General features: G+C 42.1%; 4 protein-coding genes across 5 annotated transcripts; 3 read left to right on the forward strand and 1 right to left on the reverse strand.

Moving 5' to 3' along the window:
- Nucleotides 1–441: 441 nt before the first annotated feature.
- On the forward strand, nt 442–9420 carry rhbdl2 (rhomboid, veinlet-like 2 (Drosophila)). Its single transcript, XM_085802376.1, has 8 exons — nt 442–650; nt 1838–2081; nt 5346–5494; nt 6559–6671; nt 6883–6983; nt 7623–7683; nt 7793–7854; nt 8415–9420. The coding sequence occupies exons 2-8, from the start codon at nt 1851–1853 to the stop codon at nt 8592–8594; spliced, it is 897 nt and encodes a 298-aa protein (XP_085658502.1). The 5' UTR covers nt 442–650; nt 1838–1850; the 3' UTR covers nt 8595–9420.
- A 2600-nt stretch (nt 9421–12020) lies between these two features.
- On the forward strand, nt 12021–14320 carry gja9a (gap junction protein alpha 9a). 2 transcript variants are annotated; one of them, XM_085802378.1, is made up of 2 exons: nt 12021–12219; nt 12736–14320. In XM_085802378.1, the coding sequence occupies exons 1-2, from the start codon at nt 12167–12169 to the stop codon at nt 14246–14248; spliced, it is 1566 nt and encodes a 521-aa protein (XP_085658504.1). In that variant the 5' UTR covers nt 12021–12166; the 3' UTR covers nt 14249–14320. The 2 variants fall into 2 exon arrangements, with proteins under 2 accessions (XP_085658504.1, XP_085658503.1); XM_085802377.1 differs by having other exon boundaries at nt 12219–12456.
- A 1077-nt stretch (nt 14321–15397) lies between these two features.
- On the reverse strand, nt 15398–17670 carry LOC146972323 (c-Myc-binding protein-like). The gene is made up of 5 exons (XM_085802380.1): nt 17507–17670; nt 16712–16784; nt 16329–16377; nt 16039–16168; nt 15398–15951 (listed from the first exon to the last, which is right to left on the reverse strand). The coding sequence occupies exons 1-5, from the start codon at nt 17519–17521 to the stop codon at nt 15904–15906; spliced, it is 315 nt and encodes a 104-aa protein (XP_085658506.1). The 5' UTR covers nt 17522–17670; the 3' UTR covers nt 15398–15903.
- A 589-nt stretch (nt 17671–18259) lies between these two features.
- rragca (Ras-related GTP binding Ca) lies at nt 18260–31765 on the forward strand. Its single transcript, XM_085802379.1, has 7 exons — nt 18260–18644; nt 21070–21273; nt 22432–22631; nt 26153–26267; nt 28567–28709; nt 29122–29270; nt 29743–31765. The coding sequence occupies exons 1-7, from the start codon at nt 18462–18464 to the stop codon at nt 29895–29897; spliced, it is 1149 nt and encodes a 382-aa protein (XP_085658505.1). The 5' UTR covers nt 18260–18461; the 3' UTR covers nt 29898–31765.
- The last annotated feature ends 40161 nt before the right edge of the window (nt 31766–71926 follow it).

Consider the following 71926-nt stretch of genomic DNA (forward strand, 5'->3'; position numbering starts at 1 on the left):
CACACCTTGCTGCACTACTGATTTTCAGTGTTTAGTCTGTTTGAATATACTGTGTGACTCTTAAGATCAGAGATGATTGCTTACATTGATTCAGCCCCCGGGCTGAGTGGGTGGGTGGGGGAGGGGTGGATGGCCCACAGTGAAGCTGCTCCTCAGGATAATGAGGACCTATAGTGTCCGTGACGTCAGCCACCCCCAGGTGTGCTGCTGGGAAGGGAGGGGACAGGTAGCTGCTCTGTTGTCGCGGTGACTTGCCACACAGCAGCAGACAGCTTCTGAGAGCAGTGGACAGTGTGTGGGCTGGAGTGGGAGGCTTCAGAGGTTTGTTTGGACCGGGGAAGGAAGTTTCTCGCAGGAAAAAGCAATGAAAGGACTATAATTATCTCTGAGTGAGGTTTTTTTTCTTTCATTTATTTATATCGCGGACAGTCTCGCGGGGACAGTCGAGTCTGGGGAGGACGACGGCGGTCTTTTTGTGACTTCATGAAGGAATGGTGTGGAAGAAATCTCGGCTCAATATTTTGAAGTTGGATATAATCTTTGAATTCATGTACATTGAGTTGTGTGAGTTTTTTTAGTCGAGTCAGTTGTCTTACATATGCGTGGGACCGCCTGCAGCCATCTTCACTCTCCCTCTTGACGGTTTTTAGGTGAGTCTGCCAAATTAAACGTTCGCTTCATTGAAAACTAATAGTCTACAGGTGTTGGTCAGTGTGAGTCTCACTTAGACTTTACTCTGGCTTTTCAATACATGGCTGAAACCAGAAGAAAATATCAACGCCCAGTAAACAGGAAACGCTGCCGTCTGTTGTAGCGCACATCACTACTGTACAGTACTGTAGCATACACACAAAGATAGGTAACGCTGCTTGTAGGCGACTTTGTTTGAGTTATTCCAATTAACGAGTCTTATGCTACGTTTGGTGGCGCATTTTGAGTTACTTTACAAATTCCGACAGTCGACAGATAATAATACAGAGCTACAATACATTATGACTAATTAAATTACTATCCATTAAATTAGCCCCACCATTGCCAGACGCAACATTGTTGATGTTTACATATTTACCCGGTATGATCCATACTCCCAAAAGAGCCACTCTGCATTATTAGTTTGTTATATTAGAATAAAATATTTGAATTTATCAATGCATCTCTTTCACTTCTTAAAAAATACTGCTGTACATTTTTGTAATCGCTCTCTTCTTTTTTTAGTTTTAGGCTACTTGACCAAGGTTTTGCTGAAATAGTGTATTTGATAACTGAAATGATTTAGAATAGGATGGGTTCAATATTTTTGAAGATTTCTGAATAAAACTCTGCAATATTCAAATTTCTTAGATGCACATGTAACAAATTTTATATTACAATGCTGACATACAGTATATCATGATGTCAAAACGTTTCAGTTAAAACAATAAACAGATAGAGATCTCTAGTTTTTGACTTGCCAGCATAAATACCAATTAAATCAGAATGACCTATCACAGTAATTGAAAAGTAGATAAAATCCAATGTTCTAAATAAGCACCACTAACAGTCAGAGAGTGAAAGGTAGGCTAGTTGGCTTATTAGTATTGCGGATTTGTTACTGAACAGTCCCAGTGGCACAGTGTGACTAAACCTTGGTGTGAAGATCTCGAAGAGACGCAAAGTGAGTAAAATGTGGACAACAAAGTCTAAATGTCCTGGTATCAATTTGGCCCCTGCACTCAAACAGGTTTATAAACCTGCCCCTGTTGATGCTCTGCAAATGTGCATCATCTCAAGGTATATATCATCACTTGGCTCTACAGCTTTACCAGAAATGCAACAAAATCCAATCTGTTGTGTGTAGACCAGTAGCAGTGATGGCCGACTATGACATTGAGCAGCAGGAGCCGTTTGCCGTGGACCGCGATGGGAGGAAGATCAGGAACAACGAGGACCAGCCTGATGGTAACAGGGAGCTGGGATGTTGTGGGAAGTTCCAGCAGACTGTCTCCAAGTGGATGCTCCCAGAGGATGCGCGCAGCAAGTACCTGGAACGTGCCAATTGCTGTCCACCCCCAATCTTCATCATCCTCATCAGTATTGGAGAGGTAGCTCCGCCCTGAATGTACATGACGACACACATAGCATGAGTACTGGGACAGCCGCTATAGATTTTGTGTTCTCATTATCCAACATGCAGCCTACATAGGGCGTAAATGCTGCTACAGTGTTAATGACTGTATAGATTTGCTTTCCTTGTATTTAGAAAGCTGACATCGAGGTGACGTTTTGGAGGGATAGGTCAAATATCTTTGAATCTAAATGATTCAGGAAACCATTAGTCTTGTTTGTTATAGCTACAGCTTTTGATTAAGAGTTGTGGTTTTCAGTTTTCAGTTCTAAACTGAGAAGCTCTTGCACAGACATGAGTGTTCATATCTTTCTTTCCGTGTCTTCTGGCATCTGCACCCGCCCGCCTCCTTTGAATGTCCTGATTTATCAAAACCCATCAACCTCAGTCGGCATGGTGTCAATGAAAACAGTAGTTTTCATGAGTAGTCGATTTAGATGTGGGCACAGCTGATCTTTACTGGTGTGATTCAGAGGCACTTTTCCTGCACAGAAAGACACGGTGTCTTTTTGGTAAATAAACACACCTGGTGGAATGTGAGAATCAGTACGTGGGTTTTTGAAATAGCCAAGCAGATGCTGTGACCTCAGTTTCCCCATAACTATGGCTCATAAGAGAGCTATACTGTGAGATTTATATAGCTTGGATGACCCTGCATGCATAACTTATTAAGACTTTAAGCTAACCCCACCAGGAATGCACTGTATGTGATTTTAAATCCAGAAGCCACAAAAACGTTTTAAAAACCCTGATACTGTGTCTTGTTGACTACTGCTATAAATCCATTTGTATTTCTTCAGATTTTGTAAACCAGGGTTTCCCGCAGCGCTTTCCTGTTAAGGCGGCCGCCTTAACAACAAAGAGCTGCCGCCTAAACTAACGTCTTAAAAAAAAAAAAATGTAGCGATATTCGCCGCCACCGCCCCCCCCCCCCCCCCCCCCCCCCCCGTCGGACGATGATGGCCGCATCCTCTCACACACACACACCACAGAGAAGCACGCATGCATTACAGCAGCGCGTGTTGAAAGCGAAAGTTAATACGGCGCGGCAGAGATGGGGACTCGAGTTTGCGACTCGAACTCAAGTCGCACTTAAGTCGCACCCACAGAGACTTCAGACTTGACTTGGACTCGTGCCCAAAAGACTTCAGACTCGACTCGGACTCGTGTTTTGAGACTCGTGAACAATCATTATTTTTTTGGCTCGTGCCTCCCTCCTGACAGGACGACCGACGATCTTCTTTTTTTTATTTTTTATTTTTTTGCCGTTAACACCACTAGCGGAGCAGCGCCACATGGCCGGTAACGTTATTCAGATGGAGGTTAGATCTTCATATTGAACTCCTACAGAGTGCAGCCAAACACCAGTGTCTAAAGAGAGAGGAGCAGCAGAGCTCCTCTGACAGCGCAGTCAGCTGCAGAGGTGAGTGACAGGTGACTGTGAACTGGCTTTTTTTTTTTTTTTTTTTTAATAGCGGCACCGTCCGTAGCCTACTACATGTGAGGCACAACGTCCGTTTGTTGTCAGACCTTCCTTCACGGGGACTAGCTGCTGCATAACTGGCACATATCAGGCTACTGTAGGATAAATCCTCCTGTTTATTTATGTTTTTGCTGCGAAATATGACTGAAGGCCTGTAGGCTATGTATGGAAGTCTGGACGTGTCGACACGCCCCCATGAGTTGACGGAGCTAATTAAAAATAATAACAACCAGTTCTTCTCTCAGAAACATGCGGTTCCAGAAAGGTTTTGCTGCACATAAAGATGTGAGCTATACCTAATGACCTATAATTAACAGCCTAAATCATTTTCCATGTTGTTCATCTGGGTTTTCTGAATTCAACAAAGCAAAAAAAGAGAGAAAAGGCCAGTGCAGAGGGGCAGAGCAGCCTTGATTCTTTCTTGACTCAGAATACAGTTTCCTTTAAAGGAAAGCTTTCATTGTGTGTTTTCTTCATATTGCATTGCAATATCCTGTTTAAAGTGATCATATAATAAACAACTAATCAATAGGCTACTGTATAGATTAAGGAGTGATAATAACCTACAGTAAATGCTTTGAATCTCTTAGATTTAGCTGTGCAGTACTCTTAGTAGACCGGATAGCAGCAGATGATAGAAGGGTCATTACAACCAGAAGAGACAGGAGACTTTGATTTTTTAGAGACTTGAGACTTGACTTGGACTCGTGACCAAAGACTTGAGACTTGATGAAGTCTCACCCCTCAAAGACTTGAGACTTGACTCGGACTTGTGACCAAAGACTTGAGACTTGACTTGGACTTGCAAAAAAAGACTTGTGAACATCACTGCGGCGCGGTGCGCCCCCCCCCCCCCCCCCCCCCCCCCGTCAACAGATCCACAACGCCCCCCCCTCGACAGGTCAGACACCACCTTAACTAACAAATTTTCTGGGGGAAACACTGTAAACACTTATCAATCAATCAACAGCAGATCTATCAATGAATACATCTGTTCCACCTCTTCCTGAGACCTGGTGTGTAAACAGACAAGCATTTGTTGAAATAATACAAGTTGTTTTATGACAACAATTATGCTACTGTACATTAGTAAGCACTTATAAATATCCTTATAACTCCTTGTTATATAGCTGCATTATAGTATGCTTTTATATTCATGCTGTTTTTTCTTCAAAGTATTGTTGTCAAAAAGAGGGAGCAGACTGATGTGCTTTACATATTTAGAATTTAAAAAACAGTTTTATACGATATGTTGATGTAAGATTCAGTTGAAGGCTGTTACTACTATCACTTCATACTGATAGTCTCTTTCTTATCTCCAAATGCTTTGCACACTAACTATTCAAACATGGGAATGAACAGCTCACTCACTGTAGCTCACAGATGTCCAGTGTCAGTGCATGTGAATGGCTGTGAATTAGGCTTTTAATTTACACAGAGAGGATCGACTGAGCCTCTGTGCTCTTTGTCGGTGTTCCCACAACTTATATTTATACAAACACAAGCATTCAGACATCTGAGCTGCTCTATACAACACCACTGGGGGCTGAACTCAGTGGGATGCATGTCTTGCTAAAGCATACCTCAACTTCAGTACGTATAATTCAGCCCTCTCATTATTTTCTCAGCTGTTTGGGATTTAGCCTTCCCAACCCCCTATGCCTTTCCGCGTAGTTAGAAAACACAAGGGTTTTAGGGACTTCTTGGTTCCAAATTTTTCAAACCTGATTTCTCTGTCCACTCTCTGCTCTTTAATAGTTGGCAGTGTTTATCTACTATGCTGTGTGGAAGCCTCAGAAACAGTGGGTGACTTTGGATGAAGGCATCTGGAACAGCCCCCTGACCTACAAGCCGGAGCAAAGAGAGGAAGCATGGCGTTTCTTCTCCTACATGTTTGTCCACGCTGGGTAAGCCAGGGCAGAGCGTTTACATACTGTCATACGGCTTAAGTCAGTGCAAAATGTTGTCACAATCCCATGGGAACCCCATAGTACAGTGTCTTGTCCCTGCAGTAAACACCAGTCTGATGAAGCTCATAATCCCTGTGGGTTTTTATTTTCGATGCTGTCACAGGTGTTGATTCATATCTGTGGCTTCAGGTCGAAGCGCCCTATTTCTTTGCTTATCCTCCTCAGTGTGGTAAATGGCATCACTGTTTTGATACTCGCTGCATTGTTTCATTCAGGGATTTTTAACTGATGCACCAGTAGTTATTGAGTGTGATGCTGATTGCTTTTAAATTAAAAGCAACAAACATTAAAAGTTTTAATGTTAAATCAGTTTTTAAAGAACATTTTCAAGGCAATTAATAAGACTAGACTGGAGACAATTTCTTGCAACGTTGTTGTCTCAAAGATCATGAGTACACAAACCGCAGAGACAGAGGAAAACCAAAAATCATGACTACACAGAGGCACACAGGAAAACAAGCTTAGTAAGGGGGAAGAGTGGTCACAGTCGTGTGCCAACACTAACGGAAACACACCAAACAGGATATTTGTTTAAAAGATAAGTCTGATGAACTATGTTTTTCTTACCGTTGACAGGTTCCGTGAATAAAAGTCTCATTGTTTTTCAGTGAAATTACTTTGTGTGCGTCAAATCAGTAAAACTGGAGCTTTAAAAGATGCATCATTGAGTCTGGTATAGACCAAAACACACCTAAACAAGCACTAGCAAGGTTAAAGCATCCACTGGGTGTGTGTGTTGTTTTAAAAGGTTAAAGAAGTTGACATCATCAGCTGGACAAATGGTCCTGTGACTAATTTTCACAGAAAGGAAAGGGAAGTGGTAATACATTACTGGCCGTGGTCTTATCATGGAATTTGTTTACAGCGACATCAGAAATACTAAAACTTTCCCATCACATTAAACAAACAGCTGGTGTTCACTGCAGGTCTCTCTTTTATCCACCGTCTTGTACATCTGCCCAACTGACATTTATCGTTGTTGCTCTGGTCTCTGTGTCCAGTGTGGAGCACATTCTGGGCAACCTGGTGATGCAGCTGCTGGTGGGGATCCCGCTGGAACTGGTCCACAAGGGGTTTGAAGTGGGAATGGTCTACCTTGCCGGCGTCCTGGCCGGTAAGAAACACTCGGCTCTGTCTGTGTCTCAGCTTCTTTTCCTCATGTACAACAAATAAAGCTTTCAGAGTCCTAAGCTGCTTGTGAATGCCGCGCACACCGACATCTGACATTAACTCGTCTTGACGTCGGTTTTTCCTGTTTGTATTAGAGCGAGTCAGAAATGCCACTGATGGTAAAACTGATGATTTCTGTGTGTGTTTCCCCTCAGGCTCTTTGTGCAGCTCCATCTTTGATCCTCTCAGTGCACTGGTGGGGGCCTCTGGGGGTGTTTACGCCCTGATGGGAGGCTATTTCATGAATGCAGTGGTGGTAAGTTTACAGACACTGGGACAGGAAGAGTTGGTATAAACATCTTCATGAGCTGCATGACAGTCTCAAGGTGACTGTGGTGTTTACGTATGAGAATTATTTCCGATCCCGACTGTGGAAACATCACGTGTAACAGAACACAACAGTGACTGTTTGACAAATTGATGAATGAATGAATATTAGTGATTATTACATGCAGAATAAATATTTTAAAAACTACATTTCTACAGCTGGTTCAGAATTAACATTGGAGATGAAATGATAAGTTGATTAACACAACAATGTAGTTAACAAAATAGCTGCAAATTGTTATTTGTGCAAAAGTAAATTGTAACAGAAATGTAACTTTATTTATTTTTTTACTTCTATGGACAAAAGAACCTTATTATTATTGGTATGATCTACAATAATGAGAATAATTAGCAACAGTTGAGAGATGGCATGTTGTCGTGTGTATAACACATACTGAGCACATTGTCAGTTTATTCATATTTCTGTTTTCATGTCTATTGTCTTAAGGTTGTGTCATTTCTTTGTAATGAAGCAGGTTTTGCAGGTGTTTTGAGGCCCTTTTTGTGCATTTTGAAAGCTGAGATATTAGATGTGTTCATCATCACACGCAACTTTTCCAATTCACAGAATTTCCGAGAGATGATTCCTGTCCTTGGCATATTCCGCATCGGAGCCATAGTGATATTTGGTAGGTTCCCCTTTGTGATTTCCCTGTATTGTGTTATTTGTCCAGCTGCTCTGATTGTACCTTAAAGCAAATGACATTTCATTTGTCATTTCACACTTTCTTTTTTCAGTTCTGACAGATTTTGGATTTGCCTTCTACAGAAGATTTATCCAAGATGACGCTGGTATGAGGGTAAGTTTTTCTCTCTGCTGTAGAACAATACTTAACCTTTTCAACACGGTGAGAGCCTTGAGCAACCCGATCTAGCTGATCCAGCTAACCTCCCCCGAACTGACAGTTTTTAGTAATGTCTTTGTTTGCTCGTGGCTACAGACAGGATCAGCAGTTCTTGCTGGGACTTGATATATCTTGTAGATACATACCTGCCTATGTTGCCCTGACATTTAGACATGCACCGCTTTTTCAATAAGTTATCCACCACTGTAAATGTCGACCTTTGTCTCTAGTTCCAGTTATGAAGAATAAAACAACGACAGTGTACACTATCATCTTTCACTTTGAAGGAAATTGTTTATCTGTCAACTGATAGCCTGATTACAGACTCCAAAAGTGTGATGCTTCATTCCCTCTTGGCTTTATCATCTCCTCCTCTTCCCCCCACCACTCATTTGTTTTTGCCGGTTAAACTGGTCCTACCACATTTTGGAAAGGTCAAATGACTGCAACGGGTCTCAATTTAACTTTGTCTGCAGGCCAAATGTGAGACCTGACCTCATCCTCTCTCGTCACAGGTATCATTTGTGGCTCATTTTGGAGGGGTCCTGGCAGGGATGACCATCGGCTATGTCTTCTTCAGTGCTTACAACAAGAAGCTTCTCAAGGACCCACGTTTCTGGATTTGTATAGTGGGATACGTAGTCTTTGTGGTCTTTGCTGTGCTCTACAATGTCTTTCTCTCACCAGCACCATAGGGAATTTGTAACCACCAAAAGCCTTAATGTCACACTCAGGAAACTACTATATTTTACTGATGTACTTTTGTGTAGTTTTTTTTCCTATTATGTTTTCGTTCTTTTTACTGTATAATTTGAGGGCTCAAGTGTGCCCCCTGCTGTTTAACAGTAATATTGCAGATTTTAGGCGTGGGATTATGAAATGTGCCTTTTATGTTTTATCTTTGCAGTTGTTTTGTTTAGTTTGTTTGAAAAGTTTTCGATTTTTTAAAATACTTTTATTGATAAAAAAAAAAAAAATTATTACTTAATGAAATAACTAGTTTATGTCATTTTTCTTTATGAGAAAACAATTACCTCTCCTTACTTTTCCCAGTTTTCTGTTGAATCATCAGGTCATGTCTCCTTTGGAATTTCAGTATTCCTGAACGCGTGCCTTAAACACAATGAAATCCCTCACATTACATTTGTCAAAGGTATCACATTTGTTCAGTCATGTTGGTTGGTTGGTTCTTGGTTGACATCACTGGCATGAAATGGAACAAGAAAGTCTCAGGGGAAAAGGGTTAAGTGTCCAAAATGTTGGCATTACAGTTTCCATTTCTAAGCACATGAGCTGGGTCACCATCAGGCCTGGGCTTAATGCCATGTTATTGTTTCAGTCACATCCTGTTGACAGAACAAAGCTAATTACATGCTGAGCTGTAAAATAGTTGATTATTTTTTCTTTCATACTTGTTATTCAGCCACGGAAACATAAAAACAGCTTGAAGCGTAAACACCCAGCTCATGGAATTACCACCTGTAACTTTAAGTACAATGCAACTGGTTAAAGCAGAAGTAAGTGGTCCGGTCGTTTTCGCTAATGCTGCGTTCCAGGCAGGCTTTTGAAATCGTAAATTACAGCTTCAAGTCACAACTTATGACTTTGTAGCGTTCCAGGCAACCCACTCGTGTTTTTCCGACCTGTTTTACCGGTGAAAGTCACTATAACGGCCACTCGTAACTTCCGACCGGTGAACTCGTACCAGATCGAACTGGTACCACTTCACGGTCGGAAAAATACGAGTTTCCTTGAACGCACCATAACAGTCCTCGTCCCTACGTCGTCACATTCACGGCATTCCTTGGCTGCACACACAGCCCTGCATGCCGTTCTCTCTCCTCATTGGATAAAAACTGTAGGATACGATAAATGTTTTCTCCTCGGCTCAGAGCAGAGCAGAGTGACTGACAGACCCGTGTTTCAGTCCAAACACTCTATGTAAGTGATTGCTGTCGGAAGATATAACTATTTAAGACTTATATTAACACAAATATATCACTTACTTCTGCTTTAATATTCAAAAGTCTGACTTAACAACCTTTAACTCTGAGTCTAAGTGTGTTCCAGTTTAATGTCAGTATATTTCTGTTCCATAAGTTTATAAATTATAGCTCTTTAATATTACTGTGAGAAGGAGCATCAGTTGGGAATCAGTAGATTGCATTTTTTTTAACTAAGTATCAGGGAACCTATAACCAAAGACCAAACTGAGTCCTACTTGTGGTGTAACATTTCCACTGCTCATTGTTCAACATTTTTCATTGATATAGTTTGATGTTTTTATATGTATTTATTTGTGAAATTTGAATCTGACCTGCTGATACAGGACAAGTCTATTGATCATATCTACAGAATTAACTGTGAAAATGCTGCAGTGACATGTATTTGATACTGCATGGAAGTGACTGCTTTGGTTCTACAGTATGTGGAATATTCTACTGTTCTTTTACTCCACCCACCAGTGTAATTTTATCCATGCAAAGTTAGTCATTACAAACCTGTTTGTCTTGACCCTGAACCAGTGGGTAATTATAGGATTCCTTTTGTAGATTTGTATAAGAAAAATGTAATGTTATTTGGCAAGATGGCAGCCTGGTCTACAAGTTTTTTTTTTGCAATCACATTAAATGTTTGCCTCGAAGTCGTCATTCAGTTTGATCAGTCATGGAGATTTCATAGACAACACACCACAATCCACCCACCAGTTGTTAACAGCGTGCCTAAAGTTAATTAAACCTGGCATCAAAGTGAAAATCAGATTGTTGTTTGTCAGTTGTTTGAAATTACAGATACTGGATTTAAGTGTTTTATTCTCCTTGAAAAACTAGACTCTTCATTCAGAGTCCCTTTTGACAGTCTATAAAAGTGGGGAAAACTACACAAAAGAAGGCCTACAGCATACAAAACGAAACCCTGATCGCAAACAGTACAGTGTACGTTGAATAATCATATCAGACAGTGTCCTCCTGATGCCAACCAGTTTTGATATGTTGGGGCTGAAGTGCAAGTGAACATTGATTGTTTTTATCGGAAGTAAAAACATGGAAATAGCACTGGGATTTTACGGATATGTTACCCCAGTGTGACCCTCTGTACCCCTAATGTGTTTGTACCAGACTGGTTTGAATCAATCCTGCTCCGCTGGGCAGAATGAGAGGTTTCAGATCGGTGGGGGAAAAGTTCAGTTTAGGATAGTTTCAAATTAACAGATGGGCGGAGATTGTCTTGCACTGAACCACTGAACTGGTGGCTTCAATCTAAACCCTAACCCCTAACCCTAAACTTGTCAACAGCAAACTAGGCCAGTCCTGGGGCTAGGTTCGGTTTTCATAGGGTTAACAAATATCCCCACCCTTGTAGATGGTTTGTTACGCTCTGAAAAGCTAGAGAACAATACCACATTTAATAAGCATTTCATATCATGGGCATGAAGCTGTAATATCTTGACTGACTCAAGATAAGGATATCTATCACATGGAGGCAGTAATGGTATTTATAATTGGACTGTGTGAAGTTGGCAAACAGCATTTAGCTAAAATGCTAATCCAGTGTGATTAATATCTTGTAAATGGGATAAAATAATGTGACAAGTGCACAAGAACTTAATTACATCCACAGAGGAGCAGCAGAGTATGAAATTGGACGTGACGACTCATCGATTACTTCACTACAGTAGAAAACTATTGATCGCACAAGGCCTGTGTAGTTAACTGACTGGTATCGATAATGTGGGGATTCCAACCACAGTATCTGTGTTTCCTCCTCTCTGTTTGAACATATGAAGCAAACAGACTCAAATAATTCAGTGCTAACAAATCCAGAGTGTGTTTTCTGGAAACAGCTTGGTTATTAGAATTCATACCTAAATTAATCATCAAAGTGTACGCTCAGCTTCCACCCTCTGTGCTGTTGAATACATGAAGACTTTGATATGTAGGAGGGTCAGTCTGAAATTAACCAGTTATATTAGGAAAAACAAAAAAAGTCCTGACCTGCTAAGATTGAGGTCAGTATTGGTGTTACAACTGTTTACAACCCCATTGCTGTGGGGCCATGATCTAAATGCATTAGTGAAGCTGCTGGGTATTGACTTTCTCTGATCAGAGTAGTGTTGGCACTCTTCCCTCCACCATTCAGTTGTTCCCACTTTGTTTCTGGCAACAGTGAAGCAGAGGCGGGTCACTGTGGTTTAGGTGATGTGCAGAGACTCATGCGGAGGGTGCTAACGATTTTTAAAACTTTTTGGTGACCGCGTTAGGGCTGTATGACCCGAGGAGATTTAAGTCACCACCGGCAGTCTGTCCATGCTGCTGCAAGGTAAATGGAAGCTACGCAGATGTCCGCGATGCTGCCCCGCTTTATATAATGACTGTGCTGAGGGGAACGCTTTTATTATGACAGAGCTGGACGACTGGCAAGACTAGGAAGCATGTCTGTGGATGCACAAGTCCTCTCTGTCTACTTTTTATTTAACTTTTACGCAATCATGTGACAGGCTGCATTTTTACTTCACACATTTTCTACTTGTTGTTGTTTCATTTTTCCTATAGAGAGGTACTGTCCATTTTTGATACTTATGGTTTTACTGGTTAATGTTTTCACAAGTTTGGAGTTTTTGGAGCCTTTTTTTCCTTTGCAAATGTGCCTCTTGTACTGAACTTGTGTAATTCATTTAATGTCTTTGCTATCTATATAAAATTAAGATTGCTTTGTTTCTTCTGCTAACAGATATCTCCTGTACTATTAACTTTACAAAGAAATCCATTTTGAAACTGTTTGAGCAAGTTTTCTTAACCTAATTATCTAATCTCTCTTGCAATGACTTTCTACCAGTCACAATGGCAGAGTGAAGATGGGGGACTGGAACTTCCTTGGGGGGATTTTGGAGGAGGTGCATATCCACTCCACCATGGTCGGCAAGATCTGGCTCACCATCCTGTTCATCTTTCGTATGCTGGTCCTCGGGGTGGCGGCGGAGGATGTGTGGAACGACGAACAGGTCGACTTCATATGCAACACCGAGCAGCCTGGATGCAGAAACGTCTGCTATGATCTGGCTTTCCCAATCTCCCTCATCCGCTTCTGGGTGCTGCAGGTCATATTTGTATCTTCTCCCTCGCTGGTTTACATGGGTCACGCTCTCTACAGGCTCCGGGCGCTGGAGAAGGTGCGGCAGAAGAAGAAGGCTCTGCTGCGGAAGGAGCTGGAGTTGGTCGACGTGGAGTTTGCAGAAGAAAGGAAGAGGATTGAGCGGGAGATGAAGCAGCTCGATCAGGGGAAGCTCAACAAACCTCCTCTGAGGGGATCTCTGCTCCGCACGTACGTGGCTCATATTGTAACCCGCTCTGTTGTTGAAGTGGCATTCATGACAGGCCAGTACGTCCTTTATGGCTTTCACCTCTACCCGCTGTTCAAGTGTGAGCGGGATCCGTGTCCGAATGCTGTGGACTGTTATATTTCCAGACCGACAGAGAAAAGTGTCTTCATGGTGTTCATGCAGTGCATTGCTGCAATCTCCCTCTTCCTAAACATCTTGGAGATCATCCATCTGGGCTACAAGAAGATTAAAAAGACCATCCTTGACTTCTACCCTCACCTGAGAGATGAGAGAGATGACCCTGACGACTACTATGTCAACAAGTACAAAAAGGAGTCAGTTGTCCAAATATGCACCAGTGCAAGTCGAAAGGCAACAATCGCCTCTGCACCCAGTGACTACAACCTCTTGCTGGAGAGGGCGCAGGGGACAATTATGTACCCAAACCTTATCAAACCTTCAACTTTTCTACCTCCCCAGGGCGAGCAGAATGCTCAGCAGGATTTGGACGATTGCAGACGTTCAGCTCAAAGCCCCCCCGGATGTAACAGCACCTCGACTACCAATGAGCCCTGCTCACCGTGCTGCGACTCCCTGATTAATCCAAAGCAGGAGGCCGAGGACTTTTTGCATCATCCCTCACACGCTGAAGGAGACCGCAGTGAAAGAGGGAGCCCGGACTCTCCGAAACGGCCACAGAAGGCAGCTCACCCTTCCTCCTTCCCCACGCTGCCAGTGAGCGCATCAAGGAAGCCGTGGATGGCTCAAGGCTCTGTCAAATGCGCCACAGTGCTGGAGGGTAAAAGCTCCGATACTGATTCATATGGGGGCGCAAAGGCCAGTGGTGGACCTCCCTCCACTCGAACTCAGTCAAAACCAGACGACAAACATCAAAGCCGGCCCTCCACCCCAGAGTCAGTGGACGACTCCAGCTCAGGGTCCGGGCACCACCCGAGATCACCCTCTTCCAACTGCAAATCACTGGCCAGTAACGCAAGCAGCAGACGAGCTCCTGACCTGAAGATCTAAACCTTGAATATTATCTACACACAGACACCTTTCTATTTTGAACGTGTGGATTTAACACAATTGTATGCAGCTTTCTAAATAGTGACAGATATATCTGTTTTGCTTTTGTCCTAAATTTTAATATATTATTTAATATTATTAAAGTGGCATGTTTTAAAATGCTGCTCTGCAAATAACAGAGGAATTAATTCTATATGCTCTGTATATTTTTTTTGGACTTCATTTGTTTTATATTTTGACATGTACATGTATTACTACAAAATAAATCTAAAAAAAATTATACAAATCTAAAATAAATACAAACATTGTGTAATTTATTTTAAATCTTTGATGTATAGACAGCTGAGTGTATATTTTCTTCTAAAAAACACAGTGGATAGTCATGTAATTGGTGGAGTTGCAGTATTGAACCTGTCCAATAGCAGCATGTACATTTGTACCATAAAATGATGCTAAATGAAAGAATGTCAAGATATATTTACAGTAAATGATTTTGTAAGTTTTCAGTGTCTTTTGATCTGTTTTATGAATTTGGTTGTGAGCAAGGGATGTTAGAGTTGTCTCAAATAGTTCAGGGATCATCAGTTGATCTGTACAGAGAGAAAAGTGGAAATATTTCCTGCTTTAAAATCCACAATGGTAAAATTGTGTTTTTGTCTCAGCAGTATTGTTATGTCATAGGTGTCAAACGCTGTCACCAGACTCTGGAGCATATCACTAAGCAGCTTACACTGCTCTCACTGCCATTTTCTGTCCTGCATGATAGTTTTGATTGTCCCTGATGAAAGAACTGACAATTATTAAATATTACTGAACCTGGTAAAAAAAAAACCTTCATGCTTTGGGTCCTGATGCATTCATGTGTTGTATCTGTGTTATACTTGTTTTCTGAGGAAGTTTTTGTTAACTTGTAGTTAATCAAGTTTGATTTGAGAGTATACAGTGCACAGTGAAATACTACTACTGGATATTTCTTTTTTCACTGTTAATGTTAAATAGATGAAACAAATAAATAAATCTAATTATTAGGAATGATTGTTATTAGGTCTGCAACTAATGGCTATATTGAAGATTTACTACCATCCAGAGTTGCATCATAATTATGATACATCAGTAAAAGGGTTCTGTTCTGAATTAGCCATATGCCACTACATTACAATAACGTGCTTTATTTTACAAGTGGCTTAGATTTTTGAGATTTTTTACATTTTCTTACTTAGACCCGACCTTTCAAAATAAAGTGTAAATGTGTCTGTATCACATTCCGTCACGTTGAGCTGGCCAACACATGTATGTTAATCACAATGCCAGAAAAAAATATCAGCAGCATTATCAAACACTGGCTACTGGAAATCTCCCATAAGCCACTCAAAAAATGACATGTCTCATATCTAAAGCAGTAACTTATCAAGTCATACAAAAGGCACCTTTTCAGTAAAGCTATTGTAAAGACTGAGTGAGGAAGACCAAAACTCATATATACACATATACAGAATAAGTTAGATTCTAAGAAACAAAGTAGAAACTAAGCTTTACAAACACAAAACAGCACAGTTATATAAAAATTCTTGGCATTTGCGGCGTCATCTTCTCTTGAAAGTGCCATTGATATCAACAAAAAATATATATCTATCAAACCAAAGCTCGTCTGTCATCTACTCAGCTGTGGCTCCATCTTCTGGCGCAGGTTCGTGAAGCTGCAGCTGGTGAGATTGAGAAAAAAGAGTTTATCTGTGTTAGATAACTTAAACTGGACGATTATTCTTTTTTTTTTAAAGCATTAAGTTTACCCTTGTTTTGAGGTCTTTGTTTTCTTCTGCCAAGCGTTCACATCTCTGCCTCAGGTCGATCACCTCCTGCTGCAGAGCCTCTGTGTCTGCTGAAATCTGGCCGGCAGAACCGAAATGCTGCTTCACAAATCTGAAGGGAGAGAGTTAAGGAATCTACAGAGAAAGTGTTTGATTTATCCATTGAATTCTGCACACCTTTCTTTTATGGGTGGGGTCACAAACAGGACTCACATGGTCTATTCACTAACCACTCATGCGATATGAAGAGTTAAATGTGTATGAAAGGATACTCCAGAGCATTGTTGGGTCTTTCAGGATGTTCATACAAAGCCACCAGTACTGAAACCACATGAAAAATATGGAGTTAAACATAATTACAGAAGCACTGACACCGACTCTAATGTCATAGCAAAAGTTTAAGTCAGGACAGAAGTATCACAGTGGTGTTGCAGTTTTTCTTAAGTGTCCTAATTATTGAGAAGATTAATTTGGTTCCAAAATCTCATATTATATGTTAATTTAGTGTTGTTTACTAATGAGTGATTCAGAATATTGATATCTAATTATTGGTATTTTCAGTTTTCTTTTCCGTATTTGTTTGTGTTGGGAATTTCAGGAATAATGTTGAAGTGCAGAGTGAGAGTGATTGTAGCTACAAAAAAAAGTACCATACCACTGGTAAGACTGTCAACAATGCCATTTTTCTCCAAGTATCTCCGAAACTGCTCCCTTTTGGTGTCTGGGGCCTGTGGGGCAAACACCATGATAAAAAAAAGTTCTTTACACACGATTTATATTCTTTTTTAATTTGCTTAAAAGCATGGACAAATTGTGCAAAAATTCCCTTGAAGCACAAACGTACAAAAAAAGTCACATACACTAAATTACATACTCTTTTGTGGTTACTTTGCATCTTTCTGTACCTGAATCTCGCATAACATCCCTTCCTTGTTGTTTTACATATACATTTATGGTTGTTCTGTATCTGTATTTGCTCATTTTATGTCACTGTAACTTAGACTCTCTGCTATTGTCTGGTTACTTTCCAGCAAGACATGTTAGCACCACATACAACGGATGTGGTCGAGAGCTAACCCCAGTAAGTAACCAACACATGTCTGTCCTGCTTGTTTGTTGTTTCGAGATTCTATGGTCAAACCTGCGGCAGAAAATGTTGTCAAAACCGTTGATGGTTATTTGTCAACCATTATGTTAGGGATTCGTAACCTATGTTTACAAGCTAATACACACACCCCTAATCAGTGTAAAAATCTATATATTGGTCCATTACAGGTCCACTGGCTAATCACTAATTAACTCCTTCTCCTCCCAGCTTGAGAGGTTGCCCAGCTTGCTAACGTTAGCCTAAGTTAGCTAACGTACAGTAGCTGCAGGTAACTTACGAGACAAGTGACATATTCTCAAAAACACTTGTGAAAGAAGATACACCGATAGTAAACACACTTACTCTGTAATGTGCCATGATAATGTAGGTTATACTCTCCACTTGTAGACACTATGTTTTCTTTCCAACCTGTTATCGCGGAGGTTAATTGTGAAAACCGGGTAAGGTGCCGTCCCGTAACGTTACAAAGTTAAGTTTCGTTTATCACTTTACTTCGAGCAGCCGGTGATGCCTTCCAGTGTTCCTCGTAAATATTGTGTATGGGTGTCAAATAAATCCGTGCACCGTCCAGAGCTCATTGACTTTATGTTATAGTTTATGTTATCTATTCTTTTTTTTTTAAATAAGTAATAATAACCCAATGATACTAAGTCCTTGTCAAAAAAATCAGTCATATTTACACTTTAGTATCTTATTGGCCAGGTTTTATATAAATTCTGATACTCTGGAAAGACATTGAAAGTCTCAGTCTAACTGTAATGGATCTCTGCCACCATCTGCTGGTGACATCGCGTATCGCCGCAACTGTTCGCTTTCTATTTGGTTCGTTTTCAATACAACCTTTAAAAATTGTTCAGTTTTCAAAACAAATATATAACAACTACATATTACCGCTACAAACTGCAATGGGTTTTTATAAAGCAGCGACGGGAGTCAGTATCTGCTTCTTATTCGGGTGATAGGTCACAAAACAAGTCTGAGTACTAGTCAGGTGACAGCGACCAACCTCAGTAGAGTGACAGGTGGCTGGGCCAATCAGGTGTCGAGCTGTAACACAGCCAGCGAATAAGAATAAAGGGGCGGGACCAAGGGGGCGAGTTTTTTTCAGGGTAGAGGAAATCCTAAGGAAATGTGTGGGATCACGCTCTGTGTTTCCGAGTAGCCAGGGCATTATTGACAAACTATTTTAATTGTCTGGCGTGAGTTAGCGGTGCATACCGATCGTCTGATACAAACACGGCCGTGGTGACCGACTAGCAAGGGGGGGAATAGGGGAAGCGACCGTCGTAGGGTCAAAATGTCGATTCAGTACGATGTGGAACAGCTGGCTGACAGCTACGGGGTTGCGGACTCGTTCCCCAAAGATTTCGGTTACGGTGAGGAGGAGGCCGACATCGAGGACAGCCCGGCGCCGTCCGACAGCAAACCCAGGATCCTGCTCATGGGTCTGAGGAGAAGTGGCAAATCGTCGATACAGAAGGTGAGGAGAGGGAGGCGTTCAAGGGTTAGCCTGCCGAGGCGAGCGGCGCCTTCCTCTGCTGCACGCAAGGCAATGGGAGGTTAGCCGGAGGAGCTAGCGAGCTGGTTTAGCATGTCGCAAGTCACGATAGCTGTCCACCAGCGGATAACACGTCTAGCTAGGCGACAAGGGGACAAGTCCATAACAGCTATCTCACTAGCTAATGAGCATGTTAGCCCTCAAGTAGCTAGGTGTAGCTGTAGCTGTAGATTATTAACCAGGTGGACAGGGTGGACGCTCGCTGTATGCTGATATGTGGATATACACCACGTGACTGTTCAGTTAACAACTTGTCCAATATGCCAAATATATCTTAGACCCACCCAGCTGTGAGTTATAGGACTGGACTGATGTGTGGCTCTCACATGACAGTATGACACGACCACACCTTCCATACCGCAAAACCTCACACTTTGTTTTAAATCAGTTCAGGGTCCACAGTTTGGACTACATCCTCTGAATCATGGCCGGATTAACCAGCTGGGGGGAGGAAGGGGGGCTTGAAATATGTTGGGCCACCACAGCCCACCCCCCACCAACATAAACAACATATTACATGTCCCAGGTTCCCAAGTCCAGAGTAGGACTGCAATGATTTTTTGATAGGTTGATGTTTTGGTCTGGTCTCTGCAAGCGTTTCCTATTGTTCTGTTCCCATAGTCCATGGTAGTGTTTTCAATCCAATCAATAGTTCAGTTCCCAAAGATGTTTACTTAACTGCAAGAGGAAAAGATGGCAAATCATCACTCTGGAGCAGCTGGAATTATCAGATGTTTAACATCTGCACCTATTAAAAGGATGTAAATAATTAATTGGATGTCATAATAGTTGTACATTAGTTTTCCATAAATCAGTTGATTCAGATTTAGTCCAGAGCAGACAGCGCTCACAGGGTGTCCCCTCAGAAAAGTGTTTACCTGAGGTAAATCATCCAGTTTTTCTACTGATACATTTTTATTAAGAGAATATACATCATGTGCAGAGAATAAAAACAAAAATAACGCTCTTAAAACAAGATGTCAAAACAGAGTGTTCCTACAAGACACGACCATAACATCAGTTGTTGTTGATGTCACACTTTAGTTGTGGAGGTTGTTGCCTACTTTACCTTGATTTTTAACACCAACTTGTACAGCAGTTAGCTGTCTCCATCCTGTTCAAGTCTGCCACTCTCAGACAGGCACTGTGGTTGAATAATAGATGAGATGCAGTTGTTCCTTCTATGATATTTTATTATTCATGTTAAAATTCAAGGGGGAAGTAGAATCAGGCTCAATATAGCGTGACACTCCAGGAGCCTATCCTAAAGACAATGCCTGGAGGAAATAAAAAGTAAAGAACGTAACTTCTCTGTACTGATGTGTACATGAACACATGCTCAGTTTTTCAGTAATCCACACACACACTCAAGTCCCTGATTAATGTTGCCCTGTAAGCCTCCAGTATGGGCAGAAAAACATGTGATTTGGCTTTTTGCTGGTTCATTGGCCTGTGACCTCAGTGGCCTGCACAATGATTCAACATGGCAGCAGTGGAGCGAACGCTCCCAGGTCCTCCACTGTTATCCGTTCCAGTGCAATTTATTTTCTAACCTGTAACTGTATTCACTAGGCCTGGGCCAATACTCTGATCAAGCCTAAACTACTCTTCTCTTTCCAGCTGTGGTCTTAATGTCTGCTGTTTGAACGCATACACGCTGCTGAAAAATGCTGAATAGAGACTTGTTGCATCAGACCAATGAGTCTGCAAAGTTTTGCCCTTTTCCCGCTTGATTTGCATGTGACAGGTCACAGCCAGATCTTTGCACTGGGATCATCAGTCAGATTATAGTGCTGTCGTTGCTGTCTCTCTCATGAAAGTAATAAAAGACAAACTGTAAGACAATCCTTTACAATACAATTTGAACTGTTCAGCTAATAAAGAAATCCTCCCAACCACTTCTCCAAAAAGTAGCATTTTATTATAACCCTTACTTCCACGGTAGTAACATCAAGAGAAACTTATATTTATTATTTCTGTCATCAATGTACTATATTCACAATTGTGTTGTTTTCCCATCGTCACCTCAGCCCAGTATGATTGCACAGACAGTGGTAGAGAGCTGTATTTTCATTAGATCCGGTAGGAAAAGTCACTCAGCTGTTTAGTCATAACCTGCCTGTCCAGTGTTCACATGTAAACGTACTGAGGGTTTTGTCTGAGGATTAGATAAAACATTATAAAACTGTAGGATGAGTGTGACGCTGTATAATAAGAACAGATTGTATTCATGTATATGCAGCTTTACTTGTGTCTCTCGACTCGCACTAAATCCCAGAAACAAGTCATCTTCATTTGTTCTATTTTAAAGATGAATCAATCTCTCTCTCTTTTTTTTCTTTTTCAGGTGGTTTTCCACAAAATGTCTCCCAATGAGACCTTGTTCCTGGAGAGCACCAATAAGATCTACAAGGACGACATCTCCAGCAGCTCATTCGTCAACTTCCAGATCTGGGATTTCCCGGGTCAGGTGGATTTCTTCGACCCCACCTTCGACTACGAGATGATCTTCAGAGGAACCGGGGCGTTGATATTTGTCATCGATGCTCAGGTGAAGAACAGGGAGAACCAGTGGCTCATGTGATGTGGCCATAAACACAGGAAGTGGCTCTGTCGTTTCACAGCAACACGCTGAGTTGTTTGCTTGGCTCTGAACGTAGGAAGTAAACAGAGTCGTGTTTCAAATATGCTGACTAAAAGCATCGATCTGCACTTTTCCTCTCGTCTCTTGGGCAATGACTAGACATTTTATTTCACAAATATGACATTTGACACCATTCATGCTTACACTCGTATATATTTTCCATTTCATAAGCACGTGTGTGAAGAAAAGCAGATATTAGTGGACTCTGAGTGTTACTGTGGGGCAAAGTACTGTAGAAGACCCCGTCAATCCTGGGGAGTGAACTCAGTGATGAGCAGCTGGAGTAGCCAGAATAAAAGACAATTACACGCCTCAGCTTTTATGCCAGTGTTCTCCACATGACCATAAGTGATTTCAAGAAGTAATCTCAGCTGCAGTGAGAGCCACAGACGATCTGATCGCAGGGTTTATTTCTCCTCAAGGAGGTGCATCAGATTCAATTTGTTTCAGCAGTTGGTCACACAGTGATTTCTGTGGAGAGCTGTTTTGGTCTTGCTGTTTTGGCAGACAATGCAGCGGCACATTTCCTCATACCTGGTGTAGGATGCGTGCACCTCGCTCTGTCCTGGAGCAGCAGGTCTAATCGTCGCCCTGGGCTCAGCTGACGAGAGAGCAAGCTGTCACTGTAGCACCTTTCAACAAGCAGCACGTCTTGATTTTCTTGTTCTTTTGATTGATGGGAATCTGGAGCAGCACAGTTGATGCAATTTGATTTTTTTAACCTTCAAATATAAGCTGTTCACTTCACTGCAATAATGACTTTAAATAGCCATAATGAAGGTTCATCCAAGCAGAGGATCATTGCCGTTTTGAGAGATGTGAAGTGTCTAAATGTTTAACAAGGCTCGATTGTTCTGGTCTCCATTGTTTTAACTATGTAGAAACAAAGGCAATTAATTAGTAATGTGATGATTATATGCACAAATGCTGCTACAGAGGATAGTTGTCGTGTTAAATAAGGACTGTAGGGGTGTGATGGATTTGTGGGAAGATTTATGACTTGAATTTCTGCAAAGATGTACATAATGCATGTGATGTAATAGTATACTACTTCCTTCCTTTCAGGACGACTATGTGGAGGCTCTGGGGAGGCTTCATCTCACCGTGTCTCGGGCCTACAGGGTAAATCCAGAGATAAACTTTGAGGTTTTTATCCACAAAGTGGACGGCCTGTCGGACGATCACAAGATCGAGACCCAGAGAGACATCCACCAGAGAGCCAACGACGACCTGGCTGACGCTAGCTTAGAGAAGCTGCACCTCAGGTACGTTTTCATTAACTTTTAATCATTTCACTCCATCTGTACAAGGCTAAAGGTGGAATCATTTCTTCCCGCTACCTGTGCAATCAGCAAGGATATTGGCATCGACATTTTCTGTGACACAAGTGCGTGCAAATGTGCTGAGTGCATTGCAAAAAAGTCATATGATGCAACTCCCTTTTGTAAACTTCATATAAAAGTTAGTTACGTAACATGAGGGAACATTTTTCTACAATCTTGGGTATGATCTAGTATAGTGTATTGGTTAATAATAATAAAAAAAAGATAAGATTAGATAATAATAATAAATAATAGTAGTAGTTGTCATAGTATTAAGAAACTAATAACATCAACAGCAGTATTATAATATTATATTTTTGCAAATTTCCTGCATCACATTTTTTATTTCAAATAGTTATTTTTAAAAAAAACTCAAAGTAACACTGCAAGAAGGAGGTAGGTCAGTTAGGTTAAAATGAACTTTCAAACATTGCACCACCATAAAAAAGTTGGTCCAAATCCAGTTATCTAACTGCTGTTGAGAGGTTTACATAAATTGAGGCAGCACTTACATGAGTTACATGACAACAAGAACAGCTGAACAATGCGCCAGACACAGAGCTGCACAGCAGGACTCCTTACAGTAGAGCTGCTGTTGTGTTGAGCAGATTTCCCCAAATCTTATCAAAAACACAGTCACAGCTTAGAAATGAGCTCTAACAGGTTGGTACAGCAGCTGAACAGAAACATGAAATCCCCTCTAAAGAAGGATTTCCACATTCAGTTTATGAAGCTCAGTTGACTAAACCCCAGAGTAACCTGCTCGACTTTAATGACATTTCTTTGACTTGATGGAGCGGGTGAAGAGGATCAAACATCCTGGCATCATGGCAGAGTGCATTTATTTTTAGAGCCTGTTTGATTTCCTTTTAACATGTGAACACAGTGGCAGAGAGCGATCAATCAGATCAAACTTGCTCTTTGTCAGTGTAAATAACGGGGCCCTGAACTCAGCACAGGTAATGTCGCAACAGTTTAACACAGAGCTGACAAGTCACCAAATGATGCTCCTGTCTGAGACTGTGAGCTGGTCAGCAGTTTCAGCTCTGAAACATCTTCTGAATGTGATGGTGCCCAGTGCTGTATGATGGAAACCTGATGCCAACCTATTGTGAGCACATCTGTGACAACCCAGGCAGTAAATGTAAAAGGGCATTGCACACTGGCTTTTAAAAAAAACACAGATGAAATATGACATGCTGAATCTACCTGGGTTGTTGTTGTTTTTGTAGTCGGTTTATTTCGGTCCTTATTGACAGAACCTGAATAAACACACACTTGAGGCATCAAATGGAAAACAGCACCGAAAAGGTGTAGGCTGAAGCCGCAGCTTATTTTACCTACTCTATTTTAGAGATGTTATTAATTGTCTGAACCAAAATAGATAAACTGAAAACTATGTATGAATGAACAAATGTATGTCTTAGACAAAAAGGGAATAAAAAATCAATCAAGTGTATGTGTCAGTGACCATACATACATAGTTAAACACATTTTGCGCATACACACATTCACCTATAAATGTCCCCATACATGAATTAGTTTGTCTTAATTAGCTTCCCTGAACTTCCTTAAAGCAGAAGTAAGTGGTCCGGTCGTTTTCGCTAATGCTGCGTTCCAGGCAGGCTTTTGAAATCGTAAATTACAGCTTCAAGTCACAACTTACGACTTTGTAGCGTTCCAGGAAACCCACTCGTGTTTTTCCGACCTGTTTTACCGGTGAAAGTCACTATAACGGCCACTCGTAACTTCCGACCGGTGAACTCGTACCAGATCGAACTGGTACGACTTCACGGTCGGAAAAATACGAGTTTCCTTGAACGCACCATAACAGTCCTCGTCCCTACGTCGCCACATTCACGGCGTCCCTTGGCTGCACACACAGCCCTGCATGCCGTTCTCTCTCCTCATTGGATAAAAACTGTAGGATACGATAAATGTTTTCTCCTCGGCTCAGATATAACAAATATATCACTTACTTCTGCTTTAATGTAGATGGGGGAAAAAAGTAGTTTGATGTGCGTTGGAACAGATCAGTGTATTATGTAGTGTTGTTAAATTAAACACATTTATTCAATTTTTTTTTTTTTCTCAGCAGTTCTTTGGGTAGCAACAACTTTGTGCTGCTACAACACATGTAGGTGTTAACATGTTTATATTGGTAGCAAATACTAAAACTTGAATAAGGATAATTTCATTCTAGATTTGTGTCTCAGCTGCAGCCTGCGCATGCACATGGTCGGCATACTCTTGAGTGTTACTGTGAGATTCCTCTCTGACCTCCTAATGAAGAATCAATGACCCGTGCTTGAGATACCGGAGCTGTTATGATTGGGGCTGCAAAGGGCGGACGTATGTAAGATGTAGAGATCAGGCTGAAGTTCACCAACACTGATTCACACCATTAACCGCTGCAGGAGATTTAGTGACTTGGTTTGTTGTTTTGTGAGGGAAATATTGGCACTTTTACTGCGTCATATAACCTGAGGAAACGGTCCATCAAAAGCCATGATTACTTGGTTAATGACTTGATCAATAGACAGAAAGCTAATTGATGACTGATGTATTGATAGTTGGTTAAAAATATGTTTTTCAAGTAAATAACAAGTTAATCGCCAAGTGAAGTGAAAACAAAGCTAGAAGAATAATCCATCAGTGATGGAAATAAAACTGGTTAAGTAACAATTTTGTTCAGTTTAATTATGTAAGTTTTTAAATTAAATATCTTGTTGTTTTTCACTGTGTTTAAGACTTTTTAAATGAACCCACAAATCAGCTGATTTAAAAAATAATCAGTAGTTTATTTGATAATGAAAATAATTGATAGTTGGGCCTGTATCAGAAAGTAAAAATGTGATCATTAATTACAGCCTTTGCCCTGACGCCCAGTGTGTAGACAGTCTAAATGTGTTGTGTAGCACATAAACCAGGCTGTCCTGCCCAGCTCGGCCAGCTCTGCAGCAGCTTTACTGTTGATGTTAGGGCTCTGTTGGCACACGCTGCACTGTGTTTTATGTGGGGTGAGATTGTTGTTTATTCCGTTGAGACAGCCATGGCGGTCCTGGATATATAGCGGAGCTGAGGGGGGGCTACCCCCCCCCCACCCCACTGCTCTGCCTTGTGGCTCTCTGGTGCTTTGTAAAGTTGAGCTTCAGCCAAGTGAATGCAGACAGTTCATTTGACTCAAGCCACTGGTTTCCTCAGACACTGGCCTTTCATTTATATCTCAGTAACTAATGTCCATTAATCACGTGTGTCCGCAGTCATATGAGAATAGTTTTGTTAATTGTGTTTGTATGTTTGAATTGGGTTTAAATCTCAAATCTTTTTTCTACCCTCCAGCATCTGTTTGTCATGTAATCTCGTGACTGTGTATGATTTTACCTGCTTATGGTTTTTGAGGAAGTGAGAAGTGACGGCTCAGTAACTGCTTATTCACTTCTTCTTATCTTTATCTCATTCAGCTTTTATTTGACGAGTATTTACGACCACTCCATCTTTGAGGCCTTCAGCAAAGTGGTGCAGAAGCTCATCCCTCAACTCCCCACTCTGGAGAACCTCCTCAACATCTTCATTTCTGTAAGTACATGACTGCCAGTTCTTGTTCAACCAACCTTTTTTTGTAGCATTGTCACTGAAACTGTGTTTAATGTGTGACTGACTGAACGTGAGTCACCATAAGCATTGATGCCACATGATGGTCAACAGTTCCTCCAGCGCCCTGTGTGTGACCTACCCCTGTGTTGCCCCCATCATTTCATAATGCATTTCATAAACACACCTTGCTGGCAACATGTTATGAATTGTGTCTCTGACGCACAAAAGGCCACTGGCAGAGATTTATCTCTGAAGAAAGAACTAACTGTCCTTCCTCATGTACAGTATTTGCAATAATTGTATTTGTGTATCCATTATTTTGTCCTCCCCATTTTTACCCATGAGGGTCTGGTAAATAGAAACAACTCTCTGTAAAATGTCAATCATCCAACAGCACCACAAACTATCCTTTATTGCATTATGTATATTTTCATAGACTAAATGAAACACATTAAGGTAGGGCTGCAACTAATGATTATTTTCATTACCAATTAATCTGTCGATTAGTTAAATGATTAATCGATTAGTTGTTTGGTCAATAAAATGTTTAAAAATGTAGAAAAATGTCAATCAGTGTTTCCCAAATCACAAGATGAGGTCCTCAAATCTCTTGCTTTGTTCACAAACCAAAGAGATTCACATTTAAAAAGCTGAAATCAGAGAATTTACACTTTTTTTTTTCTTAAACTACTCAAACTGATTTGACAATTAATTTAATAAATAAACTATTGTTCGATTAATTGTTGCAGATCTATGTTAAGGCAATATGTACACTACACTAATCAGCAGCAGTGTTTCTGACAGGAATTTGTTCACATTAAGTTTCAAAAACCAGTCATTGTTTTCTTAATTATCCAGGAGTTGTCTCAGTATAGGTGTTTATATTTAATGGTGAAGCAATGAAGAGGTTTTGTCCAAGAGCACTCAAGTTCCCTCAACAGACTGAAGAAAGACTTCTGTCAAATGATGGGATTGGACACTCAACATCTGCTTAGAAACCAGAAAAACAAATGAATCATCATTTGAATTTGTTGTCTGTTAGCACACATCCTGTTATGACACAGGGTATTTTCTACTAAAAAGTCTTAGTTGACAAAGGCCTTATTATCAGAACAGGCTGTTGTAAAGAGGGTGTTTCAAAGTGCTTGTGTTCAGATTTCATCCTGTTCACGAACTTCTTTTTTCATGAAGTTTCTGTCCAAACCTTCAGACCTGTAGCAAACACTGCTAGCTACAGAAACTTTGGAGGTCACTGACACATAATGGAATTTTTTAGCAAAAAGAACTATGACATATGACTTTATTTTCAAAGGATAGCCCCTTGTACCATCTTATTTTCGAGGGTATCCATATTACTGACAAAAATTAGATTAATAATGATAAACAAGTTAAGGCCCTTTTGCCTCTATTGGTTTAACATCATACTTCCTCTGGTGTTTTGAAGTATTTTATGTCTGTTTTTAAATGCAATTTTAATCCAGTATCTGATACCTGACACTGATACCACCTTGTTTTGCTGTTGGTCTGATGTGGATATCTTAATATCACAGTATCAGTGCATGTACATTTATCAGTAGACTCAATGAAACGTACTAAAAGGCATTTTAGGAGCGGAGCCACTGAAGGCCTTAACTGATCACTGATGAGACAAAACATCATTGGACCTGGTTGCTCTGCTAACATATGAATGCTCACACAGCTGTTGGCACGTTTCACCACACGTATTGAAAAATCCTGGAAGGTTAATTGAAATACTGGATAGAATATGCAGAGCCAATCAAAGTGCTTCAATTATTATGATCAAAAAACATACAAATGAGGATATGTTAAGAATATAAGAATCTAAAATCAACCTTTAGATGCCCTTCTCATTGATTTGTAACCTATAGTAAACACTACACACACACACACACACACACACACACACACACACACACACACACACACACACACACACACACACACACACACACACACACACACACACACACACAGGTGAAAGGATGACTGCTGTGGTATTAATAGAAAGATGAAACAATTACCCAATAAAACAACAGCCAAGTTCTTAGATGTTTTATTGAACAAGAAAATAATGAATCAGTAATGAAACATTTCTCATTTTAACGTTGTCAAATTATTAACAGTCTTATTACCAGGTCCAAAGTAACTCATTAGTAGTTCCATGTTTCCTCACCGCAATATAAACCCCTTATTCTTCTTCCTCTCTCACCCTTACCTCTGTCTCCCTCTCCTCCCTCCATCTAATCCTTGCCGCTGACAGAATTCAGGGATAGAGAAGGCCTTTCTGTTTGATGTGGTCAGTAAGATCTACATCGCCACAGACAGCTCTCCCGTGGACATGCAGTCCTACGAGCTGTGCTGCGATATGATCGATGTGGTCATCGACGTCTCCTGCATCTATGGGTGAGTGCATTTTCTTTGCTTGTTTGTACGTTAGCCATTTATCAGAGAGGTCAGAACTGGGTTATGCCAGTGCTTCTCACACATCCTCATTCAATTTCACAGGCAGACTCCATAATGAGCGAGTTGCAAACATAGGGACGAGTATCTATAGAGTAGATTTATTAACTTTCTGTATAAATTTGCATGTTAACTACTAAAACAAATAATAAAAAAGCATGTTTAATTTACTCTGCCTGTAATTTCTTAATGCTTTAAGATATAGAGTTCACCCATGTGTTGTCTGATGATGCTTTTATTGAAGCATAACTTCATTTATGCATTTATTTGCTTAATTAATGACATCATTGGCAAGCTGCAATTTATTTTCCATTTCCCCCCCTAAACACCGTGGTGTTTTGATGTGCCACACTAGCCTGAGGGAGGATGGCAGCGGCAGTGCCTACGACAAGGAGTCCATGGCCATCATCAAGCTCAACAACACCACTGTGCTCTACCTGAAAGAGGTCACCAAGTTCCTGGCCCTTGTCTGCATCCTGCGAGAAGAAAGTTTTGAGCGCAAAGGTTAGCTGTCAGGAGAAATCAGAGATCCTTTGCACCTCATTTGGCTTAATTTGGCTAATGATGTTGTGGCTTAAGTCTATTTTTTATTTTTTTTTCTTCTCATATTTTCCTCCATGTTATTCTACTATGCACCAAGTCTAGATGTATGTGAAGATTGTGAAGTCAAAACAGGAACTCTTTTTCACGTTCATGTTTTATGTTCAAATTGAGGTTTAACAAGATTGATAAGCTTAACAAAAAAAATGAAGAAGCAACGCTGAGACTTCCTGACTTCAGCTCCCTCAAAAGCCACAAAGAAACTGTTTTCACAACATTCACACTACTTCTCTGACAAGTAAACTGATCTTCATGTGTTAGGTCAGTGGTGCAATGTCTCTGAGACTTTTGACTGATTTCATTTGCAGCAATTATCATAAACAGACGCCATTAAAAGAAAAAAGATTAACCACTCTTATCTTTGCTGCTTTCTCAGGATTGATAGATTACAACTTCCACTGTTTCCGGAAGGCCATCCATGAAGTATTCGAGGTGGGCGTTTCCACCCAGCGTCCAGTGGGCTCCCAGGCTGTGGGCTCACCCTGCAACAAGGCCGTCGCATTGAACGGCACGCCGCGCAACACTGTCTAGACACTGATGCAAAATACAAAACAAAAAGACGCAAAAAAGAGGGTAGAGAGAAGGAAAAGACAGAGAAGAGCCAGGGAGCCTGTAGAGGAGAGACTACTGAACTTAGGGCTCTCTGGTGCGCCAATCACAATCCCTTGCTCCCAGCACCTACAGCACTGAGAGACGGCTGGAGCCAAGAGAGTGTGGGAGCGGCACTGGAGCACCGAGAGGGGGGGGGAGTCAGGCTCCTCAAGCTGGGATGGAAGGGAAATTCAAGCATCCGTTAACAGGCGAATGCAAAGCACCGTGTTGGCTGTGAGGAAGTGAAGAGAGGACAGCTGCACCTGGACAGGAAAAAAGGTGTTCAGTCTCTTTCTTTGGATTTCCTAAAGCGCTCACAGACTGTGATATTTAGCTGCTGGTCTCTCTGTATGAACAATGTGAGGAGGGAAAACAAACCCCGTGTTGTAACCTCTTGCTATGGACGAGCTGTGACGACAGTTTGCAGGAATCTGTCTAGTGATGAATCCACCCTGACCACTTCTGTGCTGATTTAAAAAAAATAAATAAGAGAGAAAAAAAAGGAAAAAACATACAAAAAAAAAGAGATGGCGGATATGAACTGCTAGTCCTAACCCACACATGTTCAGAGATGGCCTTATGTAGATAAAGCTTGACCGCAGTGCAAGCTTTCTCTCTCCACCACTCACCTCACCCTACCTGAATGCTGCCCAAAACTCGCTTTTTGGTTTCACTTGTGAAGGGAAAACAAGGTTTTGTGAGCAGTCTACAAAGGGATTGTGCTGTCGATGACTAACTCGGTCGTGTGTATGCGTGTGTATGTGGGTATCTGTGTGAGTGCGTGTGTGCGTGCGTGTGTGTCAATGAAAGGTTTTGATGAGATCCCAGACTGGGCTCCTTGTGTGTGCTGGAGAAGGATGTTTATAGAGAGCTATACAGTGTGTCCTTCTCCTCAATAACAGCAGCTTAGCGTAATTAAAACTCTTCAATCAGTGAAAGTAACTTTTCTGTGTGCACTCCAATGAAAATCAGACTTTGGATTGACTCTTCTTCGATGAGTTTTGCTGGAAATTTGGAAATTGTCTTTGCAAAAGCACTGCCAAGATGAATACATGATTCCTAAACAGTAAAACAATAAAAAAAACAACATGATTAAACCCTTATTTGTCACCATCTAAGAAATATGGATTAGGTCTGGTTGCTGTGCAGGACTGATGGAGGGTTCACGCTCCAGACTGACGGAATGAACTGGTTGAAACTTGCATGTTATTTCCACCTACAGTTTCAACCCCAAAATTATTAATCCATGTTTTGTATTTAGGTTGGCTCCTCTGATCAGTAGGATTCACAAAGACAAAATGTACCCATTCCAAGCATGCATACATGAGTGTGTTGTCAATTTCTACTGTTGTCAACCATAATAACACTTCTCATTGCATTAAAAGATGAAGAAGTGAAACAAATCAACAACATTACACACAAAGGAGGAGGAAAAAGACCAAATTTGCTTTTCGCCATTAGGGTGACCTGTGAAGACGGTCACTCCTGCATTTTTCTGTTTGTTTAAATCAGGGGGGGAGATGTGAGAATTCAAGCGGCTACATGAATAGACCGGAGACCTGACTCGTAAATGTTATCTGGATAACTTGGCAGAGTAAAACTTGATGTTCCAGATATTAAGGTGTTCTGCGTTTTACTCTGCAAAGGTGTTCAAATAACCCAACTTCTTCAGACAGGCCCCAAGATCTTTTCAACCTTGTCATTATCAGTCACCTGAAAATAAACACTTGCACATCAGAAGCTTGATGGATGATTGATTTCATGTATTGTGAGCTATACTGTGTGAAATAAATGAAAATTTAAATTTTGTTTTTGTTATTGTGATTATTGATCCAAAATGAGAAGACTTGTCACTCAACAATAGGAAAACGTTTTGGATTCTTCTAGCGGTCCGTTTCTCACTGTCTAATCTGATGCAAACCTAAAATCAGACAGAAGATGGCGCCAGTGGATGGCTCAAGTGTTTCCACTCACTGTATTGTTATTTATTTTGCCTCCTCTCCAACCTCAGTAACTGTTTTGATACTTAACAGTAATAACGGAACATTTGCAACGTTGACGTTTGACCATAAATGTCAAAAGCTTTTTGTAAGAAAAGTGAAATAGAGTTTGATTAACTGGGCCTGCAGTATGAGCATAACCATGGGGTAAATTGGATTACTCAGTATGGATAAAACACAGGTTTTAGTTCAAGTCTAATTTATAAAACTCCTGTCGACTGGACGTTTCCTATATGTTCTCAGTCTATATGACCTTTTTAACCTTTGGTAATTTGAAACCAGAGAGACTATTAACTGTCAGCTCTCTTGATTTTGCTGTTGTTTGTGTGCATCATAATGAGTGAGAATGGGAAGGCAAAAAGAAGAAAGGGGGGAAAGAAGAAAAAAAAATCCCCTTTCTGGTTTAGTGCATATAAAAACAACTCTGTGAATAGCTTCGCCATGCAAGTTATTCACCAGTTAAGTTAAATAAGCCTCACAGCTACTGTCACGACCCATTATGTGGGGAGTAGGCGAGACAGCTAAACACCACTTCCACACAATTTAGATGCAATAAAACACTGACAGCTTTTTTATCCACTTCATTAAGCCAGTAATTTCTTATAAAAATCTCCCGCATTAATCCTGGTGATGGTTTCCCTGCGGTTCCTTAAGCTCTCCTCCAACCTTAGCCGCCTTGCTTTGATGCTTACTCAAATAGGCGCTAATTTGAGATAAATTATGCATCCGCATGTAGCCTACCCATGCCAAGGAATATAAAGTGTGACACTCTGAAAGATGGTGAATTAAAGCAAAGTGTGATATCTCGACGGGCTAATGGCAGATAGGTTAGGCTGTCAACCTGATGGTTTGTTTATCTGCAAGTCACTTCATATTCAGAGAAGGAGAGAGGTCATGTTTATGGTGTTTTGAAGGTCATTTGGCCTCAGCACAAAGCAGACCTCAGGATAGATGTAGGTGAAATTACTCAAAAGACCATTGTAGCGTAGTTTTCATTGTCCCTTTAACCCAGATAAGATGAATAATATAAATTCTATTGATCCCACGCAGGGATATTCATGTGTCACAGCCATGGAAATACAAGAACAGATGCATTAATAGATAACTTTAAAAGACCTCCAGCAAAACCACAGTATACACAATATTCACATCTGCAACAAATAGGTGAAGGATAAAAAAAAATACAAGGCACTAAAGTCTATATAAAAACATCAATATCAATACTATGAAGTGTAAAGAAAATATTCATCATTCATTGAAGTTTAAATGAAAAAGTTGAATATAATCCTTCCACTTGAGGTTGAAGTGTTGTGTGTGTGAGTGACAATCCACAGGACAGTTACAACAAAATAAAGGTTTTATATAGTGTGTAAGACAGCAGGGCCTGAGGTTAGACTTCCCTTATGGTTGATCTTGACCAACTAAATTGATCATTTTTCCATAGCAACTTTTATCCTTGTTTATTCTTGTTGAGGATTTACTTTATGGCATGAGTCATATCAACAACCCATGTTAAATTTAAAGAAATTTGAATAAAAAATTCAGTGCAAATTATATTGGAATAAATGTCTGATTGAATAATAAATAAAAAAAAATCTGAACATGAAATGTGTAGCCTAATCTAATCTTGATATTGACAATACTGACTGTTGCTGCACCTGGATCATCTGACAGCCACTCAGTCATACAGTGACTGAGCAAAGTCTCTAGATGGGGCTGTTGTCTGCTGCTTCAGCTGCTGCCCGTCACTCTTGTCTCAGTCTTTCTGCTTCACAGTGCAGGCAACATGGAGATCAGCAGCGCGTGCAGAGAACTTCCAGACAGAGAGCCAGCTTTAGAGAAGGAGGACCAGCCGAGGAGAAGTTGAGGAAGCAGTGGAGAGCGAGCTGCATGATGTACAACTGTAATTTGGCAGTGTAGCAGCTCCTGAAATTGCCTTGCTTTATCAAAGGCAACGCTGCTTGGCCCCCATGTCCCTAATAAGGAAGCTCAACCAATAATGCAATAACATGAGCAGAACATACTTTTGCCTGTGATGTCACGCTCACTTCCGTCCGCCGGCCCGCCCTTCATCTTAGATGTCTTACTATCATTACTACAATGATATTGCCTTTACGTTCTTAATAAAAACCCAGTCAGTGCTGTATTATCTCCCATCTTTACATTTTATTAGCCATGCTTATGAGAGACGAGGGGAAAATGATGTGACTAAGTGAGACGTCTCGGATAGGTGACAAATGTAATACAGACTTCATTTGTTATATTGTAAGGCAATGCAGCTCCAGTGAGTGTAATTATGCAGCATAGACAAGGAGAGCTGGTGCTGAGATGGGCAGTTTAGAGACGGTCTGACATTACTGTGCCGCACTCTGCAAACACAACAGCTCGCAACAGCATATGTCTCAAAAGTTATGAAGTTCCCAGTTCGTCATAAGGTGCCAACATGCAATGAGAAAAAGATAATTGAGTCTGTTGTAAGAGGTCCACAAAATAACAAGAATTAAGAATTTAAATTAATTGGACGGTCTTACATAAATATCTAGGCTCTTTGACTAACCTCTGAGTTTGTCTGGATTTCTAGACTCATCTTGAATTAGTTTTTTCTGTGACATGTCTTGAACCTTTTTCTCTTTTTGCATTTTAATGAAACTAAATGCATTTTTGTCTACTCAAGCTGGACAAAGGGAATTACCAATAAAAGATATTGATTTAAAACATGTTTTAAGCAAAAACACTTGAAACCTCTCTGTTACATCTCCTTGGTTACAAGAGTTTATGAAACGTGATAATAAATTGAAAATCTTAGGGTTGTAGATTGTTGTTTGGACATTATCTTGGACTTTGAGACACAGAAAATGATTGACAGATCTTGAAAATAGTCATGGTTGATTAATCTGCAACACACTTTAAATATTTCTTATAAACTGCTGCAGCATCAAGAGTGACGAATTTTCTAATCATTTCATTTACACTGGGAAAAAAAACTTTTTTTTTTCCAAAAATACCTACAAGTTACTGTAGAGCCTAGAGTATGTTATTGAATCTAATCTATTATCAAACCAGCATCTGATGTCATCTTTTTTTTTCTTTTCTTTTTTTTTTTTTTTTTTAAAGTTTGCACCTCTCTGAACTAGCTACCTTTAATCCTGAGCAGTAGGAGGAGCTAGGTGTGAGGACAGGAGAGGAGAGGGGGAGAAGGATAAGGAAAGAGGGAGTGAGAAGAAGGGACAGGCGTCTCCTGTACTTTCTGGCTCAGGCAGCAGAGCGTGGAGCGGAGGGGCCAGCAGGCCAGCAGCCAGCTAATGGGGACCAGCAGTGAGCAGGGGCCGGGGACAGCACTGACAAAAGGAGCAGCGACAGATGCCATTATCTCAGCCTCATGCAGATACAATGGATCTGGACGACACAGGCCCTGACACTGACAGACATGTGTGTGTGTGTGTGTGTGTGTGAGTCCATGTGGGCTGAGAGAAGGAGTGTGTGTGTGTGTGTGTGTGTGTGTGTGTGTGTAAGCTGTGAGGTTAATGGAACACGATAGAGGAGAAGTGGATTATCGTGGAGACTACAATTTCTTGGTAACACTTTTCTGAGCTCCACTGCGCCCCATGCATGCGTGTGTGTGTATGCGCGTATGCAATTCCTGTGTGTATTTGAGTATAGCCTACATGACCCCGTCTTGTTACAGATAGACAGCTAGATCAGTCACCCATCACTTGCTTAGAATTCAGGGGCATCGTGAAAAGCACATCACATTTGGTCCCAAATTTCATTGGGTGCAACTCTTGGCCCTTAAAATATGCAGAATTCACTTCACCCAAGGATGTTCTGGTCATTTGGAGAACCAAAAAACGTGTCAGGGTGGGGTTTGTCGGGGTGGGGCTTTGGAGGGGGCATATTAGAGGGATATGGCGATGCGTTTAGCAGGATTGGCAAAGGCAGAGAAGCGCTGTTAAGCAGCACTTTTTGGGAGGGATAAGAAATGTGAGCTTTAGCCAGTGTAGTGCGGTGACATGGGACAGCGTTATTGACTGTGGCGGCGCGTGCTGACAGTGGATTGTCAGCCCCTGCAGTCATTTGCCAGACTGAGCGAATGCAGGGATCAGAGTTTTTGGAGCTTAGAGAACGAGAGAAAAGATGAAGAAAGCGAGAAAGAGAGGGATGGTGTGAAAAAAAAACAAAAAAACAGAGAAAGCAAGAACTGGCAGCCAAACAAATGCTTGAATATACACATTACAGAGAGACACAGGAAAACACACTGAGCTGTGGACGCCCCGCTGAGTGTCTGACACTGATGCTGCCAGACTAATCAGGGTACTCTCTCTCTCCTTCTTGCTTGCTCATTAGTGTTATAGAGGAAACCAGACAGTTGTGACGTTGTAATGACGTTGTGTCTTGCTGTTGTACTTTGTGTTTGGTGTGTGAGGCCTGAGTTTTGAGTTTCGTGTTAAGTCCCAGTTTTTACAGAGTCTAAAAAACAGGTCAGTGTCCTACTTCTAACGGTTTCCTCACATGGCACAAGAAGCAGTATTATCTTGTGTTTTTACGGACACACACATGCAGACAAGGCTCTTTACCAAGGATTCCAAAGATAAAAACAAATCCTTGACGAGGCGTCAAGAAAACAATGCACTTATTGCACTTTCATATTGTATGGAAATTTACCAATAGCTCAGCAGATTCACTGTGGATAAATGGACTAGGATTAGTTTGCATCAGCTCTTCATTTATCAAGAAATGTATGTGTTCAATCCTTTTAACCTGATTTCAATAGTGATTCAATGTATTGGGTTTCACTTAAAAATTAAAAGAGTTATAGTTTGTAAAGTGAAATTTATGAAAAAAAAACTTAACTGCCAAGCTCATTGTAAATACTGGTGTGGATTTGTACATTTCATCACATATTATAAATACACTGACAAATGTGTGTTTACTGTATAACTGCTGAACAGAACTTTGATAAAGTGGCAGGTCAGATATGTTGATCATTTCTCACTTCCTTCAGTCTAAACCAGAAATATGTCAAGGTGTGTGTTAGCTGTCAGCCAACTCTGTCAGCTACATAACAGTTACATCCAGTTAATGAATTAATACAGTACTTAACAACAGTTCATCTCTACGTGAGATCTAGTTTTTGTGGTGCAACCTGTTTGAGTTTAGTGATGTGCAAATCTCAGCGTGTTGTAGTGCTAATTGAGGAAGTGATACAAATCTGTGTCAAATGGAAGGAAGACAATGTGAAGTTTCTCAAGGCGTTGTTCCACTGTAAGGCATGGCTCCTTGTCAGGCTCAACAGGTCACGACTGTAATGAGGATGGTGTTGGAGAGCACGGGCTGACAAGCTCCTATGTATGTTCAAACAGGTTTGACTTTATGTTCAGAGTAGTACATGAAGGCCAAGGTGCATTTCAATAGTCATCAAACTATACAGTGACCATTTACTCCCTGTATGGCAACATCTACATGTCATTCACTAATTATTTATGATGTGTTTCAGTTAACTGGTTTGGATCTCTTCTGAATGATGTGAAAATTGAAGTGGTGTAGATTTTTGGCCAAAAGAATATGAATAATTCTTCACACTTCTCCAGGGAGGATTTAGTTTAGTTAGTAGGAGTGAGGTTAAACAGTTGAGCACAGATTACTGAGAGTGACCTTTGATAATCCTTTAAAATAAAACCTTAGAAAAACTTGCCCGTGCAGCCCTTACCAACTTATGATATTTCAGCACACACGCTCACACACACTTGCACACATATACAAGTTTATTAGCCTCTCCAGTAATGTTTGACTTTTTTCTTTCTTTAAAAAAACAAAAGTTTTCTCTTTACAGCCGAGGCATGTCCTTTAGCCATGCGAGTTTTATTTTTCTTGATTTGTTGTTCCTGAAGGGAGCAACCCGAGCACAAAGAATACTGAAGCAGCTGCTATTAAAACAATAAACAGCCTCCTTGGTGCTGAACGATTCTGGGCAGCGGACCAGTGTTGTAATAGCTGTCAAAAAGGCCTCTGAGAATTTTTGGGCAAAGTGGACTTAAAGATGATGGAGTGGATCTGAGCAGGATTACAATGTAACAGAACATTAGAAACAGGGTCCTCACATCATCACAATGATGAACATAAGGAAAACAAAATTAAATATGTCTGTAACTGATCAGGTTATATACTACTCATGCATCAGTGCACAATGTTAGCCGAAGCTAATTCAGGCAAGTGGGTCTGCCATTCCAGTCTAATGAAAAAATATATTTTATAAGCTAATTGTATGTTTTGTAATGATAGATCTTTCCAATAAGATGGAAACACTCAAATAAAGTAAGTTACCTAAGTGACTTTTCACCAATGCTGGATGGAAAACAGATAAGGCAACTGAGACAGAAAGTTTACCTTTATTAAAATCAGGAGTCAGTGGACCATGGTGATGGAAGATGATGAAAGCTGGCAGATGTCACAGACTGTTGAGGTGCCAATCATGACATCTGGAAGTGGTTGAAAAAAACAGAGAAAGGTAAGAGGATGATGTTTGTCTTCATGTGCAGACTCATTACTGAATGTTCACTTGTTTCCCTCAGAAAAAGGAGAAAACTTTGGAAACTTATTTGCTCCTTCTTCTCTTCCCTTCCTTCCCTGCTTCCTTCCTCTCTACCTCTCAATCTAGTAGTCATGCTAATGACCCTGCTGTCTGCCCCGGCAGTTTCTCATAATACAACTTATCAGCACCGAACAGGAGTATGGGTATTTTTAAACTCTGCTGCAACCTCTCTCTCTCTCTCTCTCTCTCTCTCTCTCTCTCTCTCTCTCTCTCTCTCTCTCTCTCACACACACACACACACACACACACACACACACACACACAGCTGCATGCATACACTCTGTTACTATTCAGTAGGGAACCTATGCTGGGGTCCAGATTGAAAATGTGATGTGTGCTAATGCATTCAGAACAGAGGTGAGGCCGGTCCTTTCCTTTTCTGTAAGCCAACAGTGGGAACACCAGCCCCAATACGGTAAGCTAGAAAGGCGAGCACATTACAGTGGCTGAGTAATGAGAACCATGGAGCTCCAAGTCATTCACACACACACACACACACACACACACACACACACACACACACACACACACACACACACACACACACACGCTCACGCACAGGCTGGTCTGTGGGAGTGTGTGAAGCAGCGCAAGACTCCAGCAGAGTACTACCAGCGCTATGCTCTCCTGATGGTGATGCTGTGTGAAGTGCAGAGCTGTTCGACACAGACTCCAGCTGCTGCTGCCCTGTATTCAAATGGCACCACAAGATACCAGCACGCAGTCTCTTGGTTCTTATTAGACTCAGCCTCTCACTCTTTTTGTCCGTCTCGTCTCTGTTTTTTCTTCTTCAAAAGTCTCTTGACACATTCCACTTTTACTTTACTTCCCCTCCTCTCTTCACTTCCCTCCTCTGCTTGTCATGTGTAGGACCGTGCACTGGTGACTGTTTGGCATCAAACTGTGGCCTATCACAAAAGAAGAAATGAAGATGCACAAGAAGATTTTTCATTGATTTGACGATAGTTCTTATGGGGACATAAAATAAAGTCCCTCCTTTATCCTTGCGAACTGTATTAGCTACTTTTATTTCACATTGGTGTGACTTCATCTGAATGGGATTAGTCAGACTGCTCATAAAGGCACATTATATATGTCAGTGTTTATATTTCTGTTTGAGAATGCACATGCCAGTGAGTGGGTGTTTGGTGGCATCCAACTTTTTCAGAAAGTGTAACGGAGGTAAGAAGAGGCGTACTGCATATGTGTATGCATGAGTATTGTGTACCTGGGTGTGTGTGCTGATGGTACAGTAGCAGTTGCAGGGTCAGAAGTGTGTGGGATGGAGGGAAAACAGGATGCTGATGCAGAATGATGTCTGTGATTATAAAAAGAGAACAGTTAATGTATATTATTTGGGATATGTATCCGTTTTATATTATGCACTGGCACAGAAACACAAAAGTTCAAATTTGCCTGGTCAGGTAGACACCTTTCTGGACACACAAAGTGCAAACAATGAGTCAGCTATAAAGCATAATTCACATTGGGCTGAGAGGCAGTTATTATTTGTCTAAAGGTCAGAAAAACTCATTATTTAGATGTTATGTAAATGTGGCTGTAGAACTATAACATATGGTTGCTTACAATACATAAAGATCACATGAGCAATGTTTTCATCATGAGCCTTACATTCACCAATTATAATGTGATCAGTGTCTGTATAAATTACAGAGGGAGGGGAGTTACTGTAGCTAATTGCTGCAGAGTTATTATTGTTGTTTTGATTGGGATATTATTCATAATGTTGTTTATCAAGGTACTCATTGTTGTTGTTATTACAATAATTGTTGTTATTATTATATTGTCTTCATTGTACTTGTTGACTTTCATCTTATTTTAACATATCCACATGTGTGGAGTTGCCGACTTCAGTCTGCATCGAAATGTGTTATTATTTAAGCCTTTTTTTCGTCAATAAAAATGATCACTGAAAAAGTTTTACTGTTGCTTCTAGTGTTTATAAGAAAACAATGAAGAAAAGAAAAAAAATGCTGCTGAATGATTCTGTTTAGGTAACTAATCATAATGAAAATGTCACAGTAGCCTATGTGACATTTTCATAATAGCCTAAACATTAGTAAGATATCATTTAGGTTTGAAAATAGACAGAAATTATTAGTATAGATTTTGAGGGTTTTTTCTCTCTTTACTTTCTAAAGAAAAAAAAAGAGAAAAGCCCACCTTTCTCAACAGGTGCAAGTGAGCACAGGTGATTGGGTAACCAAGGTTACTGTGTCACATTAAAATAGCTTACACCTGTGAAATTGTAAAATATGAGTCATATTAGATAAAGACAGTGTGAGGTGAATGCAGATGCTCTATAACTCACAGGGAGTTAGTTTCACCTGCCTAGTAACTCTGGACAGAGGCAGCAGCAGAAGCAGCAGCAGCAGCAGCAGCAGCAGAGTAGCCTACTGGGCTAGTAGCTACTCGCCCATGGCTGATGGCTGCAGTCAAGGTAAGATCATTAGCTGTTTACCTGTTCCTTTCCTCACTGGCACCAAGAACACAGTACGCTAGGCTATTAATATTTCCTAAATGTACAACTTTAACTGTGCAGGTTAAAATCGGAAGTTCAGGTAAGGCAACAACAAATCATCTCTTCCGTGAAATTAGCTAACTTACTCTACTTTACTATTAGCTTAGCTACTTAAAAAAAAAAAAAAAAAACTTCAACAAAAAGTTAACACTGTTTGTTAGCCGGTGAGCTAAATTAGCCTACTTCCGGCGAATTTGAATAAACTTTATTAAGCAGACGTAAAGTGGCGTTTGGAGCCATAATTCAGACTTCATTGGATTAATGGTGGATAATGAAGTTAACGGTGAAGCTAACGACAACTTTATCCATCAGGCGGACAGTTCTCCGACAGTCGATGAGAGAGAGAGAGAGAGGAGCAAAGCAACAGGGTTCATCTTCGGTAAGTCCTTTTCCCACTGTCTGCCAAGTTGCTAGCTTAGTTAATTCCCCCTCACTGTTCAGGACATAGCCTAGGCTACTACAGTGGGACAAGCACAGGTGTAAGTGATTAAACTGATTCCATGCACTGCACCTGCTGAGCCATTCAGGTTATTAGGCTTCTCCTGCTGCAGAAAATGTGTTGTATGTAGTGACTTAAAGCTTGAGAGTGTTGTGTTTTATGGATGTTCTAAAATTGATTATAGGTCAGTTTTAGAGATCTCAGACTTTACCAGCTGGGTGAGTGCTCGGAGCTGTATTCACCTGCTTCGGCACTATTGGTGGTCACTGTATGCTGCCAAAATTGCTGTAGGCTATGTGTAGGCTAGGCCTATATGTATCAGCCCTCTCATAGCAACCTGTGAGCTATAATGGTCTCCAGCTTCTGCTGCTTTGGATAGGATACTTTAACTTAAACTAATTAATGTGTCAGCTTCCAATTGTGTGGCCTTTTCCCCACCTGTTTATCTCTGTTCTACTGGTTTAAAGTACTTTGACATTTCTGTTGCTTGGTATATGACTTGTGTTTCAAATTCGAGATTGCAATACAAATGACTGTGTGCTTTATATTGTTCCTAATGAGCTGTCCAGATGAATTTATAATGACTGAACAGTGAATGAAGGACCTGCTGCATTTTTCTCACCTGCCTATGATGTCGTTGATGAAATCACAAAACAATGAGAAGGAAAGTTGAAATACCTATTATCTCTGAGCTGAAATCCTACACCTAGTTTTGCCCACTACGATGTTAATGTAAAAGACAGGCAGCTCATCCACAGATGAATCCAGGGCCACCAGTACATGCTAATGGGGCAGCTCCCCAGACCTGCATTTTCTCATCACACAACCTATCTGCACAGCAGTGACTCTGTATTTTAGAGTCTGCTGCAGCCTGCCTCCCTCTCTTTTGCCATCGTTCTTGCTCCCCACTCCTGTCTTTCTCGCTCTTATTGCCTTTTCTCAGACTCACATGTAGTATGTAGATGTTTGAGCTGAAGCAAGTGCACCTAAACTCACACATAAAACACACACACACACACACACACACACACACACACACACACACACACCAGGGTTTGCAGCTCCTGGGTGTTTTGCGGCTTGGATTCACACCGATGCTTTCTCTGACTGCACTATTGTTATTTAAATGTGGGAGGGCGATCAGCAGCGAGCATTAATGGCATCCTCAGCACTGCGGATGCAGCGCAAGACACACACCCCTACACACACAAAAGCATACACGCATAGACATCTGCCCATGCACATGCAGACACACACTTCCACGCAAGGCTTGTGGATGCACCTTGAGGGCCATATGAATAACAAATACCTCTGCCATCTGCAATACCACAGAGTATTTTCAACCATTTCGGCACATTAGTCAGCAGTCCTTTGACTTAAGCTCTCCACGCACCACTTGGTGTATTAGCAACGCTCTCCTCTCCTATGATACACTGCGTTTAAGGGGGCAGTTTGAAGAGAAGTTTGTTTTCTAAGATTAAACTTTATGTCGCTGCTGATCTGACCTTGTCCTCACCAGTTTGATGTAGTGGGAGGTGCTTGAGTCGTTTGCTGCGGCGATGTTTTGTTCTGTCAAGGCCAATCTGAGCCTAGCTGGAATACCTGTAGTGATGGTATCGTTTTAAACTGGTGAAGATCTCCCCCACCCTCCCGACATTGCCAGACCAAATGGGATTAGACAGGCACCCCTGGCCATTAACACTTGATCTTTACCTGATTTGTTACTCCCTAGAAAACCACAGCAGAAGTAGTTGTAAACCTTTCCTTTCAATTCTATAAGAGATATGTTTTGTTTCATTTTATTGGTTTGACAGAGGTATTTTAGTAATGTTGTTTGGAGGATATTAAATAGTAACATTGTGGGATTGGTGTCATTATTTCAGTTTTCATACCAAAGTTTGATTGGACTGTAAAATTCTATGGTAATTGAATGTAATTTATAAGGAAAATAACTGGGTTTCTCTGAACTTGTCAAACCTGCTTTTGACTAGGGAGTAGTTTTAAACTTGACCTCATTTATGTTCTGCTGTGGCAACTTGACCTAACGTTTATTTAATCCTTAATTAATGACATAACTTTTTTTTTTTTTTTCAATTTATTTGAAGTGGGACAGTGCAAGTTCATGAACGAAACATAAAATCGTAAACAAGCCGGATTGTAGCCACAGGCTAATTTCCATCCGTTGTCCCATACATAGATGTTCCCTTTAACTCCTTAACAATCACAGTGTCACGAGCCAGGTCTTTGAAATTTAACTTTACATTTTACAACCTCTGAATGTATATTAGAGATAGTGAACTAAATTTACAGAGACACCGTTTTTTTGTGTGTGTGGCATTCATGAATCGATTCAACCATGGCATCGACCTCTCTCATTCAGGTTTTATTCAAGGAGCCATCACAGACATGAGTGTCCAAGTCCAACTGACCTCATGCTCACTCATATCATTAACGATACAGTTCCTTACACGTCTTTTGGGAAACTCTGGTGAAGATGGGGCTTGTCTGGGGGTTGTGTCACCGTACAATTACTCTGCATTCACATTCACAGACTACACAAGTTGGACTCCTCACCTCCAGTGAGATCATGAAGCATTTGTGTCCTTAATCAGTCTCATTGTGCTCACTAAATATTGTGAATACTAGAAATACTGAGCATCAGTCGTAGACCTTCATAGTTTCCAAATAATATTCTGCCTTCCAGAAAGATAATTAAGTAAACAATAAGAAACACATGGTAGATGAGAAATTGTTATAACCAATAAGAATATTAGAACACGTTAAAATATTCCCCTCCAGTGAGATTAAGGCTATGTCATAACTATTTGTCTTCCTCACAGTTGAACATAGTTTGTCTCTGGCTTATGCATCTCATCTTTGTGTAATTAATGCAACACTGTTAATTATCTGCCCAGAGTAATCAATTAACTACAAAGGAAATGTTTTACTGCAATCTCTCAAACACAATCACTTCTGTTATGTAACACAAAGAACAAAAAGGGGCCACATCATTGTAAATGCCCAGCTAATGTGAAACAGTGTGTTTGTAGCGTGGTGTAGTTCTGCTTGTTTTTGGAGGTCTGGGTTGCGTTGTGGTGTTGTGTATCCTCTTGTGTGTTAAATCTCAGTATTTCGTAGTGACAAGCATGAATGTGTGTGTGTGTGTGCATGCTCAGGAGTGCATTTGTGTGATTCTGTGTGTGTGTGTTGCAGAGTGTTGTCAGAAGTGATCCCATTTTCATTACTCACTGGCTCAAAGAAGGAGGTGAGGCCCTGGCTTGCAGCAGTGATAAATGCATTACCCCAATAAACCCCGTCTCCACTGAGGTGCTGAATGCTGACACACACACACACACACACACACACACACACACACACACACACACACACACACACACACACACACACACACACACACACACTTGCACTGAAGAAGGGAGAGAGAGGAGGTTGGCGACAAAGAGAGGGATGGATAGATAAAGGGAGTAAAGAGACAATCAGATGGGAAGAGAAAGACAGTGACAGGTAAGAGGAGATGAGAATGTGGAGATGGAGGAAGGGAAGGGGGGGGTGCAGCAGAGATGGGAGGACGAGGAAAAGAGAAAGGAAAAGTGACATGTGCCAAGGAAAAAAGAGCGACAGGAAAAAGAGGAGACGGAGGAAATAAGGCAGACGAGCACCAGAGAGGGAGGAGGCGTTGGGAGGAGGTGGAGGGTGCAGAGAGACAGAAGGTTAGGGGTAGAAGGGTGCTAATGGCTGTATGCAGAGCAGGACTGTGGGGCAGGCAGGGGCTTGTGCGGACAGAGGGATGGGTGTGTGCGTGGGTGGATGGACGGATGGAGAGAGGTATAGATGAAATGAAGGGAGGGAGGAGGGAGGTGAAGGATCAGTGGTGTCCAGCTGGCCTATTCCTCGTCCCCTCATTAGAGCAGCATAGGTCTGTCGTGAATCATAATCCTGCAGGAGACACGGGAGAGAAGTACAGTGTGTGTAAAGAGTGAATGTGTGTATGATTTCATCATGTGTGTTTCTATGTAAATTTGAGTTGTGTGTTTATGGACGTGTGTTTGTTTCCTAACTCATATGAGTATAGGGATATGATGAAAGATAACATGTGTATTTGTGTGTTTACCTATGCGTGTGTGCGACTGATACTGCTTGTATTGGCATCTTAGAAAGTGTGTGTGTGTGTGTGTGTGTTTAGTAAGAATGCACTATATGGCATTTGTGTGTACATAACATAGATCACAGTGTGGGAATATTTAGATGTGTTTTCATGAATAAATGTGAATGACTGTGTATGTGTGTGTGCTTTAACACCTAATCACCAACTCTCTCACTTGCTCTCTTCCCTCCTTCCCTCTCTCTCTTTCTCTGTCTTTACCCGCCCGCCCACCACTTCTAGTAATGAGGTGAGGGTGGGAGCGGATCAGAACCCTTAGCGGAGTGGACCGGCCCCATCCTTAGTCGCAACTACATGCGGGTCAGGCCTCCCTCATTAGCCGCCATCACAGTGACATCACAAGTGAAAGCGCTGGTGTGCAAATTGAAAACACCAAGTTCACTGAATCAATCAGAACCTCAGCAGAGACCTTAAAAAAAGAGAGGAAGAGGGGGGAAAAAAGCCAAGCAAGTCTTTTTAATGTCTTTTTGTGATTCTTGTGAAATTGGGAGAGGAGTTGGATGTGGTGTGTTGGAGGGAGGGGGGTCAGATGGGGGAAAATGAGAGGCTGAGTAGGGTGGAGGGCAGAATACAATTAAAAGGGAGCATGGAGTCAAGGGGACTGACCTGGTGATGGGAGAGGAGAGGAGGGGAGAGGGGGCAGTTCTGAGTGCACGTGCACCACATAATGAAAGGTTGAACTTTTTGTGGCTGAGGTGGCATACCAAATCAACTCACCCTGGGAGTGTTGAGTGAGACGGAGCAGGGAGAGAGAGGAGAGAGGAGAGAGAGTGGACTGCAGCCGGAGAGGAAAGGAGAAATGGAAACAACAGGCGACCTGAGCGAAAGAGGCAAAGGCGAAGGAGAGGCAGAGACTTTAACGAGGGACAAGGGAGGGAGAGAGGGACTGAACATGGGAGGGACAGAGGGATGCAGACCGACTTGCTGAATGAGTGGAGAGGAGGAGGATGGAGAAAGAAGGGAGGGAGCGAGAGAGTGATAGGCCCCCGCTACGTGGCTGCCACGGGGGCCTGAGTGACAGAAATTAATAATTAGTGACAATGATTGACAGTGCTCCCTCCATCTGCGGCTCTCCGCCGCCTCGCAACGCCTGCCTCCGCCAGCGACCGCGGGCACAATGAGCTCCAGAGGGATTGTGGGAGACGCACTTGATTGACAACTGCCTCCTGGAGAGACACAGGGGGGGTGGGGGTGGGCAGAGGCAGAGCAAAGAAAGGAGAGAGAGAAAGAGAGGAGGGGTGGTGCACGAGAGGAGGGGGGGGGGAGGGGGGGGTAGAGGGGAGAGGTGGGTGGTGGGTGACAAGGGGCAAAGGGGGGACAGAAAAAGAAAAGGGGTTGGAGGGGGGTGTTAGTAAGATGGTCAGAATTTTTTCCCCTCAGAGATTGAGGAAGGAATTGCTGCTATCAACTCCTCTCTGTCCTCTCCTTCATTACCATCCCCACTTTCTCCATCACACCTTGGGTTGCTCATCTTGCCATCCCACTTCCACTGGCGCCCCACACCACTCCACACCAGTGTATAGCACCATTATGCAAAAGTGACAAATTTACCACAGAAGGAAGGAGAGGGATAAGTAAAGAGGAGAAAATGAGAAAGGGGGTTCAGACCGTGGGTCTCCGTGGTGAGGGGGAATAGCCTGTAAATGGCCATCAGCAGGGAATTTGTCACTTTCTCCATCTCTGCCCTGTCTCTGTTTTGCTCTTTCCATGCTTTCTCCACCTATCCATTGCTCCTATGAATCGCCCCTACTGTCTCTCTTGACTGTCAGCAGTGACAATATGAAGCGTCTTTTTTGCTTTACATCTTGTCCTTATGTAGACACGAGAGTGTGTGTAGGAATGATGCATGTAAGATGCATGACATGAGGTTGCAAAAATGTTTTGTGGTTTTTTTTGTCGGCACTCTTTTCTTCTCTCCTCCCTACGCTCCTGTCTTGTTTTTCTTTCATTTTATTTGCTTTTGATCCCTTTTTCCCTCTCTTTCCCTCTGGTGTGCCCCTCTCTTCATCCCTTTTCCTCCCATGCCAGGCCTGTTTCAGCCTGCCATGACATGGCCTGGGCTAATGTGCTCCAGTGCGGCTTAATCGCTGCACAGGTCTCTAAGGCTTACTGCTACACACTGTAACAAAGTACACTATTTACCTCAGGGCCACACAGAGAATAGCTTGCACAGAGCACAGCGAAATCCAGTGGGGAATCAGTTTCACATCACAACACATTATTGATTTTCCCCCCCAAAACAGACATGTTTTTCATTGTTGTCTGAGCCTGACTTCCTATCTCTCTGTCCCTTACAGAGGGGTGGAGGGAGCTCAGGATTAAGGTCATGCCCTAGAGGTAGACACTGTAATGTGTCTTATTTTTCCACCAAAACTATCCATTTTACTGCTTAATGGTTATTTGTACTGTAACTTAGTACATCAGTTCTTCGTTTGGATGTTGTATATCATGTTGCAACTGCTGTGGTGGTTTTCCACTCCCTGGTGTAGGCTGGCCACTGTTATTTTTATAACTTTAATCACCTTTTTCAATTAATTAATGAAACTTATCACACACATTGCAAGTTTTTTTTTCATTTTTCTTTTAATATAGTCAATATTGAGAGATGGCAGGACTTATGCATAGGCCTAATAGGTTCCTGTTTGAATTGACCAGGTAACCAGTTGATCTGACTTGACACTGTCTTGAAGAACTATTAGGAATGCCATGTGTTTACCTTAGCTTGCCATTTGTAAACTTCATCTGAATGCTATTGTCTCAGATGATGAACATCACCTTGTCAAAAACATGTATCTCAAGTCTTCATTAATCTGTTGTTATGTAACAAAGATTTTTCTGTTGAGGAAAGGATATGCTGCTATTGATGGCCAGATTTGTTTGAACATTTGTTGAGTGCAGGTAAACGTCCTTGAAGGACCCTCATCATTTCCTTCCTCTCTGTTAATGGCCAAGCTGAGGTGTGTAACTTTGCTGCAACCCAGTCTTTGTACACACGCACACACACACACACACACACACACACACACACACACACACACACACACACACACACACACACACACACACACACACACACACACACACACACACACACTAAACAGACGGCACAGAACACGTGGAGTTGACAGCTGGTAACTGCAGGGTCCAGCAGGTGCAGTGTGTGTGTATGTGTGTGTGTGGTTGGCCCCAGAGGGCCACTGACTCATGGCCAGAGAGGCAGGCAGAGGTATGTGTGTGTGTGTGTGTGTGTGTGTGTGTGTGTGTGTATGTATATGTGGATGTAAAGGGGGCTTGGCTGACTGACTAGCCTGGAGTTGACTTCACTTCAGCTCCAGTGATTGATTGGAATGGGCCTGGACATGGGGCGAAGTGTTGCCTTTGGTCACTACCTTTGACTACCTTCATTACATCAATACCAGACTCGCTCCTCTTTCCTGTGTAGTTTGTGTTATTTGTGTGCTTCTGTGGCCTTTTACTGAACTTTGAAGACTTCACTTTATTATGATAATCAGCACAAGTCATGTTACCGGTCCAGGAATGTCACCGAGACTTTTGTGATCTGCTTTATGAAGTGGATCAGTGCTTGAAAGTCAGTTGAGTGGATTAGCTTGACCTGAAAGTACTGAAGAGGGATGCACAATGAAAAACTCTTTATCTCTCGGAGTCTGTGTCTCTTCATTTCTTTCTCTCTCTCTCACCAGAACCAGCTTGTTTTTGGTCAGTATGCCATTTGATGGAGTGTGTTTGCCAGCCCGCCTGCCTCTGGCTATGGTGCCATCTTGAAAGGCGCCGCAGCACCAACACCTGGCCCGCCGGCTGCCTCTTTGGTCTGCCTCACCTTTTGTCAGCACCATGTTAATGAAGGCCCTGTCAGTGTCCACCGCTCGCACACTGGGGTGCCTTTTAATGAGATCGCTATTTGATCGCTATAGCCACCCGGCATCAACGGTGCTTTTTTTTTTTCTTTTTAAACCCCTCCTGGACGATGCTCCTTCGCTCTTCTATATGTATGTGTGTTTACAGAAGTGTATTTGTGTGCGGTTAAAGGGGAGGGAGACAAGAAGGAGGGGGCTGGTCAGCTGATTAGGACTAGTTTCTAATAAAAGGGGGAGGATGGTCTTTTTGAAAAAAGAGAAAGAAAAGAAAATTATTATTTTTATTCCCCCCTCCCTCTGTACCCAAGTGAGTCGTGGCTCTCCCTTTTCAGGGGTAGATGAAAGCAGCTGGGCGCAGGGCTTCCAACAAAAAGTGCCAAGCGATCACAAACAAACCTTCAGATGAATCACATCAAAGGCGCTGCCCCAATTGTTAGCCCTCTCGTATCTGCGGAAAATTGGCTCATTAAGGGCAAAAAATGACATTGTTTACATTAGCCGGGGCCCTGATTAGTGCCAGCCATGTTTGTTGTGTTGCTCTGCTGTCCGCTTACCAACAGACCACTTGAGCCGCTCGGCACAATCGCTCCTTTGAAGGCTTTCTTTCTCTGGGAAAAAGGAGATAGAAAGAGTGAGGACAACAACAACAAAAAGAAAGGGGAAAACAGAGAGGGAGAAAATACACCCGTACACAGACGCACATAAACACATACAATTGCTGTTCCAAACCCACACAAATGGACATGATGGCTGGTCTTTTCTCTCTCTGCCTCTCTACTCTGCTCTGCTCATCGGCTTTTCTCTCTTTAGGACTAATTAGGTTGCTTGTGGAAATGGAGGCGATAGGAGAGGACAGTTGGGCCAATGATGAGTCTGTTTGTGCTGTAATTGCGCTGATAAAGAGGGTGGTGTTTGTTGGCGGCAAAGAAAAGAAAAGAAAAGAAAGAGCTTGACAATGAAAGGGCCTGGGGCTCTTCTTTCCACCAATGGCCTCATCTCTGTAAAAAGAACACCTTTTGTGGAGCGAGGCTTTTGTAAACTGAGATGATTTCTAATCTGTGGAAAGTGCCATGTGTTTTAGACAGGCATTTGTGCGTGCATGTGTGTTTGTTTGATCTCGTAGATCTAAGGTGTAAGGGTCCTTTTACCTTCTCATCTCCCACTTGAACTCCTTTCTTCACTCTTCTCTGCCGTGTGTTTCTATTTCATTTTACAATTCACAATATGTATACTCAATCAGCACCAGGGGAGATGTGATCAAATGAGATAAGTTTCATATGTAATCATTTCTGCAGAGATACTGAACATTATATTCTCTTCATTGTAGAAATTTATAGATACAGAGGATGATAAATAAACATGCGTATCATTGCTCCTCCAAGCAAATCTGATCCAAGTCATCATTTCAATCATTCTGTCTTTTCGATTCTCTCCAAGACTTGTTTTTTTTTGGCAAACTTCACTCAGCAAGTTCCAATGAAACATTTGACCTATTAAAATTCAGCAGGGGACAATTCATCTATCCCGGCTTGGTCTGGCAGCGGTGAGAGACTGACGGTGTGCGACAGAAAGGATGAGGAAAAAAAAAACTCTTGAGTAAAACTTCAAGTTGTGGGTGAGCAGGTCAAGCTGCATCGCTAACGACAGCCACCGACCTCGAGCTTGCCCTGTGTTACCCTTCACCTTCTGCTGCTCCCCAGGCCACCTCACCTTTGCCCTGGGAGAGAAATGGAGTCTGAGGTAGAAGTGGGGGAGGGATGGAAAGAAGGATGGAGTAGATCTCCCCCTCAACATAATGATAACCGCTGAGATCTGGTCACCGTCCCCCACCGGCCCCTGGACACTCAGCCCCGCAGCCCCCAGGTCAGCTCAGCACATTATACCTCCTCTCTCCTCCTGAACTCTCTGACTCCACATTTACATACCACTACTTTTTTCTACTTTCTCTCTCTTTCTGGTTTGTTACACTTCTTCCATTTTTTTTCTCTCACTACACCTCATTTTCTTTTCTGCCTCTGCTGAACTCCTCCCTCTCTCCTCTTTGTCTTTTGCATTTCATCTGTACAGTCCAGGTGTGTATGCATGCCTACCTATGCGTGTGTGTGTGTATAATAATTACCATTTAGAATACTAGCAGATCTCTGAGGGAGGGAGCCCAAGTTTGCCAACACTGAGGCATTGTGGGAGCTGTTTGGTTTGTGTTTAGGTGCCCTTGGTGTGCTGTGCTGAAGAATCAGAATTTCCTTGACTTTTGACCGCCTTCGTCCCCAGGGGGAAAGCAGGGAGGGATAGAAGGGCACGGACTGACTTCCATTTGCCGTTTAAGGACCCATATGGAAAATATAAATTGGTAGCAGCAGGAAAGACTGAAACCATTGGCATTCAGGGCATCCTCCATTTGAATTCATGAGGTTGTGTTGTGTCTCTGCCCACTTCTCGATTGGAATATTTAAGAATGTGTCACACGAGGAGAGACAGATAGAGATGTCGCCAGAGCTTGTTTCTGTCATTGTTTTCTGTCTCAAATCTTTCAAAAGCGTCTTTCTGGGTTTTTGCTCTGATCTCTTCACAATATCTGTATAAATAGTATAAATGTTAACAACAGTTGGGATGAGTTTATTTAGGACAAACAGTGTATTTTGTGCATGTGAAAAATGCTGTAGCTTGGTAAATACATGTTTATATTTACATTTGCGTTTACAGCATCTAGTAAATACGCTCACCCAAAGCAATTTACATATTGCTACATATTTATCATTAAGGCAGTGACATCAGCACAGCAGCAATAAGAGTGATTACATCCAAATGAACAAATAACCATAGGTTCAGGGGGCACAAATGAGTTAAATGTGTGTTTGAAGTAGCTGGATTGAATAACAGTGTTGGATACCAACTTTCTGGGTTTTATTTACAAAAACAAAAAACAAACAAACAAATAGAAAAAGACTAAATGTCTCAGGTGGTATAATTCAGTTTGTTGGGAACAGCCCAACCTAAAAGAAAAAGAAAACACTATCCTGCATTTCACCAGGAAAAACAAAGGAAAGGCGGAGAACAGAGTGTTATGTATTTCTTCTTTGTTATCCCACTAATCATCTTGTGGCCTCTCTGTTTTCCAGTTTTGTGCGCCCCCCTTATCAAACCGCTGCTGTGTGTAATGAGCTACAAACTGTATTGCAAATAGAAAATATTCAGTAATAAGACAAAGTGTCTGAAATGTTTTCTGTGACTGTAAAAATAACAGACCATGTATTATTTCACACAATACCTCTGTATTGTCTAATATCTAATCAAATTAGACGTCAAAATCTATTGTGGTTTATTCCTTAGGCCTATGAGCGTAAGTTAAAATTCAATAATTAACTTTAATTGTTTAGTCTATAAATTGCACATTCAAGAATGACCATCATCACTTGTTTTGTCCAATCAGCAGGCCAAACAGACAGTGGCTGAAGGGAAAGCTTGCCAGGTATGCTGTGTACAATGTGTGTGTTTTAGATGTGTGTGCTGAAGAGGAAGGTGGGGGTTGGGGGGTGGGGGGTATAGGGCTTCGTGGGAGCAGGCCTAGTGAGGGACTACATTAGGAAGGGGTTGTGTTCTGCTCATGGGACAAGGGACCAACTGCGACCTTGTGGATAATAACTGCCACCAGGGGTCACAGCCAGCCGCAAAGGGAGAGAGACAGAGAGTGAGCGAGTGAGGGAGAGAGGACGGAGCTTCATCACTTCCCCCATTCTCTCCAACTCACTCCGAGTGCCCTCCCGCTCATGTCACTGCTATCAGTTTAAATGGAGCATTATGCAAAATGGAGATGATTTTGGCTTCAGGGGGTGTGATAGGGAGAATTGCGGGTTAATGTAGGGGAGAAAAGAAAAGAAAGATGGGGATTTTGTTGGGTGAGAAGAGAGGGTTAGAGTGATAGTACAATGTTGTGGGGTTTGGTGGGGGTTGTCGAGGGACGGGGTAGGGGTGGGGGGGTATAAGAGGGTTAATAAAAGTGACAAGTGAGTGTTTCATTCTATCTAAGCCACCTTCCTAGACAGGTAACTCACTTAGAGGATTCGCTGAGTGAGGGAGTCAGGCTACTGGGGGAGATCGTCACTTCGGTGTCTGTCTCAATATAAGCCGGAGGCGACACGGGACCCCGGGGTCCGGCCTTCCTATATAAAAGCCCACCTGAGAGCCAGCACAATAAAGGCCACTCAGCCAGATGCAATAAAGCACAAAGAGAATTTCCTGAAAAACTTGATTTAAGCCGGAAAGGAATTGAAAGTTATTTGCAAATAGTGATTCCCTAAAATCATATACCCCAGGCTGACTTAGGAGAGTCATTCATATAAGATTGACTGTTATCTACAAGCTAAATGGATTTGGTTTTACCTGACTCAAAAGAAAAACTTATTGAAAAACACACTTTACAGAGTCTCTTGTCTCTTCCTGTGAACTGTGTAGGGGAAGTGCAGCGCAAGATTTATCCTCAGAGGATTTTCCATTTTCATCACATACATTGTTTTTGAAGAGGAATCAACTTTTAAAGATGCTTAAATCTCACACTTCCTTTAACTTTATTGCACTTGCCATGAGTCAAAGATGTGATTCATTTTAAAAGTCAAATTCTCGTGCAGTCTAATAAGAATTTTACCTTAGTCCTGTGTTCTGCAATATTGAATTTCCACACCAAAATGTTAATTTCAACTCCTTTGTTATTGACAACGTGTCTCTCCAGATTGTGTCAGATTAAGGACTGGATGCAGTTTTCATGGGGAAGAATTAATGTAATTTTCTCCATGACGGCCATTGGCTGTGAGAGAATCTATTAATTAGTCTAACATGTGCACTGCTTACTGCATTCTAACATCAACACAGCTGTGCTTTAGTGGAGCAAGAATAAGCAGTAGATGCAAAAGAAAAACATTTATAAACGGAACTTGTGTTTTGTTGTAGTTTTTGCATATACCAACAATAAGTTGATCTGAATTACAATAGACTGGCGACCTTACAGCTGGCATAACAGGATATGTATTTGTCAGGCACTGAAATTGATGCATCTGTCTAATAAATGTAAGACATGGTAAACGAAACTCAGGTTGAAGTTGAAGTGCAGCTTTTTTTGTAGAAAACCATTTGAACTTCTGGCCAATGCCCTGACGCAGTTAGCGCATGAGGCATTAAGAGATCCCCCTGGGGTGTGTTAAATAGTTTCTGTGTCGCTATTACAGAGGTTAACAATTATTTTCTCCCTTGAAATGAGGGGCGCTGACCCTAATATGAGGTCATTTAACACCCATAATAAGATGATAATTGGCCAATGATGATGGTCTTGCCCCTCCCCCCACCCCTAAAGTGTCATTTAATTGTAATAGATTACCTTTGTATTAGTTATTTCATTCATTCATTTCTAAAATGAAGGGAATGGAGGGAACATTTGTGTGTCCGTGTGCGTTGGTACACTTGCCCGTGTATGTGAGTGATGATCAATGGGGGAGGGTGGGTTTGCTGAGACTGGAGATAATAATACTTCAAATCATTTCCTCCTTTTCCACCCTGATTTTTTATTTATTTATTTATTTTTACACTCGACGCCCCACTTCCTCACGTGCGCGCTTCACTGATGACTGTCGTAATTGCGTGTTCACGGGCTCGATTTCCCCCGAGGGGTTCCCCAAATTAAAAGAAGTCATCCCACTCTTTCTTCATCTCTCTTTTCTCCAGCACCCTGTTTTCTACACACACACACACACACACACACACACACACACACACACACCCCCTTCACTCTCTCTCTCTTACAATCCCGCTCCGGGGATGCCATGCTTATTTGAATGGAACTTTCTTGTCTTTTTTCTTCTTCCTTTTCAAGCCGCGTGTCACTAATGAATAAATAAAACACACACAAGCAGTGGATTGACTTTCATGCATGGGTGCACTGGCTTTGATGAGACCCCCCTCCCCTCCAATCTTATAGACAAGCTGCTGAGGACAGTCGCTCTCTGCTCTGCTAGGCTACTGTTAAACATTTGTTCTGTATGCAGATGATGCACATTTTGAATGTTAGACCAACTCTCTGCTGGGGTCAAAAAACGGTAAAGATAAAATGGAATCAAGATTGAAATTTACTAAAAATATTAGCCATACTTCTTTAAGAACTGTTAACTTGCTTGATACTCTGTGTCACTGATTGACAGTGAAGCCTTTTCTTTCCATCATGCAGTCATGTTGGACCTCTTGCACAATACTGCAGCAATTGAATAGACACTTTTAGGCACCGAAGTGCAGCACCTGCAAAAACCATCAAAACTACAACATAAATTCTGAGGAGAAATAATCTTTTAATCCACAGTTTGTTTATGAGGCAATTGTTGGGAGCAGCATCTAAATTTCAATTTCAATTTCAATTTATTTTTTAAAATGGGACAATGCGAGTTCATGAACGAAACAATCGTAAGCACGCCGGATTGTAGCCACAGGCTAATTTACATCCGCTGTCCCATACATAGATGTTCCCTGGTACACACAAATTACAATAAATAAAAACAAAGGCATGTTATAAAAATAGCAGCAGTACAATAGATAAATAATACAGATTCAGACAGTACAAAAGTGCAACCGTGTCATGATAAAGTGCTTACAGTCATCAAAAGTGACTATAAATAAAATGAAATATAATTCAAACCACACACTGAAGTATATAAATTCACAAAAGGATCCTGATGTGAATGGTAGCAGTGGTGGGAAATATTGTTTTTTGATGTGGCAGTGCACTGTATTCACTGGCCTTTATGACTACAGTTTAAAAGTGAGGCCCTGACTGGTAGCAGTAGCCTTTGCTAGTATTTGTACAGCTAAAGCCAGCAGTGTTTGCCCTCCCTTAACTGCCAAGGGCCTGGCATGCCGAGCAGGGCAGAGGGATCCTGGCACTAATTAGCTAGTAATGGCATCATAAATTATGGACAAATCAAGGCGGTGCATCGGACAGACGTTTTAATGAAAAGTTGTAATGGGTCACCCCCCGAGGCCTGAGGGCTGAGGTCCTCTCGCCTGCCAGGGTTATCCATCACACCACAGCTAGCAACAGGACTGTATCCATAGACGGCCTCAGAGATGGTGTGTTGGCTCTGGAGTTTTCATTCTCTTTACCACTGGTAACTTTTGGATTGTTTTGTCATGTCTGAGAGTCAAACTTTGGCAGAGTTGATATCAGACATTCCAGGGAAGCAATCTTTTCCCCTATTCAGCTTCATTACATCACCTTGCATCACATCTAAAAACATGCATATCCATGCATGCCCACACATCACACATGCATCAATTACACACTTAGGATGCAGCACGGATGATGACGCCTTGCTTTTCCTAGACAGAGGTGCCTCTCTTTCACCTAGAAATCTTTGAGAAAACGGATGTCAATCCCTGGGACGGATGGTCAAATAAAATCGTTCTGGGACTTATTGATGTTTCTTTTGTCCCTCCATTCAAGACCCGATAGGGTTCTGGCCGCGGCTGCCAGATGAACGTCTGAGAATCATTAGCGAAGCTGATTTGATTTACGTCCTGTGTAGATGGGGCCACCCAAATGATCTGCCTCTCCATGGCCGTCATCAATCACCGCCAACCAGAGGGCACAGCAAGCACGCATGGGAAAGAGAGCGGGGTGGCACAGCAAAGCACCCACAGGGCTGTGTGTATATGTGGGCACGTAAACACACACTGCACAAATGTATACTCTGTAAATGTTTGTGTGTGTATATGAATGTGTGCACATGTGAGCATGCTTGCTGAGTGATTTCTTTTGTATTTCATTATGTGTCTGGATGGAGGGGACATTTTGTGTGTGCATATTGGTTTGTGTTGTGACTATAGGAGTGTAATAAGGCTGTTATGAGTCTGGATGAGTGTTTATTAATATCTAGTACTTAATTCTAGGATTAAGTTGCATAATATTTTTTTCTGTAAATTCACAATTTTTAATGAGACATAGTTTGCCAATATTTAGTAGTTTTTATACCTCAATGCCTTTATTCCTCTGTGGTTACCTCACATTCACTCATAGAATAACTAAGTGTTTTTTATTTTAAGTAATGAAAGGAGGTAGATAAGTTATAGTTGGACCCAAACAACTTGAAAAGTATTGCAACAGCGATGTTCAGCTATAGGGCTGAAAAACAAAATGACATACAGTACAGTATGCAATAGAAATAAAACAAATTCAAGTGTACTCTTCACACTAAACCATCTTAATAGGTCTAATAACCACAAGAGTAGGGAAACGATGAACAGATAAGAGAACAATTCAATCAGGCTAGTTTACCATTAGGTCCTTCTCCACAGTTTAAAAAGTACACGTTTAATCAATTCAATTTGACACTGGCTTCTCTGGTGTTTGGCCTGTTACACCCATTAAGTGCTCTCCAGTGGTTAATAGGAAATATACCATGAGTGAAAATAAAGATTTTGGTTAATAACCTGATTTATTTATATAGAGGTAAAGAAGGATATACTGCATTGCTTGTACAGCATGTCCAGAACATACAAACCCCTTTTTTGAATTTGTGGGTAAAATTAGGTTCTGATCTGATCATTTTTGACCCAAGGTGAAAATCCCCATGCTGTTCATGAGGTGAGCTGTTTGGGATTAATCAAGATATTCTGGGCCCTGATCAGACTTTTCCCTGAAACAACCCTCCCTTTTTTTCCTTGCTTTCAGTAGCCTGTGTGTGTGTGTGGGTGTGTGTGTGGATGAGTATCTGTGCATCTGTCTGACAAAATGTGGGGCTAGTGAGAAATGGGTGCGTTTCCATTTGAGGGCTCATGATTGACGGCCAACTTTGGCTTCCCTGGGAGTATGTTGTTGCTGGCAAGAATCCATGGCGCCTTGTTCACTTACAGAGAGTTGGCACAGGTTCCACTCCACAGTGGTGAACAATTCACATGCCATCGCACTGTTGCATCAGCAATAATCTCTTAAAGCCAACAGAGACAGGGAAACGGATCAACGTTTCGTTAATCGAAATGTCTTTATCCGAACCTCCTCCCATCGTAACCACCTCCACACTAAAACACCATGGCACTTGTATTATTGGAACACGCATTTTCAAATATCTCTCTGTGATATGCTAATGAAACACTAATCCTTTATAGTGTGGGTCTATTTGCACTTTTATAGCGTTCAGAATCCAGTGATTCCAATGGATTCATGTTAAAGGAATATCAGATTAGATATGCAGTATGAAATCATGAAAATATGACTCAGATATAGGCCTATTTGTTTTGTTTTTGCTAATACACTGGAGCAATGGTGATGATCTTCAAACACTGAATACTCCAAAATACAAAACCTCAACAAACACGCTCTGTGGATTTTTATTAGAATCATGAATATCACTCAATGAAGAAAACTAGGCTCTGTGTGTAAGTGTGTGTGTGTGTGTGTGTGTGTGTGTCTATAATATATATAAATATAAAATGAGTGTCTTTGGCTTTGTGTGTATGTGTGTGTGTGCTTGGGGTGAAGGCCAAATTAGCCAGGTTGTATAAGCAATTATTGGGGCACACTATGTACCTAAGCACTCTAATAGGTATGTAGAGGAGGCATTATTCAATTAGAGTGGCGGTTTGCTGTAGCGAGGAGCAGAACAGTGGTGACAGCGCCGGTGTCTTCTCCTTATGAAACAACCTATTTAAGCTAAATCAACTCCCACTTAAGAGCTGCGGTAATAAGCGCGCGGCGACGCTCGCCGGCCCGCGGGGGCCCATCCGTCATGCTGTAATACGGAATCAGAATGAGTGATAACACCTAGTCCTGTTACAGCGCCTTAGCTGCTGCCGCAGGAATGGCTCTCAAACACACACACACAGACGATAACATGAGTACCTGCAGACACACACATGCACACATTGCTAGCAGCAGCAATACTGCAGGATGGCTCTGCTCATTTTCCTCTCCCACCCACCTCCTGCACCACCAACTTGCATATGCGGAAGGAAATTGTGTTTCTATGGATCTGCAAGTCCCTTTTTCTTGTACTTTTGCCATTGTCCAAGAGTGAACACACTCACACAGTCTGTGTTGGTCTGTATGTAGGGAATGTAAGTCAGTGCATCAAATGATTAACAATGTGTCTGAATATTTTCAATATATTTATTCTGAAAGCACAGTTTGGATTTATCGAAAAATCCTGAAAATGCAAGAAAACTGTGAAATTTTTAAGAAGCTAAGCTGATGTCCTTACTATTCTTTTAGACAGTACAAAACTCTATTTTTTCCAATTAAAAACACAAAAAGATATCCTCATGCTGGGACCAGAGAGTGGTAGACACATTTGCTTAAAGCAGAAGTAAGTGATATATTTGTGTTAATATAAGTCTTAAGTTATATCTTCCGACAGCAATCACTTACATAGAGTGTTTGGTCTGAAACACGGGTCTGTCAGTCACTCTGCTCTGCTCTGAGCCGAGGAGAAAACATTTATCGTATCCTACAGTTTTTATCCAATGAGGAGAGAGAACGGCATGCAGGGCTGTGTGTGCAGCCAAGGGACACCGTGAATGTGGCGACGTAGGGACGAGGACTGTTATGGTGCGTTCATGGAAACTCGTATTTTTCCGACCGTGAAGTGGTACCAGTTCGATCTGGTACTAGTTCACCGGTAGGAAGTTACGAGTGGCTGTTATAGTGACTTTCACCGGTAAAACAGGTCGGAAAAACACGAGTGGGTTGCCTGGAACGCTACAAAGTCGTAAGTTGTGACTTGAAGCTGTAATTTACGATTTCAAAAGCCTGCCTGGAACGCAGTATTAGCGAAAACGACCGGACCACTTACTTCTGCTTTAATAAAAGACTTTGTGGGAAAATTGCTTTTCAGTTTTCTGTCAATTGACTAACTGATTAATGTCCTGATTGTTTCAAGGCCATATTGCAAAATCGGCATATGGCTCAATAGTGGTATATTTTAATTGATTGATATTGGCTGTACCAAGCCCAGTCATGGGCCAGTAAGTAATAATCCATCTTCCAGTCATTGTATCATGTTAGCAGGCTGCTAGAGAATATTTGCAGCAAATGGGCACATAGTTGTAAGATTCAGATAATGGGTAATATACTAAAAAAATACCAATGCATTGTGCAGATTGGAGGAGAAGTTAGTCAGTCACACTGTGAGTAAACTGTGAATGTGGCAGATCAAGGAGGGAACAGTAAAAGCAGCAGCTGTCACAATGAACTCTGAGGAGCTGCAGGTGACAGGAACTCACTGCAGTTCCAATGAATCTCAAAGCTCTGACATGTCATGATAAACATTTTAACTGGCTGTTCTTGGCATATAGACATCACAGTTGCTCCTATAAAACATGGAGCAGTGATATCAGCATGACTTGAGCCTGTTTAAACGCCTGCATGCCGTAGTTTGAAGTCATATTCTGGAAATTAAAAATAATGTTGTGTCTAAAGGGGACATGCTGGTACAAATAACGAATCAATTTATTTACATCTATGTTCTGCGATCTAGTGGTCTTTTCCCTGAGTGTATAGGCACATCAGTTGCACCGAAGTATTTAAAGTTTTTATTGTCCATTTACCATTTCTTGCTCATCACAGGCCCGTCTACAGATAAAACTTAATACAACAAAGCTCAGCAACAAATACAAACAAACAGGAAAAAGATGTCGGGTATTTTCCCAGAGTTGAATTATGGATAGATGAATGAACAGATGAAAACAACAACAAAACATCTACTGAGTGAAGGAAACAGACGAGGGGGAAAAAACTCAATAAGCGGCATGTTTGAAATGTTTGAGATGCCTGGTTTCTTGGGCATCCTGCTTTCTTTTTTTATATCTTGTTTGTTTTTCTCCTCCATTCATCCCCCACCTCTCTCTCTCTCCTACTCCTCTCTCTCTCTCTGGCTCATCAGTGTGGTTGTTCATCGGTAATGACTCCCACTGTGGCAGGGCCCCTTTAAGGTTGAGGTCCCCCCCACCCCACCACACAACACCCCTTCATCCTTCCCCCTCCTTCAGTCCCATCCGCCATGCATTATTCATGGCTTTACAATCAAATGAGGGAACAACGGTTGGTAGCAGGAGACATGGTGCATGGCTCTTCCTCCCCAAAAGTCCCCCGAGGTGCCCCAGTCTGGTACCCACCATCACCCACTCCCCCTAACCCCCGCCCTGACCCACCCAGCCACCTCCCACTCACCCCTCCTGACACGGTGACAGATTTTTTTTTTTTTTTTTTTTGATTGGGGTGGGGGTCCAGACACATTGACTCCATCTTGCCCTTCCCTGGGGTTGTTGGCAGTCACGCTGGTCAGTAGTGACCTCCGTTGCCCTTTGGGGTACTCATCACTTCCTCTTCCTCTCCATGGGGATGCACCCAAAGTGTCTGGCACCTTTTTTTCTTTTTTTTTGGAGGGGGAAGGGGCGGCTAAGGATGGGTGAGTTGTGCCTGGGATAGGTCGTCTTTCCTTTGAAGGCTTTTTCCCAATAGATAACACACTGGTTTGACATCACTGACAAGCTGTTCAACTTGTAAAGATGTTATTTTGTCCAAACTGTCACTGCCAAATCTTGTTGCTCCCCCTCGTTCGCCCACTGAACTTGTTGCCTTGTAGCAACAGACCACCATTCGTTCGCCAGGACATCATCATCGGTATAACTCCTCTAACCTAAGTTCAGTCTCAATACATAATTCATCGCTCTGAAGTGCATATTACCTTTCTCAAACCTGCCATTGCCCTTTCAAGCACCAGACGGAAAGAACATGGTGGGAAAAGAAGGCAAGACAAACATAAATCTCCTGTAGTAGTCTGTTTAGATCAGGAGACAAGCTGATCATCTGAACAGCAAGGAGCCACGCACAAAGTACACCCGATGCGTTTTGAATTGACGGGTGCAAATAAACAAGAGCCAAGACATCTGCCGTAGTTGATGTCTCAACCCAAAAAGAGGCAGAGAAAAGCACACACAGGATGAGGTGTAGGATGCATTCAATGATGGTGGCAGGATCTTCTTGTGTGGGTGAGCACAGGCAACCAAAGTAGCTCTGTCAAAACTGATCACCGTCTTGTATTTGAAAGTGCTGAATGAATAAGGATGGGAAGTGAGAAAGACAACTAGGGACAGAGCGAGTGTAGCGGGCAACGAAGAGGGGAAGTGGAAATGACCTGGGGAAAGCAAACTGCATTAAAACTTTATTATAAATGATTTGGTACTTTATTTCACTGTTTCCACACAGATGGGGAACAGACTTGTTGCTCTGACCAACTGCTGCAGCTTCGGATAATGGTGAGCTCCCTCCTTACACCCCACATTCAGACGTGTGCTAATTTAGAGATTGGGCTTGTTTGATTAGCGCTTTGTTAATCAAAGTTACACAAAGTTTGCCTTAAACATTTGGTGTCTTTGATATTGGCCAAATTCCCACCTTTAATTCACAGCATTCGTTCTTCAGTGCCTGTGGTGCAGTGAGAACTTTCAAGATTTGAGCACTGTAGAGACACAGAATAAGAGGAAAATCCTCCAATGTGGTGTCTGTAGTAGAATAGTTGAATGAAGAGGGAGATTACAAATTAACATATTAAATGCCAAGATAGGCCCACCTGGTGTGTGACAGATCTTTCACACAGTGCAGCCAGTGGAAATGGAAATGGATCATAACTAGGTCTCTTGTGACTAATTTTATTCTGATCACTCCTGGTATACTCGTTTGCTGCTTCTTTTTATTACAGCCTTTATATTTGAAGGATTAAACTCCTGTAATCATGTTGGTAATTGAAATCGCACGCTATTGATATTGTGTATTGCTTAAAGCCATACAGTCTCTCACAGTCACCTGTCTGTGAGTTCTCCGCTCTCTTTCCCCACCGCCCTGAATAACCCAAAACACTGCAGCCCGTCTCTTTCCTCGCCAGCCCATAAATATGCCATTATGGTACTCTTATTATCCTCATTATTGGGGTGGCTGGAGTGGCGCCTGCGTTTATCATGGCCCTCTAATGTGGGTCTAATGGTTCTGACCTGTATGGGACACAGGTGGTCCCCAGAAAAGCTTTGATTGGGTCCATTTATTAAGCTGCTCTGGCGCCAGAGACGGTCCGGTTAGTCATTTGCGTGCGGGGCAGGTTCCATTCCCAAGGCTGATGATGGGCTGGAGCCCCCCCACCTCCACCCTCCCTCCCCACCCTGCACCCCCCGTCTCACCCCATAGCCCCAGCTTTGTTCTTTCTAATGGCTCAATTAAATGGGTTAATTCTGAATGGGGACCCTCTTCAAATCTGTGATTATCACCTAGCCCCCTACTCTGCCACATCACCAGTACACATACATGCACACACATTGCTACTGCTCCGTTGCTCAGCCCCCCCCACCCCACCTCACCCCACACTGACTGCAAGCCCACACATTTATTATTCATCGCAATCAAATAAGTGTGGTGGTTGAAGAAAGTTGCTTTTCTCTCTCCCTCACTTTCTTTCTTACCTCTCCCTCATTCTCTCTACCTCCATCCCCTCCCTGCGCCTCCGCTGCTCTTCTCCACTCGTCACCTCTCCTCTCCCTGGGAAGAATTGCTTTTATTGCGACAAACACTCTGTGGAGCCCTTGGCTTTCGGCAGCCCCAACCAGTCATTGATGCAGGCAGTCGGGGAAAAAGGCAGCCAAGCAGCCAGGCAGCCCTCCCCGTCAGGAAAATGAGCAATTCTCTCATTGTAATAATGCGCCTCTGTCATCTTCCCATTATCGGCATGATAAAAGATGAAATATTCAGGGAGGCTGGCCTCCTAACCTGATCTGGGCGCGATATTGGGCCTGTGGAAAATGAGTTTTATCAGCTTTAATATACTCCTTGGCAGACTGACCCTTGAAATTAAACATTATTACAGAGCGGATATTTAAAAAACCGGGGCCACAAATTACATCAAAATGAAAATATTAAGGAACATTACGAATATATCAAGTGGCGCTTCTCTCCCTCTCTTCTCATGCTCACACACCGGCTCTCCTCATCCTGACACCCCCTTTCTCATCCAGCCTCACTCTCCCCGCTATTTCTACCCCCTCCACCCCCCACATCCCCAGCCATCCTCCACGAGCATGGTTGGGGATGCGGCAGGCGACGTTGTAAGTGTCACTGTTGTTCTGTGTGTGTGTGTCTGCAGTGGGCTGGCAGAGAAATAATAACAATGCTGCCTGTCCCACCAGCTTCATACGTCTGCATAAACTAATTAGACCTCGACGCTCTCATCACCTGCTTTATTGAGAATGGAGCGGAGAACACTGGCAGGAAGTGTGGGACTTGAGTAGCAGAGTGTGTTCCTACGCTTGTGTATTTGCGTGTTTGAGACTAGTGGTGGGACTTACAGTGTATATGGCGTACATATTTGTGTGGATATAGTATTGAGGTTCGGTTACAAGTTTGTCACATAAATAATGCTTCTTCTTCACCATAACTCCAGACGTTTCAGCTGCATGTTTTGTCAGCAAAAGTATCTCCGGACTCTAACATGACAACTCATGTACAGTAACGCTCATGGAAAATAATGGAAAAACCAGTAGGAAGTGAGTTTCTCTAATCACTTTAAAAGTAGAAATCCCCTAAATCTATCTGTCCCCCAAAATGGAGAGAAAGTGATGTTGGTTCTGTGAAGTGTGTGGTGATTTGTCACTTTGTGATGGGGGATATGAGAAATGCAATAAAAGGCGGAGGAGAGATGTGATTTGAATAGATTTCAGAGGAAGTCGGTCCTTGGGGGAGTTGGATGAGTAAGCAGTGTCCCCAAGGACCGAATTAAAACTTTACTTTTGGTCACGGCGCCCCCTCCCCATAGTGCTCCTTCGCTTATCGCCTGCATGTGCAACTGTGTGTATGCTCGGGTTATGTTATGTGTGTGTGTTTGTGTTGGCGTATGAGCATGTATGTGTCTTGACTTTTCTGTTTGTGTCTGTGCGTGTGCAAATCTGTTTTCAGATGTGTGTGTTTCCACTTGTGTATGTGTGTCCCGCGCAAATGGAGCGCCCTCCCCTGCCCCTCGCCCCGAGGTTATGGGGGGATACACACAGCTCCCTCTGCCAGGCTCAGATGAGTATTCACAGCAGCACGCCCCTCTCCCTTAACCCAGCACAGGGGAGCTTTGCATATTGAGGCTGTGTGTGTATGTGTGTGCGTGTGTGCACCAGCTTCTCTCCCTTGCCCAGAAACGAACATGGGGTCCAGTTGATTCCATGCACATGCATTATTATTATTCCATTGGTGATTCAGCTGGCTTGGCTGGTGCCAAACCCGTATAGCTACATGCACGCACAGTGCCTCGACATGAATTGGTGCATGCTACCAGCTCACATTTTGCTGTGTGTACATTGTGTAAATGCTTAAAGCTGCCTTTATCATTGGGACGGGTTAACAGTTTATGTGTAGATCAGAGACAGCAGTAAACAGAATGAAGTGTCATATAACCTCTCGAGTGTTTCGTCCAGTTCAACTGGTGATGCCTGAATGCTCAGCGTTGGTTCTGTGCTAAAGGAGGAACAACTACACCTGATCAGGCCAAGCAGAGAAATAAAACAGGAGCAAAAGGCGAAAATAATGGAAAAAAAAGCAAATGTAGAATAGACACCACAGGAGTTGGTTGCCAGGAGGGGAGGAAACAGCAGAGGGAAAATGGCTTTCTCCATCCCTTCCTCCCTTCCACCCTCCCTCTTTCACTCTCTCTCTCTCTGTTTCTCCCTCTCTCTCTGCCACTTGATTCATTATGCTGATATACACAGTATTTGCTTCCTGAGTGAGCCCCCCTGCACTCCCGCCCTCCTGGAATGCACACACTGGTGAATGTACACACTCCCAACCACACACACACACACACACACACACACACACACACACACACACACACACACACACACAGCAAGGTGGTGGTGGTGCCATAAATATAGCAAACGACACAGCCTAGCAGCTGAGCAAGGTCAGCCGCGGCCCAGGATGACAGTGCCGTGGGCGCTGCACCGAGCTCTTGTTAGAAATGCACACAGATAGCTCATTAGGATGGGCCCCTGAGGCCCCCCAAACACACACATGCACACACAAACATATACAAACATTGATCCATTTACAGTTTAATTGCAAAGTTACTGTGTACGCTCTGCTGTGGAACATGGACTGCTCTTTGACAAGATTCAATCTGCTCCCCTCATCAGTTACAGCTTTATGCCATGTGCGAGGGTGTCTGCTGGTTTTCAGTGTATGTGTGTTTGTAGCGTGCACCTGGAAGAGTGTACATGAAAGTGTTTTTAATTTGAATAACTTCAAGGTAAATGTTGGACTCATGCATTTACACATTACATGTATATAAGGGACATGTATGTATGTTGCATTTCCCAGTATGTGATAACCCCAACTGTCAGCTTTATATTAGCAAAGAGCTGTCTTTGTGTTTTTCCCTCTCTGAAGGTAGACATCTTACTAAAGAGTGACATGGAAAAATAACAGAGAAAACCACTGAGTCCCCCTGGATCAACTGGGGCAAATGAGCATGTCCACTATAAGTTGGCATGAACTTTGTAATTGCAGGGTAAAAGTTTCAGAGTGGGATGTGATAAGCAGCAAGCATCTTGCATCGCTTTGCGTTTGTGTTTGAGTGTATGCACGTGTTAGGTGAGGGTGGGAGAGGGCAGGTGTGCATGTATAGGAGACTGTGTGTGTGTGTGTGTGTGTGTCTACTTGAATGTAGTAGAGGTACTTGGCTCGCGCTCTGGACACGCTTGAGAGACTCTGTGAGTGTTGCCCTCCTCTCCCCTCCACGCCGGCCTGAGACACACGCTGGGATACACACAACTAGTTTTTCACTCTCCTTCATCCTTTTTTCTCTCCCCTATCTCATTCTTTCTTTTCTCTCAGATATAATACCTGAATTTTTTTTTTATCAGCCAGGTTTTTTCTTGCTCACCTACAAAGCTACTGTAGCTGTGAGTTGCATGTTTTGCTATCTTTTTCTATTATATGTTGAGTAATTTCTGTCTGTATCGTTCTCTCTCTCTCTCTCTCTATCTCTCTCTCTCTCTCTCTCTCTCTCTTTCTCTCCTGAAACGACCTCAGTGGGCACAGTGGCACACCATTAACTGTCCCCTCTGTCAGTGTCCTCTCCACTTCTATCTTACAGTATGAAATAGATAAACGCAGTGGATACCGCCTCTCCCCTCTCCCCTATGCCAACCTCCACCTCTGTACACCCCATCCTCGGCCCCCTCCTCTGCCCCTTCTCTGCCTCCTGCCCGGCCGGGGGTGGTGTCAGTCTGGCAGGCCTTGGGGCCCGTCAGGCGACCAGTGGGCTGTGACGGGCAGCAGCTCTGCGTCCCTCTCCCTGCAGTCTGGCGCCCGCTGGGGTCTCGTTCGGGAGCCCAGCCTGCCAAAGTGACCTCACTCCAACTGGGTGAAAAAAAATTATACAGGCCGCAGTTCACGCCATTTTCGCTCTGCAAACTGGAAAGCGTTGCAAACAAATGAACCAACACTGGTTACATGGCATTAGAGATTTTGTGTTTAATCCTCCTATTAATAGGGGAGGCATTATTAGATGTTGCCACAAAACTGCTGACTCATCGGTTTCATGCTGCTGTTCAATCAGCCATCACTGATTTGTGTTGTTGGCCAAAATAAACATGGATGAGTTTGTGCTTTCACAATGCTGTTTCTGATCATGTTGAACATTGTTAAAGCCCTTTGATCATTCATTATGAAATGATCCAAATGAATGATTAGGGATCATATAAAAGCACACATACTGTTCCAGTACAGCAAAGTCTGCAGTATATGAACATTTTGTATTTAATTGAAGAATTAAGTTGGCAGTAATTAACTTAGGTTCATTATTCTGTATTTCTAAGAAATTGCATTATCATTTTGTCAGTCCTCTAAAATGAAAAAAAAAAAGCAATAACCCTGGCAACCAAGTATTTTAATGTTGGATTAAATTGACGGATTCAGACGATGGATTTAGATCATTTCCATTTGTTCTAGAAACAAATGTTAATGTCACGTCATTATGCTGATGTTAAAGTAGCTGAATTTGAAATTTAGATTTTACGTGTAGTGAGTTTTCTCATGCATTTACAGAACATTTGTTTTGATCTCTGAGTACTACGACTGGATGTCACAATGATTTTTTTTCCCTTCTTTCTGTCCACATGTAGTCATCTTGGTGCACACGCTGGAAACCTAGCCCTAGAAAATACTAACTCCACTCAGTCATCTGCAATCATCCTCGGATGGAGACACTTCTGTCTTCATCTTAATTTTGAGGACTTTCGAGGCAACATTCAGCTGTGCTTGCAGCAGATGAGGGGAGTAATTATTAGTGTGCCAGAAAAGATCCAGGTGCGTTACACAAACAATTTCCCTGCCACCATCTCTGGTGGCAAAAACACAACATCGCAGTCTCTCCTGTGACCGAGCGCTGAGCTGTGCCTGCTGAGGCGAACCTCCCCCCTGCATCCCTGAGAGGGTGATGCAGCGAGGTGACACCGTTAGGGAGGAGAGCTCTGGGTATGTGTGCTTGGGTGTGTGCTTGTTTATCTGCATTAAATGTAATGTGTGTGTCTGGGTGTGTGTGTGTGTGAGAGTTCTGGTGACTTCACATCCAGTTCAAGCACTGTTTACGGTGTGTTTTTACGGTACAGTGTGTGCGCAGCCTGGCGCCCCACTGTACGTGTACATTCAAATAGTGGGATTGTGTGTGTTTGTGTGTGTGTGTTTACAGTGTAATGTACTGTGCTTTACTTCCAACCCCTACCAACCCCTCCCCTCTCTGTGCCCCGCCCTACCTCAGCCCCATGGAGATGCGTCGGGGTCAGGGAATATGGGGAGAGGAACACAGGGAGGCCGCACTCCACAACTTGAAAGGAATTCTAATGAACCAGCACAGTCGCACTGCCTATTCCCACGACAACAGGCCCCAAACAAATAGCTGCATTTGAAGTCCCCTCGTTTTATGACTTTGAAAATGCTGCATGTGTGTGAGTGTGTGTGCACATGGTTGTTTTTGTTTTTGGGGTACAGTAAGTGGTGTGTGTGTGCGAATGTGAGAGTGTGAGTGTCTACCTCCACATTTTTTCTCTATGAAATTGGCCTGGGAACTGATTGACTTTAATGTCTACACTGGAGAATGTAATTACTGTCTGCTATGACCAGAGCTGGATTTTTTAATTATTATTTGTTATTACCAGACTCATATTGGTGTGGTTCTTCCCCCCAAAACAAGTGTTATGAGAAGATGCAGCAGGTACGAGAGGACTAGTCGAGGATCATTTCTTTTTTTTAATTTTTTTTTAATTTTTATAATTATTATGTAATCAATTTTGCTAGATAGGTTTTGCACAGCTCTTGCTCTGAATCTTAAATCTTGTTAATTGCAGGTATATTCACATATACAACTTATAGACTTATAGATGGAATGTTATGTTGTAAAACAATCCTAATTTAGACTTTAGAGGGATCTGAGAGCATTAATGGTTTGAAAGCAACTTTCAATCTTGTGTTTTGTATCTTGGTGGTGTGGTGCACATTTTGTTAATGTTGGATCTTAGATTAAGCCTTTAAATCATGTTACTTCTCTGCTATAAACCCATCATGCGTGAGGGAGAATTTGAAAGATTCTCAATTTTTTAGCTGGAGCTGGGGACTTTCTTTGTTTTTTATTACCTTGGTGTTACCATAGAGAAAGAAAATGAGTGTTGTAACAGTCTCTCTTTAGCCTTGACTGAAAAAAAACTTATGGCACATGACTTACAATACTAGGAAACAATCCTTTTAAACCTCATGCACCTGTTATCATGCAAGACACACACCCCTCCACTACACTTCTTTTAATCCACACTTTAAAGGAAAATAACATGAAAATAAAGAAATAGATGAATGGGGCTGTGGCCAGTTAGGTGTCTGCATAAATATTAATATCAGTACCCCGTCAATCCCACCCCCCCTACCCCTCCACCCTTTTCCAACCCCCTCTGTGCATGTGTGTGTTTTTCTTTGACAACCTCAGGATGCATGTACAATGGCTCCTATGAACCGAGATGTCTTTTATTTCTCAGTCCAGTGCTTTTGCATCAACTGAGTGTGGTGTGGAGCGGGTGGCTGCCCAGTTTGGTTGGCTGCCTGCTCTGGCTGGCGGGCACGGCTTGTCTGTCTGCGCCGTGTGTTGTTTCGCCTGCTCTGCGCAGACGGCGCGGGTGAGAATGTCACTCCACAAAAGCAGCATGAGTTGAGCTGTGTAAACAGTAAATAATAAACAAGTGCTCTAATACATTATTGAGAGAATCACTTTAGGCAACTGGGACAGCATGAAACGCAAAACCACCCCCCCACCCCCCCCAAACCCTCCTCCCCCTCTCCCTCCCTGTCTCTTTTCAAACTTGCGCTCTTCATGTTTTGGGTTGGTGGTGCTGCAGATAGGCAGCAGCACTGGAGCTCTTGTGTGCACTGTCATTGCCTATTTCAGTTTTTTTTCCTAATGCTCTATTAAAGTAACTTAGATATGCGATGATGTTTTGACGTGTTCTGAGTTGGTGGTGGGTAAATATTGCTATGATGACATTTAAAACTGCAAATAGTTTTTATTTCCATTATTGATTAGTCTACAGAGTGTTTTTTTAATCCTTTCATTAATTGTGTAGTTTATTAAATGTGTTAAAATTCTGTAAAAATGCCCAAGGTGAAGTCTGGCCTTTTCTGTTTTTTTCCCCCCAACAACAGTCATAAACTCAACCATGTTCAATTTTCAGGGTTATAAAACTGAACAGCAGCAAATCTTCATATTAGAAAAGTTGGACCCAGCATATTCTTGGCATTTTTACTTGATAAATGACTTCAGCTATAATTGGATTAGCAAAATTGCTACCCACTAATTTTCAGTCATGTAACTGATTGACTAATGGTTTCAGCGGAACTGGCTTTATCGCCCATATGACATTAAAAAATCTTTAATCTGATGATTTTCAACTTATCATCTCCTCCGTCTTTACCAGCAGCTCTGAAAATGCATAAATGGGACCTCATCTTAATGGTGAACTAACAGCAAACCTGTTAAAAAATGCATGTGTAATTTTCTCCCCCCTAACCAGTAGCATGTTTGCTTATATTGTGTGAGCACAAAACAGCACCTGAATCTACCTGCTCTAGAGCATGTAGTAAATGGAATATCCTCCTCCAGTGGCTTATTGAGCAGAATAATTACATTGCACATATTGAATTCCACTAATGCTCCAAAGGTAGGTCTTATTTAATACCACAACTCCCCGAGGGGGCAGAGCATGATTTGGAGCACACACCTCTTCACTGTACCTAATGCTTCAGAT

The sequence above is a fragment of the Trachurus japonicus genome, chromosome 16 (assembly GCF_045865225.1).
Source record: "Trachurus japonicus isolate A0001 chromosome 16, Traja_1.0".
In the NCBI taxonomy this organism is placed as follows: Eukaryota; Metazoa; Chordata; class Actinopteri; order Carangiformes; family Carangidae; genus Trachurus; species Trachurus japonicus.

Coding starts and splice junctions, on each gene's coding strand:
- rhbdl2 (XM_085802376.1), top strand. CDS start 1,851: ATGGCCGACTATGACATTGAGCAGCAGGAGCCGTTTGCCGTGGACCGC. Junction 2,082..5,345: donor TCCTCATCAGTATTGGAGAG/GTAGCTCCGCCC, acceptor GCTCTTTAATAG/TTGGCAGTGTTTATCTACTA. Junction 7,855..8,414: donor AAGATGACGCTGGTATGAGG/GTAAGTTTTTCT, acceptor CTCTCGTCACAG/GTATCATTTGTGGCTCATTT.
- gja9a (XM_085802378.1), top strand. CDS start 12,167: ATGACCCGAGGAGATTTAAGTCACCACCGGCAGTCTGTCCATGCTGCT. Junction 12,220..12,735: donor TCTGTCCATGCTGCTGCAAG/GTAAATGGAAGC, acceptor ACTTTCTACCAG/TCACAATGGCAGAGTGAAGA.
- LOC146972323 (XM_085802380.1), bottom strand. Junction 16,169..16,328: donor AGACCCAACAATGCTCTGGA/GTATCCTTTCAT, acceptor CTCTCCCTTCAG/ATTTGTGAAGCAGCATTTCG. Junction 15,952..16,038: donor ACAAAGACCTCAAAACAAGG/GTAAACTTAATG, acceptor CAATCTCACCAG/CTGCAGCTTCACGAACCTGC.
- rragca (XM_085802379.1), top strand. CDS start 18,462: ATGTCGATTCAGTACGATGTGGAACAGCTGGCTGACAGCTACGGGGTT. Junction 18,645..21,069: donor GCAAATCGTCGATACAGAAG/GTGAGGAGAGGG, acceptor TTTCTTTTTCAG/GTGGTTTTCCACAAAATGTC. Junction 26,268..28,566: donor TCCTCAACATCTTCATTTCT/GTAAGTACATGA, acceptor TGCCGCTGACAG/AATTCAGGGATAGAGAAGGC.